Source organism: Jatropha curcas, chromosome 6, assembly GCF_041381405.1.
Source record: "Jatropha curcas cultivar XTBG-Jc1 chromosome 6, XTBG_Jcur_1.0, whole genome shotgun sequence".
Classification (NCBI taxonomy): Eukaryota; Viridiplantae; Streptophyta; class Magnoliopsida; order Malpighiales; family Euphorbiaceae; genus Jatropha; species Jatropha curcas.
In genome coordinates this window covers 8,114,982-8,187,070 of record NC_143156.1, presented here as the reverse complement: position 1 = coordinate 8,187,070, position 72,089 = coordinate 8,114,982, and the positions used below count along the sequence as shown (strand labels likewise).

The window sequence follows — 72,089 nt, the reverse complement described above, 5'->3', positions numbered from 1 at the left end:
TTTAATTCCTGAACTTTTATTGATTTTTATAAATTAATAATTGATTTAGTTTAACATTATTGACTTTTAATCTCTTTTTGTCCTACACTAAAAACGTCATATCAAAATTTTCCAACACTTATGAATATACATTTAAAATCCATAAAATATCATTTCTTGTAATATAATAAATTTTATAAACATGTATTATAACTTTAATTTATTCAACATGAAAAATTCATAGAATTCATAATTTTCGATCACCCAGTAATAGAGGTTAATTTTAAAATGTTAAAAATAATACATATTTATAAACTCAAAACCACCAATCAATATAAAAAGAGATACAATATATTTCTTATATTATTTTCCTATATTTTATAATTAATTAATTTTTTAATAAATTAAATCAGCTCACAGTTTTAATAAATGTCTATATAATGATTTATATTGTAAATACAATGAATAAATAGAGATTAAATTGACTCAAAATGTTAAATATGATTTTTTAATCATTTTAAATAACTTCAGGGGTAAAATTGATATAAAATCAGATTTTTTAAATTATTTTATATATATTAAAGGGCTAAATTGATCGAAAAGTTCAAATCAAAATCTTTTTAACCTGTTAAATAAGTTCAGGGATCCATCTGTCCTTTATTCTTTTTTATTATTTTATCATTCACATGCCCATTACTTCTTCCCTACTTTTCCTATTTTTTTTATTCCTATATAAGAAAAAGAAAACGTAAAGACAGAGTTAAGTGGTAACAGGAGTACGAGAAGTCATGGAAGAAGTGATTTATTAAATGGCAAATGACCCCTAATCCCAACGGTGACTTTATTATGCAATATAATAATTTTATAAAACATCATTTCTTGTAATATAATAACTTTATAAACATGTGTTGTAATTTTAATTTATTCAACATGAAAAATGTATAGATTTCATAATTTTTGATCACCCAGTAATCGAGGTTAATTTTAAAATATTAAAAATAATACATATTTATAAATTCAAAACCATCAATCAAGCTAAAAAGAGATACAATATATTTCATATATTATTTTTCAATATTTTATAATTAATTAATTTTTTAATAAATTAAATTAGCTCGATCTCAATTACAGTTTTAATAAATGTCAATGTAATGATTTATATTGTAAGTGCAATAAATAAATAGAGGTTAAATTGACTCAAAATGTTAAATATAATTTTTTAATTATTTTAAATAAATAAATAAATAAAGGTTAAATTGACTCAAAATGTTAAATGTAATTTTTTAATTATTTTAAATAAATTCAGAAGTTAAATGACCTAAAAATGAAATCAAAATTTTTAATTATTTTATATAAATTAAATGGTTAAATCGACCGAAAATGGATAGTTTTACCTCTAAATAAGTCCAGGGACCCACCTGTGCATTATTCTTTATTATTATTATTATTATTATTCACACGCCCTTTACTTCTTCCCTACTTTTCCTATTTTTTTTATTCCTATATAAGAAAAAGAAAACGTGAAAACAGAGTAAAGTAATATTCCTATTTTTATTCCTATATATGGGAGTACGAGAAATCATGGAAGAAGTGATTGCAGAACTCAGTGCCAAAGAAGAAGTAAAAACTGTTATGGAAGAAGCAATCACTGAAGTCACTATCAAAGAAGAACAAAGAGGTCAGGAATTTCTCTGTCTTTATCTCTCGTTCTCTCAAAATTGCGCACATATTTAAAAATAATCAGAGATTGATGCTAAATGTTGCTTATGATTTTGATGTTTAATCAACAGAAATAATAAGGGAACTAAGGGATCGTCCACCTGCTCACTATCTGTTTCAGTTTGAAAACTTCTCTAAACTTTCTGATGCAAGGGTCGAGAATTTTCAATCAAGTGAGTTTGAAGTTGGCGGATACAAATGGTTGGTATCCAAAACCTGTTATTGCATTGAGAAATTTTATCCAAAACCTGTCAATGGCTGCACAGGTTTATTGCAAGGTCCAAAGATACTCGACATTTCTTTTCTTAAAATTTTGCAGATTCATGACATGAAGTGAAGACTCAAGCAATCATAATTGCTGCACCATTTGCATAATCAGGTATGTATCTATTTATACGAACTTCATTTTAATATATTACATGTAGTTTAATATATATGCATGTATTGTTCAATTTTGGCAATAGTCACTACGTTTCTGCGAGAGGATTAGCTCTCTTTTGTAAAAAAATGACAAAATTTGTACTATTTAGTTTCTTCTGTCATCCACAATCTAAAGGATACTGATCAGAGATAGATGTATAACAAACTCATGCCAACTTGTGTGTTTTGAACTCATCATCCCATGCATCACCAAAATGCAAGTTGGAAAGTTCTTCCAAAGGTTTCATAATCTCTTCTGAAAAGTTATACTTTACTCATCTAAATTAAGATTTAATTTATTAATTAAAATGCTGCAAGAGACAAACTGTTAAAGCATTTAAAGCAATTGTTGCACTTATAAAACCTGACCCATCAGGGCTCTTTATGTCATCATGCAAAAACCAATCAACTGCAAACTAGCAGCAGTGAATGCTGAGTTAAAATAAAATAATTTGAGAATGATGTTTGTTTGATGGGTTAATGTTATTTCACTTTTAGACAAAAAATAAACAAGTAGGGCAATTATATGCTTGCTTATATACTTAGATTCTTTGATTTCAAAAAATGCAAATGATCAAAGATTTTAATACTGTTTGTAGAAGTTACCAAGACTTAATCAAAACTCAAGGCTCTTGTGATTTTGCTGGCACTGCTACCAGTTCTGCATCTGATCCTAGTAAGCCATTGCTGAAACAAGGCATGTTTTAGTATTCCTCTGATCCTAGTAAGCCATGTTTAAGTGAAGAGACAAGGCACCGATTTTTTTTTCTTACCCTTTTATTTTCTGTGATTCTTGCAGGTGTTAGTGGCTGTTATTACCCAGCTACTGTCAGGTATGCTGAGCCTTTTAACATTGTCTTTGAGATATTTGCTACTACTCTACAATTTTAATTTTTCTGGTTTGGTTGATGTGTTTTTGGTTTCTCTTTCCCTTTTTATTTAAGCATAAAATTTATTGATTAAAAAAAATGCATGCTGTCAAAATAAGACAGCCTTTTGTTAGTTGGCTTTACTGAATCCAAATAGTTTAAAATTGGAAGAATATACCATTTGTGGGAAAGTGAATTTCTTAACCCCTTTATTTAAATATAAACTTATTTTATATTAATTAATTAAAAACAATAAAATAGCACAAGTATACTAGACAGAACATTAGTTTATTTTATAAATGTATGCATGTATCTAAACTTTGATTTATTATATGATTTATATATCTTGGAAGCATAAGAATATTTTATTTTTTTACTGCTTTTGCTTTTCTAATACTTTATTGCTTTTCTTATTATTATTGTCAAGCATAAATAGTTTCCTTTGCAATATAGTTTGATTGTTTTAAAAGACTTGATTAGATATTAATATATTAGCTATTAAGGAGACTTAGATTTCTAATTGTACTTGGTGCTTTGTAATATTGTTATGAAAATCTAAATAATTGTCAACCAGGTCAAGATGAGTTCAGATCGACTATGGATGTACCAACGACTTGAGGACGATTTCTTAAGACCTGGATTCATGGACTGACAATTGGGCCTGACTGGCGTTTTAATGCATCTACTATTACTGGATTTCGTGCTGATCGTACTATAAATGATGCGGAGGATGATCGAGATGAGAGCCTTAATTAGTAGCCACCATAATAAACTAGTATTATCTTTATTTAAACATTTAAAACATATAACTAAATGTGGAAAGACTTTTTTTTTCCTTTATTTTTCTAGTTTTAATACAATATCGAACAAGTTTGCTGAATTAATTTACGAGATATTATAAATATATTGCAAGTGTATTATGGTATATGGTGTTGAATTGGAATTGTTAATAATTACGGGTTTTTGATGCTATATTAAAACATGTTAATTATGCAAATTTAGGCAAAATTTTTTAAATTTTTTATCAAATTAGTGACAAAATAGCGTTAAATTAGCGGCAAAATAAATTATTTTATTAAAATATATATTAAATTTAACGACACAATAACGATAATTTACCGATAAAACAATGACAAAATAGCATCAAAATTAAGAACAAAATCCCAATAAAATATAAAATTTGTCTACATTCTAAATATAATTACCGACGGAAAATAATTAATTTAGGGACAAAATTTTTACTGACAAAACATATTTTTGTCGCTAAAAAATAGCAACAAGTGTTTTACCAAGAAAATTATTTTGTTGCTATTTTAATGGTAAATGTAAATTAGCATCAAAATATTATGAATTAGGGACAAAAAATTTTGTCGCTAATTTATTTTTTTCTTGTAGTGAACAACTTTGGTGACATTGGTCTAATTCCTCTTGGAGATTTCAAGGATGCATCCAAACGATTCATAGTTGGCAATACTGTGATTGTGGAAGTCCAAATTCTTTTCTTGACAGTGGTCAAGGAGTTCTCTTGAAGATATTGCCTTTTGGAGTATGTAAAAATGAAAATACAAGTAGCTAAATTAGAAGACCTAAATATTAGCTTAACTTGAATATTTTTGAATTGGGCATGTTTTCTTCAGGTTGAATGTTCCTATTTGGTGCTTCATAAAATGTGTTACAGATTTTCTTGCAGTGGCGAAGGTTTTAAACTTAGGCAACATTGCATTTTTGTGTTTTGTTTTATACGTAACACAATCTTAAGGTCCAATCTAGCATATGCTGCATTAATAGTAATTTATTAAATGGCAAATGATTCGTAATCCCTAGGGTGACTTTACTATACAATCTTATTCTAAACTCATTTATGACTATTCATATACTCATTAATTAAAAGTGATTTATTTAATCAATTTTATTTTTCTAGAATCGAGACGTTTTGAATCATTTTTTAATTTTTGTGAAAAATAAAAAATATCAAAATTAATGGAAGGTCTTAATTATTCTATAGCTAAGAAAAGTTTAGTAGTAGTATTTGTTTACTTTGAAAATTGCAATTGTTAAAACTAATTGAAGTATAAAAAATTCGTTTCAAAAAAAAAAATTGAAATATAAAAAATTAAATCCTAATTAAATTTATTGTGTTGCAGTATTTTAATTTAATTTTAAAATTTATATTTTTGAAATTAGAAGTTCAAAATATTACAATTTAAAATTTCCATATAAATTAACTAAAATAATTTCAGTGATGTTTAAATTTAATTAAATAAATGGTTTTGGTGATTAAATACATAGAAAAAGAAAAAAAAAACTCATGTATGAATAGAACCATATATTCTCTCAGTAATTATTTTCAAAAAATTTCCAAATTACGTATAAAAAAAATAAGGGAGGTGAAATGTAAAACCATGGCTATGAATGTAGAGATTTTGAGGTTTATTGATATGGGGGTAAGCTATAAATTTGACTCTGAACTTTGACCGATTATTTTTGTGGCCATTTAAATTTTGTGAGGGTTTAATTATGACTCTACATTTTCATATTGCAACAATAACTGTCACTTATCAAAATGAAATATATTTGCAAGGGTTCAATCATGACTCTATATTTTCACATTGCAATAATAACTATCACCACCAAAATGAAAGGGTTGAATAATTACCATACACTTTCGCATTTAATTTTAACGAGGAGATAATTATTATTGAAATATAAAAGTGTAAGGCTATGATGGGTTAAGTGCAGAGTCATGATGAGTTCCTCGCAAAGTTGAGGGGGCATGAAGATAATTGCTTGAAAGTACAAGATCAAATTTATACATTAAGCCATTGATAGAAAAAGCTACAAGAGACTTATGGATTTTGCTGGTATACATGGTTTTTTTTGGTGAATATATAAATTTACCCCTGTAATTTTAATCTTCTGACATCCGAAAACTTTATAAATGACTTATTATTGTCACGACCCATTTCCATGGACCGGACCGGCACTAGGACCTGGGTGGGCTTAAGGCCCCCGAAGCCCGTAGTAAGCCTAACTCATTTAAGTTCCACATTCTATTCATAATTATGGATTAAGGCCCATTAACTTATTATACATATGCATCCAAAATACAGTTCATATATTAAATCTGGACTTTCATTATGCACTTACAACCCAACTGGAATACAATTGCGGAACTCTACCTTTACATTTACATATTTATTTCTGTCATTAACAGTCTTCTATAATACGTATTTCAACTCCATAGGGCTTTCCTTTCTTTCTATTACCTGAAAAAAAATAGTAGGCAGGGGTGAGCGCCAAACTCAATGAGTAGGGTTAGATAACCCTCTCACCCCACACAATCACACAGATGCTAAAATATTTCTATTTGGACACCATTTAATTATATGATCATGCAATTTGTCACACAAATGGCAATACAACAGCAATCACAGTTATTATCACCTTCATATAATCACATCACGTGGAAATTAGTCAGTGGCACCACCTGAAACCCCAACGAGCCGTCCTCACACATGGCTCGCCCTCTCATACATGTGCACCAGGGAGCCGATCCCCCATACGGCCAACTGGTCTAATCCTCACTGACCAGTCCTCTCATTGTTTTTTTTTTTCATTCTCTCTTTTCTTTTCCATACCAACAGGAGGCAACCCGGTGGTCTCCATCCAATCTAGATCATCAAGTGCTCACAACAGGAGGCCACCCTGCGGGCTACAATCAAATCTAGATTATCAGGTGCGCAACAACAAGAAGCCATCCTGTGGTTTTCCTTACAATCCATATCATCAGATGCACACGGGGGCGCCGATCTCCCATTTTCCCGGCCGACGGTCAAATATCATATCATATCATATTTAGGATCCATATCACATGGACCGTCCTCACAAACCCATGGTGGTCCACTTCATCCCAATTCCACACAAACAAGGCATAGTATGTTCATAGCACAAGTAATCAAACAATTTTTAATATCAACAAATAGTGCATCATAATATGGCAACTCAATAAATTAATGCATGATAACATTTAGCCGTGAATGCATGAATGCAGGCGGATGGTACTAGTTATCTAACACTACTCACAGTTCTTTATTGTCCTTTACAAGGACTGCCTTTTTAGCCACATGCTTCCAGCTTTTGTCCTCGCATTTTGTATTTTATAAACCGATTGAAAATCAGATTTCATTTCCGTGATCCGCGTGAAGAGGAGAGCATTCTGTCTCTTGAAGTCTCGCCGGAGTCTCGCCGGCCGGTCGCCGGACCGCCGCCGCCGCCGCCGTGCACGGTGGCCGAAAAATTTAACCTTGAAGTCTCAGGTCGCCGGAAACGGCGTGAATGGCTGAAAGAATTGCTACTATGGCGTCGCACCTTTCGATTGAATTTTCTCTCAATCCGGGCTCAAATCGCGCAAACCAAGGCTTGAATCAGACTCCTTGCGATGAGTAGATATTTTTAGAGTATTTATTTGCCGGATTTGGTGGCCGGTGGTCGGAGAACGAGAAGAAAAGGGGAGGGGGGTTGTTGAGAGAGAAGAGCGAGAGAGAGACCACTGAATCTCTCTTCTCGTTTCTCTTTTCTTTTTCTTTTTTTTTTTTTTTTTTTTTTCTAGAATTTTCTAATTGGTGGATGGGGTTTGGGTCGATTCGAGTCTGATTTGGTTTAAATCGTGGTTTTAGCTTGGTTTTTCAATTGGTTTATGGATTTTTCATCTGGTTTTCGAAAAATTAATTTGATTTTTGGGTCCGGTTCAATTTATTTGATTATTTTGTTCAGTTTAGTAATATTTTCTCAATTTATTCATAAAATATTAATACCAAAGATATTTAATTTTAGGCTGATTAATTTATATAGTAGTTACATATATATAGACACATTTTTAATCGATTAACAATTAGTGTTCCATTTTATTTTCATCGAAATTTTAAGTATTATCCAAATGAAAATTCTAAATAATATGTTTTTGGGCTTGGGCCCAATTCGTAAAACTTTGGGCTCAATTAGAATTACTCGGTCTTAACAGCCCATATTATCATAAATCTGGATTTTTGATTTAATGAAAATTCAAAAGTTTTGAAAATAAAAATCCGGGGTATTTCAATCTTCCCCCCCTTAAGACAATTCGTCCTCGAATTGAAATCTCGTGGGAAAGAATAAGAATGGATGCATGGGGAATTTTAAAGTCACAAGAAATTGCTTCCACTACCAAGGAGACAGCTCAAAAGCGAAAATACAGATCGAGGAAAGGCAGTGAGTGGGGTATTCTGGTTGTACTTCTACCGCCAATTATCATATTTAGAATAATATTTCGTTCAAGCTACATAGTACCACCTAGCTGAAGCTTATAAGGAGTTTTATTATATTAATCTTCAATACTATCATCGTTCGGCTATTGGAATCTTTAGAAAATCGCTCATTAAATAAACATCTTTCAATAAAACCGAGTTTAGCAATAAAGGCGTAATAGTAATAACGTACATTTTTCTCAAGCTTATTTACTTTCATTTGAAAATTAATTTCTTAGGCAGAACAATTTGACATTCAATTTATTTATAATAAGAATTGATTCATTTAATTTCCATATGTTATGACTAAATCTTTTCTTAACCAAAGTTGAAAAACTGTTACTTTAATCCAAAATTTTTAAGAAAAATTATCTTGTAATTCCCGTTGTCTATATTGTCGCAGGATTATTCAAGATTACTCTATCAGTTCTTTTTATACAAGTTCAATTCTTCTTATAATATATTTATTGTACACTAGCGCAATAATTTAAATAACTCATTTACTAAGCATATCCTTACACTATTAGTTATCTTACTTTATAGGGATCTCCACACTTTCTATCTAATCGTCGTACTTATGTCTAACACTTATTCCTTACTTTATCTTAACATTTATCATTAAAGTTGACTTTCATAATAACCTCTTATTTCACCTATGTTGCTTGTTAATTCCTATTAAGGATAGTGAAACATGCTTATTAAGTATTTCATCCACTTAGTTTCGTTATACTACAAATCATGATTTTTCATGGCTTATCCGATCACCATCATTTCAACCTAATATTTATTATTTCAATATCAGTTCATAAATCCCGACCTAACGCTGTCTTACAATTTCGACATCACACCAATTAATTAGATACCAATAACTCAATTTCTTTCACCAAATAATGCGTCAACTAAATAGTTTATTCGTTACCATGTGAAATTTCAGTTTATACTTTAATTCTAAGATAATAGCAAGGCCCTAATTCATATTTATAATACATAAGCTAATTGTTTAATCTTCCATCCAAATTTTCACTTATAATATCATCTTATCTATTTCACCCGTCTTTAGTCCATTAGTCTTTTCTTATTTAAGTCTCGCAAGATATTAATTCATCTTATCATCTCTAATTTCTCAGGTTAGCACAAGCCTACATACATCTCGACTTAATTCAGGTCTTTCCTCCTTTTGCTAACACATCAAAATTACCTGACGATTCACTTCACTAGATTCCTCTATTCTCTTTTCTGTAAGGATGTAAATTTATTAATTCTAATATTTATCGAAGAGTTCGGAGAAATTAATTGCCACATGTTTCAATTGTGTTTTATTAACATGTCTTTTAACTCCAAAACATCCCCTAGAGTTGAATAATTTTCTTATGATATGACAAACTTCCCAAAAGTTTAAATTTAATTATCAAGTCTATCTAGTCCTGATCTGTCACAATTCCTTATAACCAAAAGGCATAGTACTAAAATTTCGATTCTTAATATATCTATTTCTAAGTTTCACTGGTCTGTATTTCTTATTCCCAAGTTATCTCATATCAGACATTTCATCAAATGTGTCTACTAAATATTTTTGAGCAATTTAAAAGTCTTTATTCACTAATATTTCCAATATACATTGTTTCACTGATATAAATTGTTAGATTAATCGTTTATTTAAAAATTCGACTAATGAGTTGACAACTAAAGCCTAGGTTGACCATCCTATGGGTAACTGACTAAAAAAAAAAAAAAAAAAAAAAAACAATTTCAAAATAATTTTCCTTTTTCTACTTTTAAAAATATTGGCATGTCACTCACACATGACTTTGAAATTCTTATAATAAAAATTTGCATTACATTAATTTCATTTAAATACCAATATCAATCGCAGTATAAAAATATTTTCATCAAATTTGAAAATCAATACCCACTGTATTTTTGAAAACCTTTTGGTATTTTACAAAAATCAATTGTCTATCTCCACGAGGACAATCCTTAAGTCATCTAGTTCAAGTCTACTATCCCATATTTCATTCCAAGAACATTCTAATCTCCATCTTTACTGTTGCTTTCACTGTTACTAGTCTATCAAGTAAATTGATCCACACTTTAAATTTTTCCAAAAGTTATTATTATTATTATTATTTTATTTTATTTTTATGTTTATTTTTTTTTATTATTATTATTTATATTTATATTTATATTATTCTTATTCTTATTATTGTTATTTTATCTTTATTTATTTAGTTATTTATTTTATCATCATTTTTTTTATATGCATATTTCTTACATCTGAATATATATATATATTTTACTCCTTTCCCGATCTATTTCTCATTATTTATCCTAGTATTTCACAGTAGATAAATTAGCTGACCATATTATAATCATCGGCTTTACTACTATTGAACATCCCCTAGTTTTATTCAAATTCTTTAGATATTTAATTCATTTTAATCTTTCTTTTATCCTCCATGTGTCCTCATTTAAGTCTTATCTTAAAAGAGCTTAATTATGGGTACATGAATTGTAAAACCATCATTCTACACACAATTGAATTCCATTCTAAAGTCATTGCTTCTTAAATGTCCTTATTCTAATTCTTCAATCTCTACTTCATCACTATGAGTTATCTTTGACCTTTATCCCTTTCCAAATGTTATTAAATCTTTATTTCATTCTATTTAGCACCTCGATCTAATTTTCGTACTTAATTCTTTAAAGCAGATTTTATATAAATTTTCTTATACTTAGATTAATAAATAGTATTAGTCCTTTCTACATAACTCCCTACCTAGATACATTAAATTCCTTTAGTTTATTAAGTTTTCCTACAGCATCCAGTTCCTTTCCCCATTCATTTCCCAAGTTATTTCATCATCTTCTACATTCATTTTATTAGAATAGCTTTATGAACTTAGTCTAACCCATTAAGCATCCTACATGTGCTAGAATCTTAATTATATCATATATAATACACTTACTACAGTTTCACCTTACTACATTTTTTTTTTTTATTATTTTTTTTAGTCCTAATGTAGTCCTCGGGATAGACAATATGATAAAAATAAATAAATAAATAAATAAATCAAACATACAATCATTGTAAATAATTTAAATTGTAAAATCAGATAAATTTTTGACATGCCGACAAAACAATAAAAATCAAACAATTAATTGCAACTTCAAAACAATTTCCAATAAGCAAATAATAAAACATTTTTCTCGAATCAAAGTTCAAATAAATTCACTTTCATATTGTCTTTAAAACTTCAAATTCTTTTCCAAACAATTTCAAATAACTTTCGAAGCAGTGTCTCTTGTCGAATCAAGGTGTATTGGGTGATCAGGCCATTACACCAATTTTCAACTGATCTTCTGCTTCAAAATAAATGGAGGGAATTTAGCAAAACTCAATATTTATTTTATAAACGTCAGTTACCCAGACCTGTTTATACTTCACTATTATTTCTGTACTTTTAATTCTCGTCCTAAGTTTCATACAGATTTCCTTCCATCCTCGTGCACGATGCGTCCACCGGCACTAAAATGAAATTCAATCCAGACTACAGCTCCTTTGCTGGTTACGGCCGATCCCAACATAGGAGCTCTCTATTTAATTTCCTATGTTCCGCAATTGATTCCTAAGGCCCAACTTATGCTCTGATACCAACTTTGTCACGACCCATTTCCATGGACCGGACCGGCACTAGGACCTGGGTGGGCTTAAGGCCCCCGAAGCCCGTAGTAAGCCTAACTCATTTAAGTTCCACATTCTATTCATAATTATGGATTAAGGCCCATTAACTTATTATACATATGCATCCAAAATACAGTTCATATATTAAATCTGGACTTTCATTATGCACTTACAACCCAACTGGAATACAATTGCGGAACTCTACCTTTACATTTACATATTTATTTCTGTCATTAACAGTCTTCTATAATACGTATTTCAACTCCATAGGGCTTTCCTTTCTTTCTATTACCTGAAAAAAAATAGTAGGCAGGGGTGAGCGCCAAACTCAATGAGTAGGGTTAGATAACCCTCTCACCCCACACAATCACACAGATGCTAAAATATTTCTATTTGGACACCATTTAATTATATGATCATGCAATTTGTCACACAAATGGCAATACAACAGCAATCACAGTTATTATCACCTTCATATAATCACATCACGTGGAAATTAGTCAGTGGCACCACCTGAAACCCCAACGAGCCGTCCTCACACATGGCTCGCCCTCTCATACATGTGCACCAGGGAGCCGATCCCCCATACGGCCAACTGGTCTAATCCTCACTGACCAGTCCTCTCATTGTTTTTTTTTTTCATTCTCTCTTTTCTTTTCCATACCAACAGGAGGCAACCCGGTGGTCTCCATCCAATCTAGATCATCAAGTGCTCACAACAGGAGGCCACCCTGCGGGCTACAATCAAATCTAGATTATCAGGTGCGCAACAACAAGAAGCCATCCTGTGGTTTTCCTTACAATCCATATCATCAGATGCACACGGGGGCGCCGATCTCCCATTTTCCCGGCCGACGGTCAAATATCATATCATATCATATTTAGGATCCATATCACATGGACCGTCCTCACAAACCCATGGTGGTCCACTTCATCCCAATTCCACACAAACAAGGCATAGTATGTTCATAGCACAAGTAATCAAACAATTTTTAATATCAACAAATAGTGCATCATAATATGGCAACTCAATAAATTAATGCATGATAACATTTAGCCGTGAATGCATGAATGCAGGCGGATGGTACTAGTTATCTAACACTACTCACAGTTCTTTATTGTCCTTTACAAGGACTGCCTTTTTAGCCACATGCTTCCAGCTTTTGTCCTCGCATTTTGTATTTTATAAACCGATTGAAAATCAGATTTCATTTCCGTGATCCGCGTGAAGAGGAGAGCATTCTGTCTCTTGAAGTCTCGCCGGAGTCTCGCCGGCCGGTCGCCGGACCGCCGCCGCCGCCGCCGTGCACGGTGGCCGAAAAATTTAACCTTGAAGTCTCAGGTCGCCGGAAACGGCGTGAATGGCTGAAAGAATTGCTACTATGGCGTCGCACCTTTCGATTGAATTTTCTCTCAATCCGGGCTCAAATCGCGCAAACCAAGGCTTGAATCAGACTCCTTGCGATGAGTAGATATTTTTAGAGTATTTATTTGCCGGATTTGGTGGCCGGTGGTCGGAGAACGAGAAGAAAAGGGGAGGGGGGTTGTTGAGAGAGAAGAGCGAGAGAGAGACCACTGAATCTCTCTTCTCGTTTCTCTTTTCTTTTTCTTTTTTTTTTTTTTTTTTTTTCTAGAATTTTCTAATTGGTGGATGGGGTTTGGGTCGATTCGAGTCTGATTTGGTTTAAATCGTGGTTTTAGCTTGGTTTTTCAATTGGTTTATGGATTTTTCATCTGGTTTTCGAAAAATTAATTTGATTTTTGGGTCCGGTTCAATTTATTTGATTATTTTGTTCAGTTTAGTAATATTTTCTCAATTTATTCATAAAATATTAATACCAAAGATATTTAATTTTAGGCTGATTAATTTATATAGTAGTTACATATATATAGACACATTTTTAATCGATTAACAATTAGTGTTCCATTTTATTTTCATCGAAATTTTAAGTATTATCCAAATGAAAATTCTAAATAATATGTTTTTGGGCTTGGGCCCAATTCGTAAAACTTTGGGCTCAATTAGAATTACTCGGTCTTAACAGCCCATATTATCATAAATCTGGATTTTTGATTTAATGAAAATTCAAAAGTTTTGAAAATAAAAATCCGGGGTATTTCAATTATGCACTTAAAGTTGCAAATTTTAATAATACTATGTACTCTTTCATACTAATAGCAATATATTTTATTATTTTTGATGTTTATATGCAAAATATTGATTTAGTATGTAGATAGCATAACTCCTGAAATATTAATTTTCACATTTTCAACTATTTAATAGATGTTTAATAAATCTAATTTTGCAAGTTGAAGTGTTCAATCAAATAATTCTGCAAGTTATGATAAGTCATAGTAAAAGTTGGATGTGCCATCACATCAAAGTAATAAAGTTAAGGGATGAATTTATGTATTTCGACTTGTTTTTTTTTGGAACAAATGCTAATTTGATCTCTAAACTTATTTAGCAAGGCCAAAAGATCTTTTGGGCCAATTTAGCCCTTAAACTTGTATAAAATGATTAAAAAGATCCGAATTCACTTTTTCGGCCAATTTAACCCTTGAACTTGTATTGATTTTTATAAATTAGTAATTGATTTAATTTAACATGATTGACCTTTTATTCCTTTTTGTCATACACTAAGAATGCGCATATCAAAATTTTCCAACACTTATGAATATAAATTTAAAATTTACAAAAATATCATTTCTTGTTATATAATAAATTTATAAACATGTATTATAACTTTAATTTATTCAATATAAAAAATGCATAGATTTCATAATTTTTGATCAACCAATAATAGAGGTTAATTTTAAAATATTAAAAATCATCAAAATCATCAATCAAGTTAAAAAGAGATACAATATATTTCATATATTATTTTTCTATATTTTATAATTAATTAATTTTTAAATAAATTAAATCAGCTCAATCCTAACTACAATTTTAATAAATATTTATATAATGAATAAGTAGAGGTAAATTGGCTCAAAATATCAAATATGATTTTTTAATCATTTTAAAAAATTTAAAATATTTAATAGTTATTTAATAGATAAATAAGTTCAGAGGTAAAAGAATTGGACTAAAAAGTAAGATAGAATCTTTTTAATTATTTTATATAATTTCAAGAACTAAATTGGATCAAATCGGAACTTTGTCACCCTGCTAAATAAGTTCAGGGACCAACTAACCTTTATTGTTTTATTATTATTATTATTATTCACACGCCCTTTACTTCTTCCCTACTTTTCCTATTTTTTTTTATTCCTATACAAGGAAAAGAAAACGCGAAAACAGAGTAAAGTAATAATGGGAGTAAGAGAAGTCATGGAAGAAGTGATTGCTGAACTCATTGTCAAAGAAGAAGTAAAAACTGTTATGGAAGAAGCGATCACTAAACTCACTATCAAAGAAGAACAAACAGGTCAGGAATTTCTCTGTCTTTATCTCTCGTTCTCTCAAAATTGCGCTCATATTTGAAAATAATCAGAGATTGATGCTAATTGTTGCTTTTGATTTTGATGTTTAATCAACAGAAATAATAAGGGAACTAAGGGATCGTACACCTGCTCACTATCTGTTTAAGATCGAAAACTTCTCTAAACTTTCTGATGCAAAGGTCGAGAATTTTCAATCAAGTGATTTTGAAGTTGGCGGATACAAATGGTGGGTTTTAATTTTAATTCCACATTTTTTTTTTTTTTGGCTAATAGGAGCTAATAGGGGTTTAACTGCATGTACTCTACTAATGGATTACTAGCCAAACAGCTTAGGCTAGGTTTGGTTAGCCATAATGTAACTTAATGTAATGTCAAAGGGATTCTAGAATCTAGAAAGCTTTGCTTACAGTATTTATTTTTGCTCTTGTTCACCAATATGCTGAGTGTCTATATATCACTCTACTAGAGTAGGTTAATATTTTTTTTTTCCTTTAAGATATTGCTCAGTTGGTTGCTGATGTATTGTATAATGTAAAGAAATTACGGTATTATATTTTTCTTTCTGATTATCTACTTTATGCATGCAGTACATTCTTTTTCAAAATTTCTATAATTAAACTTTCAAATAACAATTTACATATTGTGTGGATCAAATCAATGAGGACTTCCAAATGAATTTCGATTTATACCAAATATGAACATATGCATTTAGAAATAAATATCATAAAAGTTTATGAAATTCATTTATGTCATAAAATATGTTTATATTATAATTATAAATACTGTTAACTTTTTGTATTTGATTGTGCTAATTTTTGTTAGGCCAATGAGCACTACCTAACATTTTTCACTATTTTTTTGGTGCAGGAGGCTGTCTCTTTACCCTGAGGGAAATAAGAAAAAAAATGGAGATAAACACCTCTCTCTATATTTAGCACTATCCAATTCAAATGGATTACCCTTCGGTAGTGGGGTTAATGCTTTCTTCAAGTTGTTTGTTTATAATCAAATTGAAGATAAGTATTTGGCTGTTCAAGGTACTATATAGTTGATTTATACATACTCTGCCATAATTCAACTGTTATCTATTTTCATCAATTTACTGAACTATCTATATGCTTTGATCTTTTGGGTTAGATGGTAAGGAAACAGCAAGGCGTTTTCGTGGAATGAAAACAGAATGGGGATTTGACCAATTTATTTCACATAATGCTTTTAATGATGCCTCAAATGGATACCTTATTGATGATTGTTGTGTATTTGGAGCTGAGGTTTACATAATGGAAAAATGTACTTATAAAGGTGAGTGCATGTCTATTGTGAAGGAGCTTGCTAACAACACCTTCACTTGGAATGTCCAAAGTTGGCAAAGCAAAGAAAGTCATAGTTCCGAGGTGTTTGATATTGGTGGGTATAAATGGTGAGTAAAGATGTGTTTTATAGCTTCAAAATTGATACGAATAACTTCAATTTTTTGCTATGTGCTATAATTTGTGTCTTTTCAATTTCATTTAGGAGTTTATTGCTTTATCCCAATGGGAGTGGGACAGAGATTGGCAAGAGCTTGTCCATGTTTTTATACTTAAAAGATTCAGTAACAAAGATTAATGCTGAATTCATTCTGCGTGTAAGGGATCAACTTTCTGGAAAACATCAAGAAAAGAAAGGTGAGTGCCATGGGCCCAAGAATAATTTATATTTCTCATATATTCCAGCTTATAGTAAAATCTGTAAGATTTTATAAGAGGTTAATAAGAAAGGTGGGTAGAATTTGGACTCTGGACATTTTTGTTCAATGTGCTTTGATACTATAAGAAGAAACCGCTAACCTAAAAGCTCAAACTTATAGGCGAGGATTCAGTAATACTTTATATTTCTAAACATTTCTCTGCTTGAACAATAATCATGAAGAAAAGCCTTTTTCTGTTTCAAAAACATTGTTTACTTCTGTTTTTGCGGGTTAATTTTATTATTTCTGATGTTCTGTAGTTACTCGTGAATTCTGTACTAAAACCAACACCTGGGGTCACCATGATCTAATTCCTCTTAGAGATCTCAAGGATGCTTCGCAGGGATTCATAGTTGGTAATACCGTGGTTGTTGAAGTCCAAATGCCTTTCATGATAGTGGTCAAGGAGTTTCCTTGAAGATATTGTGGTGCTAGCTACACTTTCGACTTTTGGAGTAACAGAAAAAAAAAGAAGAAAATACAATTAGCCGAATTAGAAGACACTAAACTTGAACGTTTTTGAGTATGTTTTCTCCAGGTTGAATGTTCTTAATTGACACTAATATTAACTAAACTTAATGTTTTAGAGTATGTTTTCTCCAGGTTGAATGTTCTTAATTGGCACTTTTATAATTTTTCTTTCCTTTCAAAGATGGAAATGGTTTTAAACTTGGGCAATATTGAATTTTTCTTTTTTGTTTTCTTTATGCCATGGCAGTGATATGATTACTTAGTTCAATCTTCTCCTCAAAATATATGACAATCTTAAGGTCCAATTTAGTGGTCTCATAAGCTGTCTTGTGCTCAAGCATAATGTTTGTTAATTGTTATCCTTGATTGATGATTGCAAATAATTTAAGCAAAAAAAAGAAAAATCCATGTAATGAATAGGAAGGGCTATCATCCAATTTGAGCTCTTATATCTCAGAAATTATTATTCGAGCAATAAAATTCCATGCAGTTGATAATGTTGAGAATCATTCACAGCTGCTTTAGGTTATGGTCTAATCTTCAAACAAAAATTAAATAATTGGCAGCCTCCCATGGTTGATTTTTTGGAAGTTACTGTTTATTCCATGTAGTTGGTGAAATTAGTTACTTAGGGATTGTTTATTTGGGTTGAACATTGAATCTGAAGTAACAAATTATTAAATTGAATGATTAAATGAATAAGCTGTGTTATGAATAATAATTTGAATGAATGTATTTTTTACATATCTTGACCTTCTATATTTACATGTAATATATTTTTTACATAATAACAAAATTGACATTATATTATACTATTAGGGAACGCCAAATATATAAAAATAACTTATTATTCAACTATTAGCATAATATGATTATAAATGATATAATTGTATAGTAAGTAGTAATTTATGCATCAACCAAAAAAAAAAAAAAGACATAATCGTCTCCCTCGCTCTCTGTTTTTGTGTTCTTTTAGATTTTGTTTTCTAAACCACTGCCGAGTTTCTTCTTTGGTTGGCGGTGGTTTTTTCTTTTCCATCAATTTCTAATCGTTTGAAATAAACTTAGATTTAGTTTCTCAACTCTCTGATAGTTGATAGATCTTGAGTGTTATTTGGTACTCTTTTGGTGGGGGTTATTAATTTCTCTCCTTTCATAGGGTTATTCCTTGTTATTGAGGAGTTTTATTGAAGAGTTTTATGTAGATTTTTTATTTCTCTGACCAGTTCAAAATATAATATAGATTATTGGTTGCTTATAATTGGAAATGTCAGATTTTCAAGTTTATGTAAGATTCTTCTACCCATGGAGCTGGTAGCGTGATCTGATATTCCATTTAAGTTTGATATATTAAACTCTTGTGCGAGTGATAGTTGAAACAAGTTTCCAAAAAACAAAGTTTGGGATAATATTGTGAAAAGTTTCTTTTCTTGTCCTATTTGAAAACGGAGCAGTTTTTACCTGGAAAATCAACCTCTTCTACCAAGATCAAGATCAAGATCATTTCTAAACAAAAATTTAATTTTCTATATATTCCTATAAGAATCTATATATCTATATGAAAGCTAGAATAAAGAAAAAGTTTAAGCGTTCTCTTTTGTTCAGCATTCTATTTTTCTTTTTTCTAGAAAATTTGAAGATTTTTTCTTTTTTTTTATTGATTGGCCTAATTTAATTTTTCAATTTAATATTTAGTAATAATATTAATAATTGATAATTTTCAAAACCTATAATCTAATCAATCTAATCATCTCTTCTAATCCAACTAGAACTCTAAAATCTAACTAAGTTTATTTCAATTGAATACATTATTGTATATAATCTAATCTAATCTCTATCTCTTCCAAATTAATTTTCTACTACGAAGTGAAGAAGAATGGAAGAAAGATTGGGTCATCTCCTTCATATGAACCTTGTGACTTTCCATTTTCCGCAAAAGTAATTAATTTAGTGTTTATTGATTTTTAGCATTAGAAGTTACATATTACTCTTTGTTCATTTGTTTCAATGTTTTTTATTTTTAGAGGTACTTTATGGATCAAAACTAAGTCCTTCAAAGACTCAGAATGTTAAAAAAGCTCATAGAGTTTCAATTGGAATTACAAGCAGCAAAAGGCTGTTTCAATTGGAATTACCCAGCCCTTGTACCACTTCCGTATGTTGCTAATCCAACAGATGAGGTTGTAGAAGAAATTGACTATTCATTCAAGGAGAAAAGAGCTGGATTTGTTCTTCCCATAAATTACAATTAAGTCAATTAAAGTTTAAGATAAATCAGTTTGTAGATAACTAGAATTGTTGTTATTTATACAATATCCATTCCCTGCTTGTCATGTGTGCTAGATTTTGCTTACTAAATTCTGTTTCTTTTCTTCTCTTTTCTAAATTTAATTTTTATAACCTTTTACTCAATTTTATGTTTCTTTAGTATTTCTTTCTTCCACGATTTTTTTAATTAATCTCATTTATTTATTATTTTATTTTTTGAGGTACGGATTTTCCTCGATTTACAATCGAGTGTCTGTACTTATTAAAATGTGCAACCAAGTGATTGTGGCCGGTTTGGGCAGCCGAAAAGTTGAGTTACTCAACGTGGGACCTGTTTTTAATGTGTTGGCAGTATGAGTGTCAAAACGGGTTGGCGTATCGAGTTCGACACAGATTCACCTAACACGCGATACGATTATGGTCAAAACGAACACGACCCGTTTAATAATGGTGTCAAATTGTTAGATTTTTAATAATCTATATGTGACCCATGTGATTAAAGAGCTGGTTCTAATTAAGGTGGCCCAAGATGATGGTTATTGGGCTTAATGGATAAGGACCGGTTAAGGTTTTAATACCCTTCCTCTGCCTTTATAAAAGATAAAGGAATCAACAGCTTAGGGTTAACGGACAGAAAAGAAAAGAAAAGAGTGTGTGATGGCTATCTCAAAACACATACGGTGATAGGTTGTTTGGGAGAGCGAGAAAAGAAACTTCCGTAGCTGTTGATTATTCTCTGACCATTAAAGAGAGCTTACGGATAAAAGGCCAGAGTGAAGAAACACAGATCTACTATTACGGTGAGAATCGAATTGCCGCAACGAGTAATCAATAGCCATGGATCAAGGTACGCTTCCGCTTATTGTATATTCCTATCAAACAAATTCTATGAACAATAGATCTGTGCTATATTAAAGTTTACTCTATATGTGGTATCGGAGCTTATATATGTTCTAGATTTGTTTGATAGTGTTTTGTTTGGCTTAATTAATGAAAATTAATTTTGTATTGTGAAGTTGATTTATCTGGTTTAAACGAAGCCAAAAATTATAGAAATTGAAAATTGTTTATTTTCATTATGCTTTATAAATTGTTCTACTGTTATTTATAAAGAAAGTTTATGACATCTTATTGTGTTATGTCGTTAAAGTTTTGAGATCTTAATTCAATCTCATAAAAGTTTTGCATAAATCAATGTTTAATGAATGGAAAACTTGTTAGTCACCAAAGTGGCCTTGTTTAGATTATTTTAGACATTGATTATACAGCTTTCAATTGTTCATGTTTGTGTGATGCCATTAAATGACATGAAAGTTAAAATTGAACAATTGAGATCATTGATTGTAATTTGTTAGGTTGCCCAAAGGTAGACCATTAATTATAATCAATGGCATTAAAGAGACTTATCATTATACTAATTAATTTGAATGTATATCCAAAGATAACATGCATATTGTATGGAGCATTATTGAATAGTTGAATGGAAAAAAAAAAAACGTAACTAGATTCCAAAAAGGAGCACTGGCGTGCTGTGGACTTCCAAAGAGAAGCACGGGGCATGCTGTAATGTAGCATGGGCGTGCCCAGACTTCCAGAGAGAAGCACGGGCGCGGGCGTGCTTCTCTCTGACTTGCATAAAGGTTCGCAAGTTGCTCATAAAGGTTCGCAAGTTGCTCCACATCAATGAAAGTCTGTTAAAGTATTTTCTTCTTGACATCGTTATTTGTTAAAGCTATGTATTTAAGTATTACCCAAAGGTAATTTTAAATGCATAATTTAAGATTGTTATTTGTTTGAATCCATTTATGTTTACTCAAAGTATTAACGTATGAGTATATGTATAATGTTGCAGCTTTTTTTAACATGTTTGCTATGGGCACTGGGTTGATTAAGTTCAATGGATTGAACTATGCTGATTGGTCCGAACAAATCCATTATCAGCTAGGAGTTCTGGACTTGGATCTGGCATTAGTCTATAAAAAGCCAGCAGCCATTACAGAGACTAGCACTGAAGCTGACAAGTCCCATTAAGAGGCTTGGGAGCGGTCTAACAGGCTGAGCTTGAACTTAATGAGGACGACAATGGCTGAAAATATTAAGCCATCAATGCCCAGAACAGACAATGCTAGAGAGTACATGCTGAAAATTAAGGAATACTCCCAATCGGACATAGCTGACAAGTCCATCGTAGGATCATTGATGAGTAAGCTAACGACCAAGAACTTTGATTGGTCACAATCCATTCATGATCATGTGACTGGCATGCAGAATTTGGCAGCTAAACTGAAATCCATGGGAATGGATGTGAGTGAATTCTTTTTAGTTCAATTTATTATTAACTCACTTCCTCTTAAGTTTGGTCAGTTCCAGGTGAATTACAACACCCTTAAGGAAAAATGGAACATTCAGAAAATCAAGGCCATGTTGATATAAGAGGAAGGGAGATTAAAGAAATTGAAGGAACACTCCGTCAATCTCACATTTCATAATGGAGCTAGCAGCAGCAACAACAAATCAAGGAAGAAAGACAAGAAAAGGGACAGTGCCCCAATGAAGGTTAATGAGGGCCAAATCCGTAAGGAGTTGAAGTGCTACTTCTGGAGGAAGAGTGATCAATTCAAGAAGGACTGTCCTAAAATGAAGATTTGGTTTGAAAATAAAGGTATACGTTATGTTTCAGTATGTTTTGAATCAAATCTTATTGAAGTGCCTAATAATACCTGGTGGTTAGATTTTGGTGCAACTTCTCATGTGTCTCATGTTATACAGGGATTTCTTTTGATCCAACCCATAAACGAAACTGAAAAGTTCCTATACATGGGAAACAAAATGAAGGCACGAATAGAAGGAATTGGGACTTGTTAGATTGATCATGGACACTGGTTGTTATCTGGATCTTGAAAGTGTCTCTATATTCCTGAATGTGCTAGAAATCTAGTTTCTGTAGGGAGGTTGGATAATGTTGGTTTCAGTTTTAAGATTTGTAATGGTGTTTTTTCATTATACAAAGATAAGTACTATTATGGTTATGATACTTTGATGGATGGTTTATGTCGTTTTAATCTTGATGCTGAATTTATTGAATCCCTGTTTAATGTTAAACACAATATAGGTAATAAACGTAGTGCACATAATGAATGTTCTACTTTCTTGTGGCATCGAAGGTTAGGTCACATATCCAAAGAAAGGATTTTGAGGTTAGTGAAAGGTGAAATCTTACCTCAATTGGATTTTACTGACTGGGACGTGTGCATAGATTGCATTAAAGGTAAGCAAACTAAGCACACATTAAAGAATCTAGCCACAAGAAGCAGTGAATTGCTTGAACTTATACACACTGATATATGTGGTCCTTTTGATGTTCCCTCTTGGGGTGGTGAAAAATATTTTATTACCCTTATCGATGATGTCTCATGGTACGGTTATGCATACTTGCTGCATGAAAAGTCTCAATCAGTGGATATCCTTGAGATATTCATTAATGAAGTAGAGAGGCAGTTAAATAGAAAAGTTAAAATGGTGAGATTTGATAGAGGTGGTGAATATTATGGTAAATTTAATGAAAATGGACAATGTCCAGGTCCACTTGCAAAGTTCCTTGAAAGTCGTGGCATTTGTGCGCAATACACAATGCCGGGTACACCTCAACAGAATGGTATAGTTGAAAGGCGGAATCGTACTCTTATGGAAATGGTTAGGAGTATGCTAAATAATTATACTGTACCTTTATCATTATGGATGTATGCATTAAAGACTGCAGCATATTTACTTAATAGGGTTCCTAGTAAGGCAGTTCCTATGACTCCTTATGAACTGTGGACAAGAAGGAAACCTAGTCTGAGGCATCTTCATGTTTGGGGTTGCCCAGCAGAAATTAGGATATATAATCCACATGAAAAGAAGCTTGATGCTAGAACGGTTAGTGAATTTTTCATAGGATATCTTGAAAAGTCAAAAGGGTACAGATTTTATTGTCCTAACCATAGTACGAGAATTGTTGAGTCTGGTAATGCTCGGTTTATTGAAAATGGCTAAATTAGTGGGATTAGTGAACCACGTAAAGTGAATGTGCAAGAGATTCAGATTGAAATCCAACTCAGGTGGATTTTCCTAATGTCTCTTCTTCGGTTGTTGTTCCACTTGTTGTATCACGATTTAACAACATGGTTGAACAACAAAACAACATTCCGAACCCACAAAATGACCATATAAATGATGAACCAGTAAACAATGAACAATTCACAAATGATCAAGTGGTTTCACAAGAAATAGCATTACGGAGGTCACAAAGGCAAAGAAGGCCAGCTATTTCTAGTGATTATGTGGTTTACTCTCTTGAGCATGAATGTGAATTGAGCATTGATAAGGACCCAGTCTCTTTCCAGAAAGCCATGGAATGTGATAATTCTGAAAAGTGGTTTAATGCCATGAAGGAAGAAATGCAATCAATGAGTGATAATCAAGTCTGGGATTTAGTCGAGTTGCCTAAGGGGTCAAAATAAGTTGGTTGTAAATGGGTTTTCAAGACCAAAGGGGCCTCTAAGAGCAACATTAAAAGATATAAGGTCAGACTTGTTGCTAAAGGTTACACTCAAAAGGATGGCATTGATTATAAAGAGACATTTTCTCCAATTTCCAAAAAGGACTCTTTAAGAATTATTTTGGCTTTGGTGGCTCATTATGATCTAGAGCTTCACCAAATGGATGTAAAGACAACCTTTCTTAATGGTGACGTAGAGGAGGAACTATATATGGACCAACCAGAGGGGTTTGTGGTCACAGGAAAGGAAAATTTGGTGTGTAAGTTAAAGAAGTCAAGATATGGACTGAAGCAAGCTTCCCGTCAATGGTATCTTAAGTTCAACAATACCATCACTTCATATGGTTTTATAGAAAACACTGTTGATCAGTGTATTTATATGAAGGTCAGTGGGAGCAAGCTCATCATGTTAGTCCTATATGTTGATGACATTCTTCTTGCTGCGAATGATGTTGGGTTGTTGCATGGTGTAAAGGGTTTTCTCTCTAAGAACTTTGAAATGAAAGATATGGGAGAGGCATCCTTTGTGATAGGGATAGAAATATTCCGTGATAGATCACAAGGACTATTAGAATTGTCTCAAAGAGCTTACATTGATAAGGTATTAGAGAGATTCAGAATGGAAAAATGCTCCGCAGGAATAGTTCCAATTCAGAAAGGAGATAGGTGCAGCGAAATGCAATGTTGTAAGAATGATTTGGAACGTAACGAGATGGACTCTATTCCATATGCGTCAGTAGTTGGGAGCTTAATGTATGCTCAAACATGTATTCGACCGGATATTAGTTTCGCCGTAGGAATGTTAGGGTGATATCAAAGTAATCCCGGGATGGACCATTGGAAAGCTGCAAAGAAAGTACTTAGGTATTTACAAGGCACTAAGGATCATATACTCACTTATAGAAAGTCCAACCATCTAGAAGTGGTGAGATACTCGGATTCAGACTATGCCGGTTGTGTAGATTCGAGAAAATCTACATTTGGCTACTTGTTTCTCCTAGCTGGAGGAGCAGTATCATCGAAAAGTGCAAAGCAGTCTGTCATCTAGAAGTGGTGAGATACTCGGATTCAGACTATGCCGGTTGTGTAGATTCGAGAAAATCTACATTTGGCTACTTGTTTCTCCTAGCTGGAGGAGTAGTATCATGGAAAAGTGGAAAGCAGTCTGTCATTGCTACTTCCACAATCGAGGTTGAATTTGTGGCATGCTTTGAGGACACTGTGTCACATCTTACCCTACTGTAAGACATGGCATGTCGCCTGTAATATAATTAATAAGCACTTAATTCTTATAAATGCTTACTAAGTATACTACAAGGGACTTAAACCTTTTTATTTCCTTCATTTTTTTTTTTTTATATCTTGTAGCAATAATTTAGTTATTAAATGTATAACTTATTTTGGTTCGTTCACCTGTTAGAAAGAAATGTCTATAATTTACTAACTAGTAATCTCAATATAATTTCTTAAACATATTATTAAAAACATAAAATGGTTCCATAACCCATAAGTCCATGGATGATTTAATTACATATTGGAGTCCTGTTCAAATCTTAGATACATAATAGAAATTAATTACTTTAATAGACTATAAATTTTCAAATTCATACAATCATAATTTACATGAATCTGCTCAAATATACATAGATGATCTGTTAATGTTTAATACATCATACATATTCCAAAAGAAGTCAAATATACAATAGCTACATCAGTAGCATACTATCTACATCAAATAAAAATGATCCTCTCTTGGTTCTTTTTCCTTTTCTTTACCTGCGATAGTACAAAAGCAACTATCGCTAAGCATATGGCTTAGTGGTGTACTAATAAAAATAATAAGGAATGACAATTCATAAATCCACCATGGTAAAGAAAATAAGAAACAAAATAAATCAATACCATTTAAATCATCAATTCATAATATGGTCTTTACAGCTTTTATAGAGTCAATTCTGAGGGTCATCAGTGTCTAATGTGCACATCTAGACCTGCTATCTACAACCTCAATCTGTGATATGATTTCAACAGAAGAGGGAGCAATCTACAACCTCAACATGGAGGGAGAATTTCATATCAATTATATATCATCTAGTGATGATATCCATGTTCAATCGATCGTAATATCAACTTCAACAAATGAAATGATATTCGGGGTAATAACCATATCTATATCAGCTGTAAGACTTTTAAACCATTCCATTTATGTACTAATATCAAAATCACAATGGACAACATTTCATTTCACAACCACTGCTAAAAATATTCAATCACGGCCACCCCTCATACTACAGATATCAATTGGCCAACGTCCTCCTCTTTCACAGTATAAGAATCATAAAATTCATTTACAAATATCATTCGGTCGTATGCTTTCAAAATAATCTTTTTCCTCTTTAAAAACTTATGAATATAATTATAATTCATAAAGCAAATCCATTGAAAATATTTTGCAAAATCAATTTCATTTTGTTTAAATAAAAGTAGGAAAGGAATAATATACACTAACCGGAACTAGATGGCTCCCCTAGCCTTTTTCCTCTAATAATCACCCTCTCCTGAACTCCCTTTCTCTCAGCAGCTGTAGCATGATATTAATACTCACATTAAGATCATACTACACAATGTACACACATGCACTTCTATAAGAATGTAAATTAAGCATTAGAATGTAGTCTCATGCTTTTTCTTTCATTTTCACTATACTTGTCCAAGTGTTATATGATCTGAGTTTAAGTATGAAACACTTCATATCCAACACTTAACCACATCCTAGACACAGAATACTAACAATGAAAACAATAGAAGTGAATAGCATGCTAAATTCGTTCAAGGTTTATGACATGCAGAATTTCAGCATTTGAGTAGCTGGTATTGCGTTGACTATATCTTGAATTCCCCATATTCAATTGCCCTGAAATTTTGACAGCATGTTCCCAACATCTTAGGGTACTGTTCTGGAAAATTTCATAATTTTTAAAGCTCATTTTCATTTTTAAATGACATAATTATAGAATCTGAAGTTCAATTTTTCTCATGCTGAGCAGCCTGCATTGATTTACTTATAACTCCATTTCCTTTTATCCAATGGCCTTTAAATTTTAACACAACCTACCCAACATCTCAGTCTATCACCATATCAAATTTCATAAATTTTGGAATTCATTTGCTTAGTCAAATAGGTCAATTACAGAAGCTGAATTTCAGGCAGCCCAACTGTAACATGTCCAACAATAATTTATATATGTTTAAGCATTCTCACCTCACTTCCAGCACAAATTCATGCAATCCAACTCTTCTATTACTTACATAACATCATAATATAAGAATATCAGAATCCCTAGTTCATGGCATATCAAGAACAAACTCAAAATCATCCATCTTGGTGACTTATGCAACTTAGACTTTGAATTCATGCATAACTACTTTCAATCATCTTAAATCACCTTAAAATCACTTCTCATCACTTCATCTTCACCAAATCAGATTACACAAACAAGCACCTCACTTCAAAGTTCATGGAATTCAAAAAGTAATCCATAGAAATGAAGGAGGAAGTGAAAATAACTAACCTTTTCTTAAGAAATACTTGAAAATTCTTTGATTTTCACCTTCTTTTTGCTTGGTTTTGACTCAAAATCCTCCTCCTCTCTTCTTGAACGGTTTGGCCTGCAACAATGAGTGAAGTGTCGTGGTTCTTTCCTCTTCTTCAATAAAATTATATAATAAACTTTATTAAAAATTCCTTCCATGTCCTTTAAATGCAAATTGCACTATAATCCTCCCTTTTGTTTTCCCTTCATCCTTTGGCACTCTAATCTTTTTAATCATTTTACTTTAGTCCTATTAGGTATAAACCAAGTGTATTTAATATTCTAAACTCCACTTGGTAAAAATCGTACGGAAATTACCGTTTTTCAGGCTTTTCGGGTAAAATCGTGCTTTACCGAGAAGCCATTCATCTTTTAACTCATTTTTGATTTCCTTTAAGCTTTCACATTGATTTGCAAAGATCAATTAATGTTTCATTTAATTAATATTAATATCCTCAATATATAGTGTTTCCCATTATTCTAAGTTTTCTTTTTTTTTTTTTTTTTCGGATAACCGAATTCATCGAAAAAGTTAGAATAGAAAGAACTACAAAATTGAGGATATTACACACTGTTCATGCATTGTGGTTGTGGAACTTTGTCTCAGGTCTAGGCATTGTCGACAGTATAGCTAGACCGTTGAGAATTTACTGTGATAATTCCGCAGCTGTCTTCTTCTCTAAGAATGATAGGTAATCTAATGGTGCAAAACACATGGATTTAAAGTACCTATCTGTGAAAGAAGAAGTGTAAAAACACAAGGTGTCAATTGAGCATATCGGTACTGATCTGATGATAGCGGATCTGCTAACTAAAGGCTTACCGCTCAAAATCTTCACTGGCCATGTTGATAGAATGGGCATTATAGATAAGTCCTTGTTAGCATAATGTTTAAACTTGTATATATATATATACATATGGTTATTTTGCTCATATTATTGTGATACTTGAGAATTCAATTAAAGATGTATTTTTGCTTATTTATGTGTTATCCACATTATAGATGTATACAATAATGGTTTGAGTGAGATAATAATAACATTTGATTGTGACAATATATTATTTGTTGAATAGTTTCTCCATTAAAGTTTTAAGAATTGAGGTGGTCTGTGATATATGGAAGGAATCATGTCGATTAATGACTTGTGACCGCCATAATCCGATCATTTTAATTATAATTAAGGTAAACATGATAGATTCAAGACATGCACATGGGTCAAGTGGGAGATTGTTAGGTTTTTAATAATCTATATGTGACCCATGTGATTAAAGAGCTGGTTCTAATTAAGGTGGCCCAAGATGATGGTTATTAGGCCTAATGGATAAGGACCAGTTAGGGTTTTAATACCCTTCCTCTGCCTTATAAAAGATAAAGGAAACAACAGCTTAGGGTTAACGCACAGAAAAGAAAAGAAAAGAGTGTGTGCGACTATCTCAAAACACATACGGTGATAGGTTGTTTGAGAGAGCGAGAAAAGAAACTCCCGTAGCTGTTGATTATTCTCTGACCATTAAAGAGAGCTTACGGATAAAAGGCCAGAGTGAAGAAACACAGATCTACTATTACGGTGAGAATCGAATTGCCGCAACGAGGTAATCAATAACCATGGATCAAGGTACGCTTCCGCTTATTGTATATTCCTATCAAACAAATTTTATGAACAATAAATCTGGGCTATATTAAAGTTTATTCTACACAAATTTCTCAACACGAACACGACACCTGTAACTCGGCTAATAATATAAGCAGGTTAAGTGGGTCGTTGTCAGGGACTGCACCTTAGGCGAAATCCCACATCGGCTAAGCACAAGGTGGAAGTACTGTACATAAGGAGTAGCAGGCCTTGAGTTCCCGAGACGCGTTTTGGGCTAGGAGGTGGTTCCCTGGCCCAGGAACAAAACCGTGCGGGCCTGGGGCCCAAAGCGGACAATATCTCGGTAGAGCCTGGGATGTTACAAACTTGGTATCAGAGCCAAGCCTTGTCCCTATGGCTGGTGGTGGGGCAAACCTCAGCGAGGACGCTGAGTCCCTAAGGGGGGGTGTATGTCAGGGACTGCACCTTAGGCGAAATCCCACATCGGCTAAGCACAAGGTGGAAGTACTGTACATAAGGAGTAGCAGGCCTTGAGTTCCCGAGACGCGTTTTGGGCTAGGAGGTGGTTCCCTGGCCCAGGAACAAAATCGTGCGGGCCTGGGGCCCAAAGCGGACAATATCTCGGTAGAGCCTGGGATGTTACAGTCGTGTTGACCCGTATACGCCCGTGTAACCTGCCCAATATCATAAACAGGTTAAGTGGGTCGTATTAACCCGTATACGACCAACTTAACCTACTAATGATATTTTTAAGTTTTAATCTATTTAACTCAAATCATATTTAAAATTAAATTTTTATACGTAAAATGTATATATTGTCCAAGATTCATAATTAAAATAATAAAAAATAATTACAACAATAAATTTTAAATAGGGTCTTGGGTATTTATATTTGATATTAAAATTATCTCTTTACTCTAAAATAAATGGATCACTCACTTAATTCGCGTGTCAACTCATAACACGACACGCTTACATTCATGTCGTAAATGAGTGACCCGTTTATGACATGAACCTGTTTAACCTCAAATCTAACTCATTTATTTTGCGTGTTAGACGAATCGTGTTTGCGTGTCACGCTTAATTTTGACATCCCTAGTTGACAGCTTATGTCGATGTATTTAATCCGCTTCACCCATTTTGTCATATAATCTTCCACTTTTGCCCTTTATTTATACAACTACCATAGTTAAAGGGATTTGTTCCTCTATCAGACATTTCTTCAAACACGCTTCTTTCCACGATCAACCACAGGTAAGTTTCTTTCTCATTGCAAAAATACACGCTTATTATTATAGGGAAAAAAAAAAAAAAATCAATTGTCTAATCAATGTCGTGGCTCATCTTTGTATTTTCTTCGTCAATATAATAATAATAATAATAATTTTCAGTGCATAAATAAATCTATATTCCATTGAAGAATTATTGCTTGATGACTGCATACCTTTCAGCAATAAAGGTAGTGAAAAAAATTTGTTCCTTCGACAAAATATTTCAATATCTACAAAAAGATTATCATCCTCATAAAAAAGTAAAACAATCAGTTGTGGCACCCTCTGAATTTAACACCGGTTTGAATGGAAACAATAATGTTATTTAGAACAACAATCAGTTCTTACTGTTATTTAGAACAACAATCAGTTCTCACTGATTGAGGTATTATTTTAATTTATTATTTAATATTTGATTTGGCCATAACCCAAATATGTAATGTAATCTTTTGCTTTCTTATTCTCCGCAAAGCTTGCTTTTTTTTTTTTTTGTGCAAGTTATTTATGTTCTATTATTTTAATTTGTTATATATTTTGCTAATTAGTTTATAAGATATGTTAATTTATTGTTGTTCATAGACTCGGAAGTCCGATTTCAAGTATTTCCCTCCATAGGAATTGGGTTTCTCACTTCATTGTATTGCATGTCTCATTCATTTATTTTATATTTATTATTTTTATATAAGAATTTTTGTACTTATTACACAAAAATATATAATCTCCTATAAAAAAAAATTCCTAATACAGATTAAAATCTAAGTTAAAATAAATTTAATTTCAATTATGCGTCCTTTTGATAGGAAAATATTATATTGTTTTTACTCATGATTTCACTCATTTTGATACTGATTGATTCTTCTTAATTTCATGGCAACTATGGGTCAGTTTGGCAAAATTAGTTATTTTGGTAGTTGTTAGCTGTTTTAGTAGCTTTTCATGAAATATTAAGAGCTAAACGTATAAAACGATGCCATAATTTCTAAAAATTAATTCAAAGGTTATGTTATCAAACAACTTTTTAAGTAAACACTAGAAGCTACTTAAATAACTGTTGCCGAACACAACATATATACTGAAATTTCGTTGATGGGATATATGGATTCAAGGTTGTGTTTGACAACAATTTTTTAAATAGCTTTAACATTTTGGCCAGTTAAAACTTTAAATGCTATTTGAATTAGCTTTCGGAAGTTAAAACAATATTTAAAAAAGTTAACCCCTATAGTATTTAGCTTTCAGCGTTTTATAAAAAACTATCTAAACGGGTACTAGCTACTAAAATAATTAACACCTACCAAAATAATTAATTTTTCCCAAAAGTCCCTCAATGGTGAAATAAGAACAACAATCAAATTCAAGCATGGTCGACGTAAATTTATCTTTTTTACATATTACTGAAATTTGAATATAATAATTCAAGCATGGTCAAAATAATGCTTTTAAATAGTTAACTTATTATTATTATTTATTCAAACTACAAATTTAAAAAGAATTTTAAAAAGTTGAAAAAAAATTATGTAATTTGGATTTCAAATCGGAACAGAATAAAAATTGGCTGTTTCAACACTGTCTTAAAGACCGCTTAAAGTGGTTCATCTTTAGTTCCATCTTCCTTATAACTGAAATTAACGATTTTGAAACCGAAACCAATGATCGTTATAGAACCATAGTCATGTGCGACTAATATAACCATCTATTAATTTTTTAAATTATTTATTTAGTGGCCGGATATCCTTTAATTCCCTAAAATTAACTTCTAATCTCATTCAAATTTGAAATTTGCAGAAGCAACATAATATTAATATTATGAAATTCAAAACATTTCCATTAAATATTTTTAGTCATAAGAATTATTAACTCGTGTTAATTGAATTGGTCAAATTAAATTTTAAAAATTAGATTATATAAAAAAAAAATCCTTTTTGACCTTCCGTCACTTTCATACCCATATTGCAGATTAAAAAGAAAAAGAAATTTCATAAATATTATAGAAACCATATCTGCTTATTGCTTGTACGAGCCGAAATTAGAGGTCAGCAACAGCAACAAGAGGCTTTTTTATCATCACTAGCTTCTAGTGGTCCTCTTCATTGCATGCCCATTGTTGAAATATTTATATATAACCTCACGTCTTTATCTAAACAAGCTGATATCTTATCTAGACATAAAGAAAGTATCACAAGAACAACTACTTACATGAGTCTGTCCTCCACGTTACATGCTTATTTGAAGTATGATTTTCTCCTTGTTTGACCAACGGTTTTTAACTAGCTTTTTTTTTGCTTTTAAATTTATCTTTTGGATCTGTTAACTTATATTAACAAACTGAAAATTATAGAATGTGTCTGTGTTTTTTCTCTTTTTTTTTTTTTTAAAAAAAATCCATGTTTATCTAATGCTTTTCCGTATGGAAAATCTGAATCTTTTGTTATTTAACCTCTTGATCAACAATTACAACATTTTGTTATTTCTTCTTGTGAGAAAAAAAAAAAGAAATAATTTTAACCTAATTTAGAATTATTTTAACTCAGTTAGGGATTTTAATATTTTGGTAAAATAAAAAATATCCTTAAAAATTTGTTGCTATGGTAATATTAACTCAATTAAGAGTATTTGAACTTAATTAATAACTTTAATATTAAAGAAAAAACTGAATTAGGATAATTAGAAATATTTAAACTCAATAGGGATCTTTTTTTCTTTTTTTTTGAAATAAAAAAAAGGACATTGTTAAACTTCAAAAATGAAATTATTTTATATGTCAAGATAATTAAAGTATTTTGGTGAAATATGAGAATATGAATGCCTGATTGCTTGCCCTTTTATCTTTTACCTCTTTATACGGGGAAGCAAATGTGAGATAGTGAAGAGAATCTATCCGCTGCTAGCCGACATATAATATATTTTGTAGAGATTTTTCAGGGATATTAGATAATAGGGAGAATTTTATTTTAATATCTTTAAATATTTTCTTTTATATTTGAATATTATCAATATTTATTTATCAAATATTATTATCAGACATATTTTAACTATCAGGAACTCAAATAAGAAATCCAATGTTTAAAAAATAACAAAATATTTTAATTTAATTGGGAAAAAGAAAAGAATTTCATTATTAATTTATTATTATGTTGATAAAAAACTAATATTTGAACTTAAGTTGAAATTCCAATATTTTTACAAAATTGAAAAGGATAAATAATTTAATTCAATTAGGAACATTCGAATTATTATTATGATGCTTCTTTTTGTAGAGTTCTTATATTTTCCTTTTCAATTAGAGGGATTTGGTTATTATTTTCTTTGGCTTGAATATTTTCAATTGTTCAAAGATAATTAAATACAAATGTTAAATATATTTATACGTATTTAACATAATTCAAGATAAGTATTTGGCTGTTGAAGGTACTATAGAGTTGATTTATACGTACCCTGCCATAATTCAACTGTCATCTATGTTCATCAATTTATTGAAATATCTATATGCTTTTGATGTTTTGGGTTAGATGGTAAGGAAACGGAAAGGCGTTTTCGCGGAACGAAAACAGAATGGGGGGTTTCACCAATTTATTTCGCCTGATGCTTTTAATGATGCTGCAAATGGATACCTTATTGATGATTGCTGTGTATTTGAATAGCTGTCACCGCCAAAATGAAAGGCTTCAATTGTTACCGCACACTTCTGCATTAAATTTTAACGAAGAGATAATTATTATTAAAATATAAAAATATAAAGTCATGATATATTAAATACAAAGGCATGATGAATTCCTCACAAAATTCAGGGGTATGAAAATAATTGTTCAAAAGTATAAGGTCAAATTTATGCATTAGTCCATTGATAGAATGAGCTATAAGAAACTTATGGATTTTGTTGATATACATGGTTTTTTTTTCTGACGAATATATAAATTTATCCTTGTAATTTTAATTTTCTGACCTCCAGAACTTTATAAATGATTTATTATGTACTTGAACTTGTAAATTTTAATAATAATATATGTTCTTCCATACTAATAGCAATAGATTTTATTACTTTTGATGTTTATGTGCAAAATATTAATTTGATGTGTAGATAGCATAACTCTTGAAATATTAATTTTCACATTTTCAGCTATTTATTAAATGTTTAATAAATCTAATTTTGCAAGTTGAATCAAGTAATTTTGCAAGTTATGATAAGTCAAAGTAAAAGTGGATGTGTCGTCAAGTTAAAGTAAAAGTTGGATGTGTGATGATATCAAAGTAATAAAGTTTAGGGATGTATTTATGTATTTCGACTTTTTTTTTTTTTTTTGAATAAAGGCTAATTTAGTCCCTGAACTTATTTAGCATGGTCAAAAGACCTTTTTAGACCAATTTAGCCATTGAACTTATATAAAATGATTAAAAAGATCCGATTTCACTTTTTAAGCCAATTTAACCCCTGAACTTGTATCAATTTTTATAAATTAATAATTGATTTAGTTTAACACAATTGACTTTTTATCCCTTTTTGTCCTACACTAAGATCGCCCATATCAAAATTTTTCAACACTTATGAATATAAATTTAAAATCCATAAAAACATCATTTCTTGTAATATAATAACTTTATAAACATGTATAATAACTTTAATTTATTCAACATGAAAAATGCATAGATTTCATAATTTTTGATCACCTAGTAATAGAGGTTAATTTTAAAATATTAAAAATAATATATATTTATAAACTCAAAACCATCGATCAAGCTAAAAAGAAATACAATGTATTTCATATATTATTTTCCTATATTTTATAATTAATTAATTTTTTAATAAATTAAATCAGCTCAATTTCAACTACAGTTTTAATAAATATCTATATAATGATTTATATTATAAGTACAATGAATAAATAGAGGTTAAATTGACTCAAAATATTAAACATGATTTTTTTTAATCATTTTAAATAAATTCAGAAGTTAAATTGAACTAAAAATGAAATCAAAATTTTTAATTATTTTATATAAATTAAATGGTTAAATCGACCGAAAATGGATAGTTTTACCTCTAAATAAGTCCAGGGACCCACCTGTGCATTATTCTTTATTATTATTATTATTATTATTCACACGCCCTTTACTTCTTCCCTACTTTTCCTTTTTTTTTTTATTCCTATATAAGAAAAAGAAAACGTGAAAACAGAGTAAAGTAATAATGGGAGTAAGAGAAGTCATGGAAGAAGTGATTGCTGAACTCAGTGCCAAAGAAGAAGTAAAAACTGTTATGGAAGAAGCAATCACTAAACTCACTATCAAATAAGAACAAACAGGTCAGGAATTTCTCTGTCTTTATCTCTCGTTCCCTCAAAATTGCGCACATATTTAAAAATAATCAGAGATTGATGCTAAATGTTGCTTATGATTTTGATGTTTAATCAACAGATATAATCAGGGTACTAAGGGATCGTCCACCTGCTCACTATCTGTTTCAGATCGAAAACTTCTCTAAACTTTCTGATGCAAAGGTCGAGAATTTTCAATCAAGTGATTTTGAAGTTGGCGGATACAAATGGTGGGTTTTAATCTTAATTCCACTTCTCTCTTTTTTTTTTTTGCTAAAAGGAGCTATTAGGGTTTAACTGCATGTACTCTACTAATGGATTACTAGCCAAACAGCTTAGGCTACGTTTGGTTAGCCATAATGTTACTTAATGTAATGTAATCAAAGGGATTCTAGAATCTAGAAGTGCCTTTGCTTACATTATTTATTTTGTTGCTCTCGTTTCTCCAATCTGCTGAGCTGCTATATATCACTCTACTAGAGCAGGTTAATATTTTTTTTTCTTTAAGATATTGCTCAGTTGCTGCTGATGTATTGTATAATGTAAAGAAATTACTGTATTATATTTTTCTTTCTGATTATCTACTTTATGCAATGCAGTTACATTTCTTTTTCAAAAATTTCTATAATTAAACTTTCAAAATACAATTTACATATTGTGTGGATCAAATCAATGAGGACTTCCAAATGCATTTCGATTTATACCAAATATGAAACATATGCATTTACAAATAAATATCATAAAAGTTTATGAAATTCATTTATATAATAAAATATGTTTATATTATAATTATAAATACTGTTAACTTTTTTTATTTGTTTGTTCAATGTTTTTATTTGAACATTCATTTCTGGCATTTGATTGCCCTAATTTTTGTTAGGCCAATGAGCACTGGCTAACATTTTTCACTATTTTTTTGGTGCAGGAGGCTGTCTCTTTACCCTGAGGGAAATAAGAAAAAAAATGGAGATAAACACCTATCTCTATATTTAGCACTATCCAATTCAAATGGATTACCCTTACATAGTGAGGTTAATGCTTTCTTCAAGTTGTTTGTTTATAATCAAATTGAAGATAAGTATTTGGCTGTTCAAGGTACTATATAGTTGATTTATACATACTCTGCCATAATTCAACTGTTATCTATTTTCATCAATTTACTGAACTATCTATATTCTTTGATCTTTTCGGTTAGATGGTAAGGAAACAGAAAGGCGTTTTCGTGGAATGAAAACGGAATGGGGTTTTGACCAATTTATTTCACGTGATGCTTTTAATGATGCTTCAAATGGATACCTTATTGATGATTGTTGTGTATTTGGAGCTGAGGTTTACATAATGGAAAAATGTACTGGTAAAGGTGAGTGCATGTCTATTGTGAAGGAGCTTGCTAACAACACCTTCACTTGGAATGTCCAAAGTTGGCAAAGCAAAGAAAGTCATAGTTCCGAGGTGTTTGATATTGGTGGGTATAAATGGTGAGTAATGATGTGCTTTATAGCTTCAAAATTGATACGAATAACTTCATTTTTGCTATGTGCTATAATTTGTGTCTTTTCAATTTCATTTAGGAGTTTAGTGCTTTATCCCAATGGGAATGGGACAGAGGTAGGCAAGAGCTTGTCCATGTTTTTATACTTAAAAGATTCAGTAACAAAGATTAATGCTGAATACATGCTGCGTGTAAGGTATCAACTTTCTGGAAAACATCAAGAAAAGAAAGGTGAGCACCGTGGGCCCAAGAATAATTTATATTTCTCATATATTCCAGCTTATAGTAAATTCTATAAGATTTTGTAAGAGGTTAATAAGAAAGGTGGGTAGAATTTGGACTCTGGACATTTTTGTTCAATGTGCTTTGATACTATAAGAAGAAACCGCTAACCTAAAAGCTCAAACTTATAGGCAAGGATTCAGTAATAGTTTATATTTCTCAACATTTCTCTGCTTGAACAATAATCATGAAGAAAAGCCTTTTTCTGTTTCAGAAACATTGTTTACTTATGTTCCTGCGGGTTAATTTTATTATTTCTGATGTTCTGTGGTTACTCGTCAATTCTGTACTAAAGTCAGACACTGGGGTTGCCCTGATCTAATTCCTCTTAGAGATCTCAAGGATGCATCGCAGGGATTCATAGTTGGTAATACCGTGGTTGTTGAAGTCCAAATGCTTTTCATCACAGTGGTCAAGGAGTTTTCTTGAAGATATTGTGGTGCTAGCTACACTTTCAACTTTTGGAGTATGAAAAAAAAAAACATAAGAAAATACAATTAGCCGAATTAGAAGACACAAGTATTAGCTAAACTTGAATGTTTTTGAGTATGTTTTCTCCAGGTTGAATGTTCTTAATTGGCACTTTTATAATTTTTCCCTCCTTTCAAAGATGGAAATGGTTTTAAACTCAGGCAATATTGAATTTTTCTTTTTTGTTTTCTTTATGCCATGGCAGTGATATGAATTACTTAGTTCAATCTTCTCCTCAAAATATATGACAATCTTAAGGTCCAATTTAGTGGTCTCGTAAGCTGCTTGTGCTCAAGCATAATGTTTGTTAATTGTTATCCTTGATTGATGATTGCAAATAATTTAAGCAAAAAAAGAAAAATCCATGTAATCAATAGGAAGGGCTATCATCTAATTTGAGCTCTTATATCTCAGAAATTATCATTCAAGCAATAAAATTCCATGCAGTTGATGATAATGTTGAGAATCATTCAAAGCTGCTTTAGGTTATGGTCTAAATCTTCAAACATAAATTAAATAATTGGCAGCCTCCCATGGTTGATTTTTTGGAAGTTACTGTTTATTCCATGTAGTTGGTGACATTAGTTACTTAGGGATTGTTTATTTGGGTTGAAGATTGAATCTGAATTAACAACTTATTAAATTGAATGATTAAGCTGTGTTATGAATAATAATTTGAATGAGTGTATTTTTTACATATTTGGCCTTCTATATTTTATATGTAATGTATTTTTTACATAATAACAAAATTGACATTATATTATACTATTAGGTAACGCCAAATATATAAATTTAACTTATAAATGATATATTATACTAAGTAGTAATTTACGCTTCAACAAAAAAAAAAAAAAAAAAAATAGTCGTCTCTCTCGCTCTCATTTTTTTGTGTTTTTTCAGATTTTTTTTTTCTAAACCACTGCTGATTTTCTTCTTTGGTTGGCGGTGATTTTTTTTTTTAATCAATTTCTAATCATTTGGAACAACTTTGATTTAGTTTTTTTTAAATCTCTAATAGTTGATAGATATTGAGTGTTATTTAGAAGATACCAAAATCTTAATTACTAAAAACTTGTTTTATCATTTTGGTAAGAAAATAAAAGCCGATCTTCCTTTCCTTTAAGCATAAAGATTTTCGAAAGCATTTTATTTGGAAAATATTTTCAAAAAGATACTTCTTATTAAAAACGAAAAATGAGATCTTCCTTCGTTTGAGATAAGAGAATAAATTAAAACTCTTTAGATCTTCAAGGATAATTTTCGAAAAAGAAAATATACGATTTTATCACCAAAATCGTTTAGAGATATAATCTCTTTAAGTTTAGCTAATTAAATCGTGTTGATTTTTAAAGAGTATTTTCGAAAATAAAATTTTTGATGAAAGAATTTATTTTGAAGAGTCTAATTTCCGAAAAATATTTTTGATGAGAGAAAAATTAGTTTATGTGCTTATAGATGAATTTTCTCTCTATCCTACAATGTATCCTAAATACCTAACCACTAGGGTTTTCGGATATCTTCACACAAAATGTAGGACTTGCCTTATTCGATTTTCTTTCCATAAGAATTCTGCATAAAATAATATTAGCACAAATAATATAATTTAAATTTATTTGTTTTGTTTTGTTTTAATCATCAAAATTCCGAGATTAGAATTTGACTCTTGAGCCAACAATCTCTCCCTTTTTGGTGATGACAAAACTAATAAATTTAGTAAACATGAAACAAGTGCTCCCCCTAAGTTTTATGCATATAAGTTCTAATCATGTCAAATGATTTTAATATGAAGCAAATTTAGAATATGTATTATGCTCCCCCTGAATAGATGCAATAAAACTATTTGTGAGATTTAGAACTAGGGAGACATTTTAGAAACTGATTTTAGAACTAGCAAAAATAAACAAAATATTCTAAGTTCTAATAATCAGAGCATATGTTCAGAGCAAAAGCATAGAATAGAAACTAATATTAGAAATAGAACAAAAGATCTTATGTCCAACCTGTAGAACAGACATTAGAATAAGAATCTAAGTTCTAAAACACTCAGTTCATAAAAAAAATATAGCTCGCCAGAACATTATATAGAAAATGATGAATGCTAAGATAGACATCACAGATTAGAAGATAACAAGATATAAGTACCATATAGCAGAATACGTACCAAAATATAGCTAATACCACCAAAATATCTTGCGTTCTCCCCCTTTTTGTCATCATACAAAAGGGTTAGAAAAGATCAGAGCATAAAAATAAACAGAATTCCAATGATATAACCTACAAAGATAAAGTAAAATATATTATTCACAATACATAAAGACAAATCAGACAGGCTTAGAATCAGTTCTAAGTCTCTTAGAACTTCTCAAATTCTGAGCTGGAGCAGTTTCAGAAGAACTTTCTGGCCTTTTTGAAGACGGATGCAATGGAGGCTTTTTTCCATGAGTCCTGTGTTTGCCAGCAGTGTGCTTGACTCTCTTTGGTTTCTCTGAGGTAGGAGTATAGGGTGCTCCTTTAACTTTCAGAGTAGCTAATTTCCTTTCATTTACATCTTTCATTCTTCCCAAGGTCTTAATGAGAGACTTATTATGTCCAATCACAGTCTTGCAATGTTTTATTGCCTCATCGAGTTCCTTGTTATGCTCTTCTATTAGCTCTCTCTCCAACCTTCCTAGCATAGCTTCCCTACTCCTTTGAGCTGATAACAACTCAGATTCTTTCTCTGTTTTGACCTCAGTAGATTTCTCTTCATCACTTATTTCTAGCTTTTCTGTCTCAGCATCACTGACTTCCTCTACTTTCTTTCCTTTTTCCATCTTTTCAGACTCCTTTTTCTTTTTTGTTTCTTCTTCTTTTTCTAGTTCTGCTTCTTTCTCAGCAGCTCTCTCTTTTTCTGCCTCCTCCTTCCTTTCTTCTTATAATTTCTTTTCTTCTTCTTCTGCTTCCTCTTTCTTTTCCTCCTTCTCTGTTTCTCCTAACTTTGCTTTTCCTTTGTCTTCTCTCTTCTTCTTTTTCTCAGTCTCTTCTCTTCTTTCCTTTTCTTTCTCAACTTTTTCTTTTTCTTTCTTTACTTTTTCAACTCGTCTTTTCTCTTTCTTTTCTTTCTCAGTTTCTTCTTTTCCCTTCTCTTCTTTCTACTTCTCTTCTTTCTATTTCTCTTCTTCTCCTTCTTCATCTTTCATTTTTAATGACCCGCTGTCTAGTTTTGAGACATTGTAACCATAACTCTCCTTTAAATCAACATTCAGGAATTCAAACACTGGTGTAAGGATCATACCATAGGGCAGTTTCTTAGGATTGTTCTGCATCTTGGCAAAGATAATATGACATAGGTTGACAGGTTTCTTCTCAACTATGTGCCACATTATGCACAACTCAACCTAGTTCACATATGTGAGTGAGGCACTCTTGGGATAAATGTAATGTACAATTAGTTTGTACAACCATTTCATATTATCTGTCAGGTTTGAACATTCTATAATACCCTGTTTGTCTGCAGAATTCCTTTTGACAATCCTCTTCACAAATTCTTCCTTTTTATACTCACTGACCCTAGAAATATCCTTAATCTTTGTCAGCCTGGACCCAGTATTTGGCACATAAAAAATCTTGCTTAAGTCAGCGTAAGACAACGCTTTGATCTCACCCTTAAGCTTAACAGAGATCGACTCTGTTCCACTCACTTTAAGAGAACCATAGAATTCTTTTACTAAGCTTTCATAACACAGTCGATTTAACGACAGGAAACTCATCCATCCTTGAAACTCAAAGAGTTCCTTGAAATCAAACTCATTGCTACCAAAAAAAATTTCCAATCAATAACATACGAACGCATGAGAGGATATGGTGAGAGGACATATTTACCTTTGTCGCGTGCCCTAGCTACTTGTTTCTTTGAAGGAGCAGTTTTGGTTTTTCCTTCCTTTGATTCCTCATCTGGCTTTTTCTATTTTGACTCCTTTTGCTCATATTTCTTTGAAAGCCTTTTTAGGAGTTGAAGTTCTTGCTCAATTAAGGAATTGGATGAGGAGGTGGAACTAGATTCGGCCATTATTGAGATTTTCGAAACACAGAACAGCTTAGGGTTTTGTTAGCAAGAAGGCGATAGAAAGAACACGAAGCAGTTTAATAGAGAAACAAGAACACTTAAGTGGCGGAAGAAAATAAAGAACAGTTTTTAAATGAAATTCAAAACGACAAATAGAATAAAATAAATAAAATAAATAAAAAGGAACAAAACAATAAACCGCCAAAGCACTAAGGATACGAAACATAATAAAATAAACAAATACAATAAATTAACTGTTTTTGGATTTAGTCTAAAGCAAGATTCTGATAGTGACATTCGAAAGTCATATCGGGGCAATATGCGTTTCTTTTTAGACAAAAATCGATTTTCACACAGAACAAAAATTAGAACATAGCAAGTCTTTTATTTTCGAATATAGAAAGCAGTTTAGAACATACTTACAGAGTTCTAAAGTCATGAGTTTAGAACTAACATACCAAGTTCTCTTCTAATTGAGCAGAATTGACTTTCATTCAAAGGTTTAGTAAAGATATCTGCCAATTGTTTTTCTGTAGGAATGAACTCAATTACTATGTCACCTTTTTGTACATGATCACATATGAAGTGATGTCTGAGTTCTATGTGCTTGGTTCTAGAATGCTGAACTGGATTTTTAGATAAATTGATGGCGCTTATGTTGTCACACTTGATTGGCACTGTTTCTAATTTCAGTCCATAGTCTGCCAACTGTTGTTTGATCCATAAAACTTGTGCAACACAACTTCCAGCAGCAACATATTCCGCTTCTATAGTAGAAAGAGCAACAGATGTCTGTTTCTTGCTAAACCATGATATAAGGGTGCTACCCAGAAATTGACAAGTTCCAGATGTGCTTTTTCTATTTATTCTGCTTCCTGCAAAATCAGAATCACTATACCCAACAAGATCAAATGTATCATCTTTAGAATACCACAGACCCAGATTAGAAGTTCCACAAAGATATCTTAATATTCTTTTTACAGCAATTAAATGAGACTCTTTGGGATACGATTGAAATCTAGCACATAGACAAACACTAAAGTGTATGTCTAGTCTGCTTGCCGTTAGATATAGTAAAGAACCAATCATACTTATAAACAGTTTGATATCCACATCCTTACCTTTTTCATCTTTTTCTAATTTTGAGGATGGACTCATTGGTGTACTACATAACTTGGCATTTTCCATTTTGAATCGTTTCAACAATTCTCTAGTATATTTTTCTTGATTAATGAAAATTCCATTCTCACATTGTTTGATTTGAAGTCCAAGGAAGAAATTTAATTCTCCCATGATACTCATTTCGAACTCACCCTGCATAATCTTAGAAAATTCCTTACAAAGAATATCATTAGTAGATCCAAAGATTATGTCATCAACATAAATTTGTACAACTAGAAAGTCATGTGCTTTATTTTTAATAAATAGTGTTGTATCAACCTTTCCTCTTGAAAAACTATTTTCCAATAGAAACTTACTTAATCTTTCATACCAAGCTCTAGGAGCTTGCTTCAAACCATAAAGAGCTTTAGTAAGTTTGTAAACATGATTAGGTTTATCAAAAATTTCAAAGCCAGGAGGTTGTTCTACATACACTTCTTCATTTAGAAAACCATTTAGAAAAGCACTTTTCACATCCATTTGATATAACATGAAGTTTTTAAAACATGCAAATGCACAGAGCATTCTAATGGCCTCAAGTCTAGCAACCGGGGCAAAGGTCTCATCAAAATCGATGCCTTCCTCTTGGTTGTACCCTTGAGCCACTAATCTTGCTTTATTTCTCACAACGTTACCTTGTTCATCAAGCTTATTTCTAAACACCCATTTTGTTCCAATAACAGAATGGTTTTTAGGTCTAGAAACAAGTTTCCAAACTTGGTTTATCTCAAATTGATTCAGCTCTTCTTGCATAGCAAGAATCCAACTTTCATCATTTTGAGCATCTTCTAAATTTTTAGGTTCTAATTGAGAAACGAAAGCAACATTACCGAAATATCTTTTAAGTTGAGCTCTAGTCATCATCCTTTCTGAGGGATTATCCATAATGTCTTTTTGGGGATGATACTTATGAAATCGCCATTCTTTTGGTAATTGAGAATCTTCATTTTCTCTTTCTGGCATTTGACTTTCAACTATATTCTGATCTTCATGTTCAACTTCTGGTTCAGCCTGATTATCAGTGTTCTGCTCACTTTCTGGCTGTTCTAGTTGTCTTGATTGTTCATTCTGCTTTTCATGATTAGAATCTACAACATCATCACTTTCTAATGTTCTAGATGTAGAGTCAATTTCATCAAACACAACATGAATAGATTCTTCTACAATTAGAGTATTTTTATTAAATACTCTATATACTTTACTATTACTAGAATATCCCAGAAAAATACCTTCATAAGATTTAGCATCAAATTTAGCAAGATGATTTTTCTTGTTATCTAGAATAAAACATTTGCACCCAAAAATGTGAAATAACCAATATTTGGTTTTCTACGTTTGTATAGCTCGTATGGAGTCTTTTTAAGTTTAAATCTTACCAAAGCCCTGTTTAGAATATAACAGGCAGTGTTAACTGCTTCTGCCCAGAAGTACTTTGGTAGTTTAGAATCACTTAGCATGGTTCTGGCCATTTCTTAAAGTGTTCTGTTCTTGCGTCCCACTACTCCATTTTGTTGAGGTGTTCTAGGTGCTGAGAAGTTATGGAAGATTCCCGACTCGTTGCAAAAAGCATCGAATTTCTGATTTTCAAATTCTCCTCCATGATCACTTCTAATGGCCGTGATGTTGTATCCTTTCTCATTTTGTATTCTCTTGCAAAGATGAACAAACATGTCATATGACTCATCCTTATTTCTAAGGAAGAGTGTCCAGGTGAATCTAGAGTAATCATCTACAATAATAAATGCATAGAATTTTCCTCCAAGACTAAAAGGAGTAATTGGACCGAATAGATCAAGGTGTAGCAATTCTAAAGGTCTAGAAGTAGAAACCATGCCCTTGGATTTAAAAGATGTTCTGGTTTGTTTGCCCATTTGACAAGCATCACAAATGTGATCTTTTTCAAATTTCAACTTTGGCAAACCTCGAACCAAATCTTTCTTAGATAGTTTAGAAATAAGGTGCATGCTTGCATGTCCAAGTCTTCTATGCCATAACCAACTAGAATTATCAACAGAAACTAAACATATATCCTGGTTATGCATATCAGAGAGATCTACTAGGTATATATTTCCAAACCTTTTTCCAACGAATAAGGTTTTATTATCATGCATGTTCTGAACTTCACAATGAGAAGGTTCAAAAATCACTCTTCTATTTTTATCACAAATCTGACTAACACTTAACAAGTTATAATGTAATCCTTCTACTAAGCATGCATCTTCTATTGAAGGATTAGAACCTACCACACCAATACCAACGATTTTACCTTTTGCTTTGTCTCCAAAGCTTACTGTACCTCCCTTTTTCTTTTCTAATCTGGTGAACTTCTTTCTATCACCAGTCATATGCCTAGAGCAAGCACTGTCCACGTACCACATTTCTGTTTTCAGCTCGCTCCTTAGGCACACCTGAAAATATCAAGCAGATTTAGGTACCCAACACATATTGGGTCCTAGAGGGTTAGTGGTAACAGGTGCATTTAACTTACTATGATTTTTCTTTCTGTTGAAACTTTGATATTCTAGAGTCACAACATTAGAAACTGCATTTTTCTCATTAGAAACACGATTCAGTTTAGAAATGCTATCATAGCTAGAACTTGTCTTTTCTTTAGAAAACGATTCTGAAATTGATTTTAGAGTTCTAATCTCAGTTTTTAAAGATTCATTTTCAGAATTCAGATCTTTACATTTTCCTTCAAGATGTGTCAGATTTTCAGAAAATCTATTATTACAAACTTTAAGATATTTGATTTCTGTGATAAAATCTTTGCATGTAATTTCTTGATAAAAAGCATATTTTAAATGACTACTTTCAGATTTTAATTTTCTGAAATATTTTTTTAGAACTTTATGCTTTCTAACAAGCTTTTCAAACTCATTGCAAAGATTATTGTAAGTATTTCGAAGATCACTTTCTGATTCAGGTTCAGAAATACTTACAGTGCTTTCTTCATGCTTTTGGACCGTTGCATTTGTTTCATTGATTTCAGCTTTCTGTGTTGAAGTCAGAGTACTGATTTCATTGGAGTTAGAATCGATGGTAGCCATTAAACAGATATTTGCTATTTCTTCTCGATCACCGTGGCTTTCAGAATTAGAATTATCTGAATCACTCCATGCAGCTACAAAAGCCTGCTTCAGCTTCTCTTTTTTTGACTTCTTTTTCAGTTTAGGACAATTAGGCTTGATATGTCCAGGTTTGTTGCATTCATAACAAACCACTTCAAAAGGTTCTTTCTTAGGTAAGTTCCCATTTTTGGGTGGAAAGTTCCTTTTGTTAAACTTTTTCTGTGGCCTTCCACTCTTTCTATAGAACTTTTTGAATCTTTTAGCAACGAGTGCTAAATCATCACTATCAAGATCGGAAGAACTTTCTTCACTAGAATCTACTCTCAAAGCCAGTCCTTTCTTTTTCTTATCTTTTGTAGTCAAAGAAGATTTCATTTCTTCTGAAACAAGAGCTCTTATAAGGTAATCATAAGTGACGGGAGTCTCTTTGTAATTCATGACAGTTCCTATAAAATCCCATTTTTTAAGTAGAATTCTAAGGATTTTGTTAACAAGCTCATCTTCTGAAATTTCCTTACTGAAAGTTCTTAAAGGATTAACTATATTAGTAAATCTAGAATTTAACTCTGCAATAGTTTCTCCTTCCTTTATACTAAACATTTCATATTCTCTCCAAAGGATATTTATTCTGGATTCTTTTACTCTATCTGTACCCTCATAGATAACTCTAAGTTTTTTCCAAACTTCTGTTGCAGATTTACATCCAGACACTTTGTTGTATTATGTTGCATCTAAAGCATAATGAAGAATATTGATTGCTTTTGCATTTATAGCAATGTCATTCCAATCAGCATCTGTATATTCTTCTTCTGTTTTTTTAATACTCTCATCTTCTACAATTCTCATGGGAATACGAGGACCTGTGATAACGTTTCTCCATCAGTTTATATCAACTGATTTCATGAAATTTTCCATTCTAGTTTTCCAATAAGAGTAATTAGAACCATTGAACAAAGGAGGTCTAGAAACAGATTGACCTTCTAAAGAAGTAAGAGGAAGTGAGGTTGCCATGGGATCTTATCTCTTAAGCGGTTAAGCTTCGGTAAGTCAAGAGCTAAGGCTCTGATACCAGATTGTGGGTCCCGTATATGTATGGCACAACCCAAGAGGGGGGTGAATTGAGTTTTCTAAAAATAATATAAATTTTAGAATTTTAAAACAAAAAAATAGAATTCTAAGTGCAGCGGAAAAGTAAAGAACTTGTAAGAATAAGTTATGGACAAGAACTTCCACACAATGTTCTATTCATAAAAAATAGAAAGACTATGCAAAGTTCAGCTACTAATTAGAACTGCTTCACAATGTCTTATTCAATGTCAAAACTGCTTTATGAAGGAAAGCTATTGAAATTAGAACTTCCTCATAAAGTTTAGAAAATCATATAAGACTGTGTAAGAGACAGTTATTGAAATTAGAACTGCTTCACAAAGCCTTAATCAAGTTTAGAAAACTGATTAGAAACTCAAATAGTGAAATATACTGTAAATAGAAGAACAATTTAGAACTTGGTATATTCACTTATCAGAATTTCAGAGTTCAAATATTCAGAGAAGATAAGACTTATTCCAGTTTTAGAACATCAGAATCGTAAACAACTTTAGCATTTCTAAAATATAAACAGAAGTGTAAATAAACTAGTATCAAGCAAAACTTCAGAAATTAAAAAGATCAACACAGTGATTTATAGTGGTTCGGCAATAACTCGCCTACATCCACTCCCCAAGACTCATCTTGAGATCCTCAACTATGTTATCTCTTTTCAAGGGTAAGAGACAAACTAACAGTACAAGGCAATAGATCAACACCTAGATCTACCCTTTATCCCACTAGATTTTCCAAAGGTTCTAGTTAACCTCAACCCTTTCTATTTTTGGCACAGTACAGAAACTCAATTCAAAACATTAGAATCTCTCACACGGAGAAGGTTGCTTGATAACCTCTTTCCCAATAGCTTTTTACCTAAGCTATTACACAAATGTTTATCAAATAAAAACCTATCTACTAAAGATTACACAATCTAAATAGACAAAAAGAAATGCACATATAAGCACAGGAAAAACAGTTTTTCAGATTAGAAAATCGTTTAGAACACAGAACCGTTTTTCAAAAGTAGTTAAAAAAAATCTTTTCTCTTTAAAGATAAAAACGTGAAGTGTAAAGATGAAAAGAAAAATGGGGGTAGAGAGTAAGTTTTGAGAGATAAAGGATGTGATCAATGAGTGAATATTCTTAAAACGAAAACTCTTTCTTCCTCACGTTCAAAGAGTGAAAAACTCCTTTACATACAGAGCTTTGTGACTCTCATTTTTAGAAAGTGGATATTTTATTTTGAAATCAGAAAATTTGCTTTCCTTATTTAGAAAATACGAAAATCTTAGTTACCAAAATCTTGTTTTATCCTTTTGGTAAGAAAATAAAAGCCGATCTTCCTTTCCTTTAAGCATAAAGATTTTCGAAAGCATTTTATTTGAAAAATATTTTTCGAAAAGATACTCCTTACTAAAAACGAAAAATGAGATCTTCCTTCGTTTTAGGTAAGAGAATAAATTAAAACTCTTTAGATCCTCAAAGATAATTTGTGAAAAAGAAAACATACGATTTTATTACCAAAATCGTTTAGAGATATAATCTCTTTAATTTTAGGTAATTAAATCGTTTTGATTTTTAAAGAGTATTTTCGAAAATAAAATTTTTGACGAAAGAATTTATTTTGAAGAGTCTAATTTCCGAAAAATATTTTTGATGAGAGAAAAATTAGTTTATGTGCTTATAGATAAATTTTCTCTCTATTCTATAATGTATCCTAAATACCTAACCACTAGGGTCTTCGGATATCTTCACACAAAATATAGGACTTGTCTTGTTCGATTTTCTTTCCATAAGAATTCTGCATAAAATAATATTAGCACAAATAATATAATTTAAATTTATTTATTTTATTTTAATTATCAAAATTTCGAGATTAGAATTTGATCCTTGAGCCAATAATGTTCAGGTTCCACCTGTCCTTTATTTTTTTCTATTATTATTATTTACACGCCCTTTACTTCTTCCCTACTTTTCCTTTTTTTTTTTTTTTTATTCCTATATAAGAAAAAGAAAACGCAAAGAGAGTAAAGTGGTAATGGGAGTACGAGAAGTCATGGAAGAAGTGATTGCTGAACTCAGTGCCAAAGAAGAAGTAAAAACTGTTATGGAAGAAGCAATCACTAAACTCGCTATCAAAGAAGAACAAAGAGGTCAGGAATTTCTCTGTCTTTATCTCTCTTTCTCTCAAAATTGCGCACATATTTAAAAATAATCAGAGATTGATGCCAAATGTTGCTTATGATTTTGATGTTTAATAAGCAGAAATAATAAGGGAACTAAGGGATCGTCCACCTGCTCACTATCTGTTTAAGATCGAAAACTTCTCTAAACTTTCTGATGCAAAGGTCGAGAATTTTCAATCAAGTGATTTTAAAGTTGGCGGATACAAATGGTGGGTTTTAATTTTAATTCCACCGTTTTTTTTTTTTTTTTTTTTTTTTTTTTTTTTTTTTTTTTTTTTTTTTTTAAAGAGCTAATAGGGTTTAACTGCATTTACTCTACTAATGGATTACTAGCCAAACAGCTTAGGCTAGGTTTGGTTAGCCATAATGTAACTTAATGTAATGTAATCAAAGGGATTCTAGAATCTAGAAATGCCTTTGCTTACATTATTTATTTTATTGCTCTTGTTTCACCAATATGCTGAGTTGCTATATATCACTCTACTAGAGTAGGTTAATATTTTTTTCTTTAAGATATTGCTCAGTTGCTGCTGATGTTTTGTATAATGTAAAGAAATTACTGTATTATATTTTTCTTTCTTATTATCTACATTATGCAATGCAGTTACATTTCTTGTTCAAAAATTTCTATAATTAAACTTTCAAAATACAATTTACATATCGTGTGGATCAAATCAATGAGGACTTCCAAATGAATTTCGATTTATACCAAATATGAAACATATGCATTTACAAATAAATATCATAAAAGTTTATGAAATTCATTTATGTCATAAAATATGTTTATATTATAATTATAAATACTGTTAACTTTTTGTATTTGATTGCGCTAATTTTTGTTAGGCCAATGAGCACTACGTTACATTTTTCACTATTTTTTTGGTGCAGGAGGCTGTCTCTTTACCCTGAGGGAAGTAAGAAAAAAAATGGAGATAAACACCTATCTCTATATTTAGCACTATCCAATTCAAATGGATTACCCTTCGGTAGTGAGGTTAATGCTTTCTTCAAGTTGTTTGTTTATAATCAAATTGAAGATAAGTATTTGGCTGTTCAAGGTACTATATAGTTGATTTATACATACTCTGCCATAATTCAACTGTTATCTATTTTCATCAATTTACTGAACTATCTATATGCTTTGATCTTTTGGGTTAGATGGTAAGGAAACAGCAAGGCGTTTTCGTGGAATGAAAACAGAATGGGGTTTTGACCAATTTATGTCACGTGATGCTTTTCATGATGCTTCAAATGGATACCTTATTGATGATTGTTGTGTATTTGGAGCTGAGGTTTACATAATGGAAAAATGTACTTGTAAAGGTGAGTGCATGTCTATTGTGAAGGAGCTTGCTAACAACACCTTCACTTGGATTGTCCAAAGTTGGCAAAGCAAAGAAAGTCATAGGTCCGAGGTGTTTGATATTGGTGGGTATAAATGGTGAGTAAAGACGTGTTTTATAGCTTCAAAATTGACGAATAACTTCATTTTTGCTATGTGCTATAATTTGTTTCTTTTCAATTTCATTTAGGAAGTTAGTGCTTTATCCCAATGGGACTGCGACAGAGATAGGCAAGAGCTTGTCCATGCTTTTATACTTGGAAGATTCAGTAACAAAGATTAATGCTGAATTCATTCTACGTGTAAGGAATCAAGGTTTTGGAAAACATAAAGAAAAGAAAGGTGAGTGCCATGGGCCTAAGAATAAGTTATATTTCTCATATATTCCAGCTTATAGTAAATTCTATAAGATTTTATAAGAGGTTAATAAGAAAGGTGGGTAGAATTTGGACTCTGGACATTTTTGTTCAATGTGCTTTGATACTAAAAGAAGAAACCGCTAACCTAAAAGCTCAAACTTCTAGGCGAGGATTCAGTAATAGTTTATATTTCTAAACATTTCTCTGCTTGAACAATAATCATGAAGAAAAGCCTTTTTCTGTTTCAAAAACATTGTTTACTTCTGTTTTTGTGGGTTAATTTTATTATTTCTGATGTTCTGTAGTTACTGGTCAATTCTGTACTAAAACCAACGCCTGGGGTCACCATGATCTAATTCCTCTTAGAGATCTCAAGAATGCATCGCAGCGATTCATATATAATGATACCGTGGTTGTTGAAGTCCAAATGCTTTTCATCACAGTGGTCAAGGAGTTTTCTTGAAGATATTGTGGTGCTAGCTACACTTTCTGACTTTTGGAGTATGAAAAATAAAAAAGAAGAAGAAAATACAATTTGCCGAATTAGAAGACACAAATATTAGCTAAACTTGAATGTTTTTGAGTATGTTTTCTCCAGGTTGAATGTTCTTAATTGGCACTTTTATAATTTTTCCCTCCTTTCAAAGATGGAAATGGTTTTAAACTTAGGCAATATTGAATTTTTATTTTTTGTTTTCTTTGTGCCATGGCAGTGATATGAATTTGTTAGTTCAATCTTCTCCTCAAAATATATGACAATCTTAAGGTCCAATTTAGTGGTCTCGTAAGCTCTCTTGTGCTCAAGCATAATGTTTGTTAATTGTTATCCCTGATTGATGATTGCAAATAATTTAAGCAAAAAAAGAAAAATCCATGTTATCAATGGGAAGAGCTATCATCTGATTTGAGCTCTTATATCTCAGAAATTATCATTCAAGCAATAAAATTCCATGCAGTTGATGATAACGTTGAGAATCATTCAAAAGCTGCTTTAGGTTATGGTCTAAATCTTCAAACAAAAATTAAATAATTGGCAGCCTCCCATGGTTGATTTTTTGGAAGTTACTGTTTATTCCATGTAGTTGGTGAAATTAGTTACTCGGGGATTGTTTATTTGGGTTGAATGTTAGAATTTGAATCAACAGCTTATTAAATTGAATGATGAAGCTGTGTTATTATTTGGGTTGAATGTTAGAATTTGAATCAACAGCTTATTAAATTGAATGATGAAGCTGTGTTATGAATAATAATTTGAATGAGTATTTTTTACATATTTGGCCTTCTATATTTTATATGTAATGTATTTTGTACATAATAACAAAATTGACATTATATTATACTATTAGGTAACGCCAAATATATAAATTTAACTTATAAATGATATATTATACTAAGTAGTAATTTACACATCAACAAAAAAAAAAAAAAAAATAGTCGTCTCTCTCGCTCTCTTTTTTTGTGTTTTTTCAGATTTTTTTTTTTCTAAACCACTGCTGACTTTCTTCTTTGGTTGGCGGTGGTTTTTTTTTTTAATCAATTTCTAATCGTTTGAAACAAAACTTTGATTTAGTTTTTTAAATCTCTAATAATTGATAGATCTTGGGTGTTATTTAGAAGATACAAAAATCTTAGTTACCAAAAACTTGTTTTATCATTTTGGTAAGAAAATAAAAGCCGATCTTCCTTTCCTTTAAGCATAAAGATTTTCGAAAGCATTTTATTTGGAAAATATTTTTCGAAAAGATACTTCTTATTAAAAACGAAAAATGAGATCTTCCTTCATTTTATTTAAGAGAATAAATTAAAACTCTTTAGATCTTCAAAGATAATTTCCGAAAAAGAAAACATACGATTTTATCACCAAAATCGTTTAGAGATATAATCTCTTTAATTTTAGGTAATTAAATCGTTTTGATTTTTAAAGAGTATTTTCGAAAATGAAATTTTTGACGAAAGAATTTATTTTGAAGTGTCTAATTTCCAAAAAATATTTTTCATGAGAGAAAAATTAGTTTATGTGCTTATAGATGAATTTTCTCTCTATCCTACAATGTATCCTAAATAACTAATCACTAGGGTCTTCAGATATTTTCACACAAAATGTAGGACTTGCCTTGTTCGATTTTCTTTCCATAAGAATTCTACATAAAATAATATTAGCACAAATAATATAATTTAAATTTATTTATTTTGTTTTAATCATCAAAATTCCAAGATTAGAATTTGACCCTTGGGCCAACAATCTCCCCCTTTTTGATGATGACAAAACCAATAAATTTAGTAAACATGAAACAAGTGCTCCCCCTAAGTTTTATGCATATAAGTTCTAATCATGTCAAATGATTTTAATATGAAGCAAATTTAGAACATGTATTATGCTCCCCCTGAATAGATGCAATAAAACTATTTGTGAGATTTAGAAGTAGGGAGACATTTTGGAAACTGATTTTAGAACTAGCAAAAGTAAACAAGATATTCTAAGTTCTAATAATTAGAGCATATGTTCAGAGCAAAAGCATAGAATAGAAACTGATATTAGAAATAGAATAAAAGATCTTATGTCCAACCTGTAGAACAGACGTTAGAATAAGAATATAAGTTCTAAAACACTCAGTTCATAAAAAAAATATAGCTCGCCAGAACATTATAGATATAGAAAATGATGAATGCTAAGATAGACATCACAGATTAGAAGATAACAAGATATAAGTACCATATAGCAGAATACGTACCAAAATATAGCTAATATCACCAAAATATCCTGCGTTCTCCCCCTTTTTGTCATCATACAAAAGGGTTAGAAAAGATCAGAGCATAAAAATAAACAGAATTCCAATGATATAACCTACAAAGATAAAGTAAAATATATTGTTCACAACACATAAAGACAAATCAGACAGGCTTAGAATCAGTTCTAAGTCTCTTAGAACTTCTCAAATTCTGAGCTGGAGCAGTTTCAGAAGAGCTTTCTGGCCTTTTTGAAGACGGATGCAATGGAGGCTTTTTTCCATGAGTCCTGTGTTTGCCAGCAGTGTGCTTGACTCTCTTTGGTTTCTCTGAGGTAGGAGTATAGGGTGTTCCTTTAACTTTCAGAGTAGCTAATTTCCTTTCATTTACATCTTTCATTCTTTCCAAGATCTCAATGAGAGACTGATTCTGTCCAATCACAGTCTTGCAATGTTTTATTGCCTCATCGAGTTCCTTGTTATGCTCTTCTATTAGCTCTCTCTCCAACCTTCCTAGCATAGCTTCCCTACTCCTTTGAGCTGATAACAACTCAGATTCTTTCTCTATTTTGACCTCATTAGATTTCTCTTCATCACTTATTTCTAGCTTTTCTGTCTCAGCATCACTGACTTCCTCTACTTTCTTTCCTTTTTCCATCTTTTCAGACTCCTTTTTCTTTTCTATTTCTTCTTCTTTTTCTAGTTCTGCTTCTTTCTCAGCAGCTCTCTCTTTTTCTGCCTCCTCCTTCCTTTCTTCTTATAATTTCTTTTCTTCTTCTCCTGCTTCCTCTTCTAACTTCTTTTCTTCTTTTTCTGCTTTCTCTTCTGACTTCTTTTCTTCTTCTTCTGCTTCCTCTTTCTTTTCCTCCTTCTCTGTTTCTCCTAACTTTGCTTTTCCTTTGTCTTCTCTCTTCTTCTTTCCTTTTCTTTCTCAACTTTTTCTTTTTCTTTCTTTACTTTTTCAACTCCTCTTTTCTCTTTCTTTTCTTTCTCAGTTTCATTTTTTCCCTTCTCTTCTTTCTACTTCTCTTCTTCTCCTTCTTCATCTTTCATTTTTAATGACCCGCTGTCTAGCTTTGAGACATTGTAACCATCACTCTCCTTTAAATCAACATTCAGGAATTCAAACACTGGTGTAAGGATCATACCATAGGGCAGTTTCTTAGGATTGTTCTACATCTTGTCAAAGATAATATGACATAGGTTGACAGGTTTCTTCTCAACTATGTGCCACATTTTGCACAACTCAACTTGGTTCACATATGTGAGTGAGGCACTCTTGGGATAAATGTAATGTACAATAAGTTTGTACAGCCATTTCATATTATCTGTCAGGTTTGAGCATTCTATAATACCCTGTTTGTCTGCAGAATCCCTTTTCACAATCCTCTTCACAAATTCTTCCTTTTTATACTCACTAACCCTAGAAATATCCTTAATCTTTGTCAGCCAGGACCCAGTATTTGGCACATAAAAAATCTTGCTTAAGTCAGCGTAAGACAACGCTTTGATCTCACCTTTAAGCTTAACAGAGATCGACTTTCTTCCACTCACTTTAAGAGAACCATAAAATTCTTTTACTAAGCTTTCATAACACAGTCGGTTTAACGACAGGAAACTCATCCATCCTTGAAACTCAAAGAGTTCCTTGAAATCAAACTCATTGCTACCCAAAAAAATTTCCAATCAATAACATACGAACGCATGAGAGGATATGGTGAGAGGACAGATTTACCTTTGTCGCGTGCCCTAGCTACTTGTTTCTTTGAAGCAGCAGTTTCGATTTTTCCTTCCTTTGATTCCTCATCTGGCTTTTTCTGTTTTGACTCCTTTTGCTCATATTTCTTTGAAAGCCTTTTTAGGAGTTGAAGTTCTTGAAATCAAACTCATTGCTACCAAAAAAAATTTCCAATCAATAACATATGAACGCATGAGAGGATATGGTGAGAGGACAGATTTACCTTTGTCGCGTGCCCTAGCTACTTGTTTCTTTGAAGCAGCAGTTTCGATTTTTCCTTCCTTTGATTCCTCATCTGGCTTTTTCTGTTTTGACTCCTTTTGCTCATATTTCTTTGAAAGCCTTTTTAGGAGTTGAAGTTCTTGCTCAATTAAGGAATTGGATGAGGAGGTGGAACTAGATTCGGCCATTGTTGAGATTTTCGAAACACAGAACAGCTTAGGGTTTTGTTAGCAAGAAGGCGATAGAAAGAACACGAAGCAGTTTAATAGAGAAACAAGAACACTTAAGTGGCGGAAGAAAATAAAGAACAGTTTTTAAAGGAAATTCAAAACGACAAATAGAATAAAAGAAATAAAATAAATAAAAAGGAATAAAACAATAAAACTGCCAAAGCACTAAGGATACGAAACATAATAAAACAAACAAACACAATAAATTAACTGATTTTGGATTTAGTCTAAAGCAAGATTCTGATAGTGACATTCGAAAGTCAAATCAGGGCAATATGCGTTTCTTTTTAGACAAAAATCGATTTTCACACATAACAAAAATTAGAACATAGCAAGTCTTTTATTTTCGAATATAGAAAGCAGTTTAGAACATACTTACAGAGTTCTAAAGTCATGAGTTTAGAACTAACATACCAAGTTCTCTTCTAATTGAGCAGAATTGACTTTCATTCAAAGGTTTAGTAAAGATATCTGCCAATTGCTTTTCTGTAAGAATGAACTGAATTACTATGTCACCTTTTTGTACATGATCACGTATGAAGTGATGTCTGAGTTCTATGTGCTTAGTTCTAGAATGCTGAACTGGATTTTTAGATAAATTGATGGCGCTTATGTTGTCACACTTGATTGGCACTATTTCTAATTTCAGTCCATAGTCTGCCAACTGTTATTTGATCCATAAAACTTGTGCAACACAACTTCCAGCAGCAACATATTTCGCTTCTGCAGTAGAAAGAGCAACAGATGTCTGTTTCTTGCTAAACCATGATACAAGGGCACTACCCAGAAATTGACAAGTCCCAAACGTGCTTTTTCTATTTATTCTGCTTCCTGCAAAATCAGAATCACTATACCCAACAAGATCAAATGTATCATCTTTAGAATACCACAAACTCAGATTAGAAGTTCCACAAAGATATCTTAATATTCTTTTTACAGCAATTAAATGAGACTCTTTGGGACACGATTGAAATCTAGCACATAGACAAATACTAAAGTGTATGTCTGGTCTGCTTGCCGTTAGATATAGTAAAGAACCAATCATACTTCTAAACGGTTTGATATCCATATCCTTACCTTTTTCATCTTTTTCTAATTTTGAGGATGGACTCATTGGTGTACTACATAACTTGGCATTTTCCATTTTGAATCGTTTCAACAATTCTCTAGTATATTTTTCTTGATTAATGAAAATTCCATTCTCACATTGTTTGATTTGAAGTCCAAGGAAGAAATTTAATTCTCCCATCATACTCATTTCGAACTCACCCTGCATAATCTTAGAAAATTCATTACAAAGAATATCATTAGTAGATCCAAAGATTATGTCATCAACATAAATTTGTACAACTAGAAAGTCATGTGCTTTATTTTTAATAAATAGTGTTGTATCAACCTTTCCTCTTGAAAAACTATTTTCCAATAGAAACTTACTTAATCTTTCATACCAAGCTCTAGGAGCTTGCTTCAAACCATAAAGAGCTTTAGTAAGTTTGTAAACATGATTAGGTTTATCAAAAATTTCAAAGCCAGGAGGTTGTTTTACATACACTTCTTCATTTAGAAAACCATTTAGAAAAGTACTTTTCACATCCATTTGATATAACATGAAGTTTTTAAAACATGCAAATGCACAGAGCATTCTAATGGCCTCAAGTCTAGCAACCGGGGCAAAGGTCTCATCAAAATCGATGCCTTCCTCTTGGTTGTACCCTTGAGCCACTAATCTTGCTTTATTTCTCACAATGTTACCTTGTTCATCAAGCTTATTTTTAAACACCCATTTTGTTCCAATAACAGAATGGTTTTTAGGTCTAGAAACAAGTTTCCAAACTTGGTTTATCTCAAATTGATTCAGCTCTTCTTGCATAGCAAGAATCCAACTTTCATCATTTTGAGCATCTTCTAAATTTTTAGGTTCTAATTGAGAAACGAAAGCAACATTACCGAAATATCTTTTAAGTTGAGCTCTAGTCATCATCCTTTCTGAGGGATTATCCATAATGTCTTTTTGGGGATGATACTTATGAAATCGCCATTCTTTTGGTAATTGAGAATCTTCATTTTCTCTTTCTGGCATTTGACTTTCAACTATATTCTGATCTTCATGTTCAACTTCTGGTTCAGCCTGATTATCAGTGTTCTGCTCACTTTCTGGCTGTTCTAGTTGTCTTGATTGTTCATTCTGCTTTTCATGATTAGAATCTACAACATCATCACTTTCTAATGTTCTAGATGTAGAGTCAATTTCATCAAACACAACATGAATAGATTCTTCTACAATTAGAGTATTTTTATTAAATACTCTATATGCTTTACTATTACTAGAATATCCCAGAAAAATACCTTCATAAGATTTAGCATCAAATTTAGCAAGATGATTTTTCTTGTTATCTAGAATAAAACATTTGCACCCAAAAATGTGAAATAACCAATATTTGGTTTTCTACGTTTGTATAACTCGTATGGAGTCTTTTTAAGTTTAGATCTTACCAAAGCCCTGTTTAGAATATAACAGGCAGTGTTAACTGCTTCTGCCCAGAAGTACTTTGGTAGTTTAGAATCACTTAGCATGGTTCTGGCCATTTCTTAAAGTGTTCTGTTCTTGCGTTCCACTACTCCATTTTGTTTAGGTGTTCTAGGTGCTGAGAAGTTATGGAAGATTCCCGACTCGTTGCAAAAAGCATCGAATTTCTGATTTTCAAATTCTCCTCCATGATCACTTCTAATTGCCGTGATGTTGTATCCTTTCTCATTTTGTATTCTCTTGCAAAGATGAACAAACATGTCATATGACTCATCCTTATTTCTAAGGAAGAGTGTCCAGGTGAATCTAGAGTAATCATCTACAATAATAAATGCATAGAATTTTCCTCCAAGACTAAAAGGAGTAATTGGACCGAATAGATCAAGGTGTAGCAATTCTAAAGGTCTAGAAGTAGAAACCATGCCCTTGGATTTAAAAGATGTTCTGGTTTGTTTGCCCATTTGACAAGCATCACAAATGTGATCTTTTTCAAATTTCAACTTTGGCAAACCTCGAACCAAATCTTTCTTAGACAGTTTAGAAATAAGGTGCATGCTTGCATGTCCAAGTCTTCTATGCCATAACCAATTAGAATTATCAACAGAAACTAAACATATATCCTGGTTATGCATATCAGAGAGATCTACTAGGCATATATTTCCAAACCTTTTTCCAACGAATAAGGTTTTATTATCATGCATGTTCTGAACTTCACAATGAGAAGGTTCAAAGATCACTCTTCTATTTTTATCACAAATCTGACTAACACTTAACAAGTTATAATGTAATCCTTCTACTAAGCATGCATCTTCTATTGAAGGATTAGAACCTACCACACCAATACCAACGATTTTACCTTTTGCTTTGTCTCCAAAGCTTACTGTACCTCCCTTTTTCTTTTCTAATCTGGTGAACTTCTTTCTATCACTAGTCATATGCCTAGAGCAAGCGCTGTCCACGTACCACATTTCTGTTTTCAGCTCGCTCCTTAGGCACACCTAAAAATATCAAGCAGATTAATGTACCCAACACATATTGGGTCCTAGAGGGTTAGTGGTAACAGGTGCATTTAACTTACTATGATTTTTCTTTCTGTTGAAACTTTGATATTCTAGAGTCACAACATTAGAAACTGCATTTTTCTCATTAGAAACACGATTCAGTTTAGAAATGCTATCATAGCTAGAACTTGTCTTTTCTTTAGAAAACGAATCTGAAATTGATTTTAGAGTTCTAATCTCAGTTTTTAAAGATTCATTTTCAGAATTCAGATCTTTACATTTTCCTTCAAGATGTGTCAGATTTTCAGAAATCTATTATTACAAACTTTAAGATCTTTGATTTCTGTGATAAAATCTTTGCATGTAATTTCTTGATAAAAAGCATCTTTTAAATGACTACTTTCAGATTTTAATTTTCTGAAATCTTTCTTTAGAACGTTATGCTTTCTAAAAAGCTTTTCAAACTCATTGCAAAGATTATTGTAAGTATTTAGAAGATCATTTTCTAATTCAGGTTCAGAAATACTTATAGTGCTTTCTTTATGCTTTTGGACCGTTGCATTTGTTTCATTGATTTCAGTTTTCTGTGTTGAAGTCAGAGTACTGATTTCATTGGAGTCAGAATCGATGGTAGCCATTAAACAGATATTTGCTATTTCTTCTTGATCACAGTGGCTTTTAGAATTAGAATTATCTGAATCACTCCATGCAGCTACAAAGGCCTGCTTCAACTGCTCTTTTGTTGACTTCTTTTTCAGTTTAGGACAATGAGGCTTGATATGTCCATGTTTGTTGCATTCATAACAAACCACTTCAGAAGGTTCTTTCTTAGGTAAGTTCCCATTTTTGGGTGGAAAGTTCTTTTTATTAAACTTTTTCTGTGGCCTTCCACTCTTTCTATAGAACTTTTTGAATCTTTTAGCAACGAGTGCTAAATCATCACTATCAAGATCGGAAGAACTTTCTTCACTAGAATCTACTCTCAAAGCCAGTCCTTTCTTTTTCTTATCTTCTGTAGTCAAAGAAGATTTCATTTCTTCTGAAACAAGAACTCCTATAAAGTAATCATAAGTGACGGGAGTCTCTTAGTAATTCATGACGGTTCCTATAGAATCCCATTTTTTAGGTAGAATTCTAAGGATTTTCTTAACAAGCTCATCTTCTGAAATTTCCTTACCGAAAGTTCTCAAAGGATTAACTATAGATTAGTAAATCTAGAATTTAACTCTGCAATAGTTTCTCCTTCCTTCATACTAAACATTTCATAGTCTCTCCAAAGGATATTTATTCTGGATTCTTTTACTCTATCTGTACCCTCATAGATAACTCTAAGTTTTCCCAAACTTTTATTGCAGATTTACATCTAGACACTTTGTTGTATTCTGTTGCATCTAAAGCACAATGAAGAATATTGATTGCTTTTGCATTTATAGCAATGTCATTCCAATCAGCATCTGTATATTCTCTTCTGTTTTTTTAATACTCTCATCTTCTACAATTCTCATGGGAATACGAGGACCTGTGATAACGTTCCTCCAGCAGTTTATAGCAACTGATTTCATGAAATTTTCCATTCTAGTTTTCCAATAAGAGTAATTAGAACCATTGAACAAAGGAGGTCTAGAAACAGATTGACCTTCTAAAGAAGTAAGAGGAAGTGAGGTTGCCATGGGATCTTATCTCTTAAGCGGTTAAGCTTCGGTAAGTCAAGAGCCAAGGCTCTGATACCAGATTGTGGGTCTCGTATATGTATGGCACAACCCAAGAGGGGAGTGAATTGGGTTTTCTAAAAATAAAATAAAATTTAGAATTTTAAAACAAAAATATAGAATTCTAAGTGCAGCGGAAAAGTAAAGAACTTGTAAGAATAAGTTATGGACAAGAACTTCCTCACAATGTTCTATTCATAAAAAATAGAAAGACTATGCAAAATGCAGCTACTGATTAAAACTGCTTCACAATGTCTTATTCAATGTCAGAACTGCTTTATGAAGGAAAGCTATTGAAATTAGAACTTCCTCATAAAGTTTAGAAAATCATATAAGACTGTGTAAGAGACAGTTATTGAAATTAAAACTGCTTCACAAAGCCATAATCAAGTTTAGAAAATTGATTAGAAACCCAAATAGTGAAATATACTGTAAATAGAAGAATAATTTAGAACTTGGTATATTCACTTATCAGAATTCCAGAGTTCAAATATTCAGAGAAGATAAGACTTATTCCAGTTTTAGAACATCAGAATCGTAAACAACTTTAGCATTTCTAAAATATAAATAGAAGTGTAAATAAAGCAGTATCAAGCAAAACTTCAGAAATTAAAAAGATCAACACAGTGATTTATAGTGGTTCGGCACTAACTCGCCTACATCCACTCCCCAAGACTCATCTTGAGATTCTCAACTATGTTATCTCTTTTCAAGGGTAAGAGACAAACCAACAGTACAAGGTAATAGATCAACACCTAGATCTATCCTTTATTCCACTAGATTTTCCAAAGGTTCTAGTTAACCTCAACCCTTTCTGTTTTTGGCATAGTACAGAAACTCAATTCAAGACATTAGAATCTCTCACACGGAGAAGGTTGCTTGATAACCTCTTTCCCAATAGCTTTTTACCTAAGCTATTATACAAATGTTTATTAAATAAAAACATGTCTATTAAAGATTACACAATCTAAATAGACAGAAAGAAATGCACATATAAGCACAGGTAAAACAGTTTTTCAGATTAGAAAATCGTTTAGAACACAGAACTGTTTTTCAAAAGTAGTTAAAAAAAATCTTTTCTCTTTAAAGATAAAAACGTGAAGTGTAAAGATGAAAAGAAAAATGGGGATAGAGAGTAAGTTTTGAGAGATAAAAGATGTGATCAATGGGTGAATACTCTTAAAACGAAAACTCTTTCTTCCTCACGTTCAAAGAGTGAAAAACTCCTTTATATACAGAGCTTTGTGACTCTCATTTTTAGAAAGTGGATATTTTATTTTGAAATCAGAAAATTTGCTTTCTTTATTTAGAAGATACGAAAATCTTAGTTACCAAAAACTTGTTTTATCCTTTTGGTAAGAAAATAAAAGCAGATCTTCCTTTCCTTTAAGCATAAAGATTTTCGAAAGCATTTTATTTGGAAAATATTTTTCGAAAAGATACTCTTTACTAAAAACGAAAAATGAGATCTTCCTTTGTTTTAAGTAAGAGAATAAATTAAAACTCTTTAGATCTTCAAAGATAATTTCCGAAAAAGAAAACATACGATTTTATTACCAAAATCGTTTAGAGATATAATCTCTTTAATTTTAGGTAATTAAATAATTTTGATTTTTAAAGAGTATTTTCGAAAATAAAATTTTTGACAAAAGAATTTATTTTGAAGAGTCTGATTTCCGAAAAATATTTTTGATGAGAGAAAAATTAGTTTATGTGCTTATAGATGAATTTTCTCTCTATTTTACAATGTATCCTAAATACCTAACCACTAGGGTCTTCGAATATCTTCCCACAAATATAAGACTTGCCTTGTTCGATTTTCTTTCCATAAGATTTCTGCATAAAATAATATTAGCACAAATAATATAATTTAAATTTATTTATTTTATTTTAATCATCAAAATTTCGAGATTAGAATTTGACCATCGAGCTAATATTTACGTGCTAAATATGTTCAGGTTCCACCTGTCCTTTATTTTTTTCTATTATTATTATTCACACGCCCTTTACTTTTTGCCTACTTTTCCTTTTTTTTTTTTTTATTTTTTTTTTATTTTATTCCTATGTAAGAAAAAGAAAACGTAAAGAGAGTAAAGTGGTAATGGGAGTACGAGAAGTCATGGAAGAAGTGATTGCTGAACTCAGTGCCAAAGAAGAAGTAAAAACTGTTATGGAAGAAGCAATCTCTAAACTCACTATCAAAGAAGAACAAACAGGTCAGGAATTTCTCTGTCTTTATCTCTCTTTCTCTCAAAATTGCGCACATATTTAAAAATAATCAGAGATTGATGCCAAATGTTGCTTATGATTTTGATGTTTAATAAGCAGAAATAATAAGGGAACTAAGGGATCGTCCACCTGCTCACTATCTGTTTAAGATCGAAAACTTCTCTAAACTTTCTGATGCAAAGGTCGAGACTTTTCAATCAAGTGATTTTAAAGTTGGCGGATACAAATGGTGGGTTTTAATTTTAATTCCACTTTTTTTTTTTTTTTTTTTTTTTGGAAGAGCTAATAGGGTTTAACTGCATTTACTCTACTAATGGATTACTAGCCAAACAGCTTAGGCTACGTTTGGTTAGCCATAATGTAACTTAATGTAATGTAATCAAAGGGATTCTAGAATCTAGAAATGCCTTTGCTTACATTATTTATTTTATTGCTCTTGTTTCACCAATATGCTGAGTTGCTATATATCACTCTACTAGAGTAGGTTAATATTTTTTTCTTTAAGATATTGCTCAGTTGCTGCTGATGTTTTGTATAATGTAAAGAAATTACTGTATTATATTTTTCTTTCTTATTATCTACATTATGCAATGCAGTTACATTTCTTGTTCAAAAATTTCTATAATTAAACTTTCAAAATACAATTTACATATCGTGTGGATCAAATCAATGAGGACTTCCAAATGAATTTCGATTTATACCAAATATGAAACATATGCATTTACAAATAAATATCATAAAAGTTTATGAAATTCATTTATGTCATAAAATATGTTTATATTATAATTATAAATACTGTTAACTTTTTGTATTTGATTGCGCTAATTTTTGTTAGGCCAATGAGCACTACGTTACATTTTTCACTATTTTTTTGGTGCAGGAGGCTGTCTCTTTACCCTGAGGGAAGTAAGAAAAAAAATGGAGATAAACACCTATCTCTATATTTAGCACTATCCAATTCAAATGGATTACCCTTCGGTAGTGAGGTTAATGCTTTCTTCAAGTTGTTTGTTTATAATCAAATTGAAGATAAGTATTTGGCTGTTCAAGGTACTATATAGTTGATTTATACATACTCTGCCATAATTCAACTGTTATCTATTTTCATCAATTTACTGAACTATCTATATGCTTTGATCTTTTGGGTTAGATGGTAAGGAAACAGCAAGGCGTTTTCGTGGAATGAAAACAGAATGGGGTTTTGACCAATTTATGTCACGTGATGCTTTTCATGATGCTTCAAATGGATACCTTATTGATGATTGTTGTGTATTTGGAGCTGAGGTTTACATAATGGAAAAATGTACTTGTAAAGGTGAGTGCATGTCTATTGTGAAGGAGCTTGCTAACAACACCTTCACTTGGATTGTCCAAAGTTGGCAAAGCAAAGACAGTCGTAGGTCCGAGGTGTTTGATATTGGTGGGTATAAATGGTGAGTAAAGACGTGTTTTATAGCTTCAAAATTGATACGAATAACTTCATTTTTGCTATGTGCTATAATTTGTTTCTTTTCGATTTCATTTAGGAAGTTAGTGCTTTATCCCAATGGGACTGCGACAGAGATAGTAGATTCAGTAACAAAGATTAATGCTGAATTCATTCTACGTGTAAGGAATCAAGGTTTTGGAAAACATCAAGAAAAGAAAGGTGAGTGCCATGGGCCCAAGAATAAGTTATATTTCTCATATATTCCAGCTTATAGTAAATTCTATAAGATTTTATAAGAGGTTAATAAGAAAGGTGGGTAGAATTTGGACTCTGGACATTTTTGTTCAATGTGCTTTGATACTAAAAGAAGAAACCGCTAACCTAAAAGCTCAAACTGTTGGATTTAATTTTCTATTGTGGGCTTAATATGTAAAATTAAATGTGTACAGCAGTCCAATTGTAAAGTCAATTTCAAATGTGGTCTTGATTGTGAATAATTGACTATTGAGGTATCAACTAATTATAGATATTAAGTGTAGAGACCATTATATAATTCCTATTTCGTTAAAGGACCGAAATAGGAATTGTACTAACTCTACAGGTATATAAAGGTCGTGGTCCCCAGAGGAGTTGAATACGATTCAGTTTTACGTTCCTTTCGTATTGCTTCCGCTAAATCGATTCTTCAATTCTCTGGAAGGCTGCAAACCTAATTCTATACATCAAGATCGACGAACAACGATGTCAGGTACGCAACCTTTTCTTATTCAATCTATTTTGTTGAATCTAGTGGTTTGCACGATCTAGGTTATTTGTGGAATTATTTGAGATTAATTCTTAACAAGTGGTATCAGAGCCTTGTGCATAATTGCTAGATTTTAGATTGATTTTCGTATGTTTTTATTTGTTTACCCTACTATTTACGAATTGAGGGTTTTGTTTAATAAAAAAAAAAAAAAAAAATTTTGTTCTCACTGTTCTTCGGATTCTCCAAGAACAGGTAAGAGGTTTTGAACTAACGCCATTGACGATTAATTGTTCGTTTGGTATTTTGTTGTTTTTTTGGTGGCCGGATCTTGTTTAAAAAAAAAAAAAAAAAAAAAAAAACAAAACAAAACAGTATAGGTTTCTTTGAAGAGAGTCGGCGGAAAGGAGTTTCCGTCTCTTGTTGGTTTTAGGGTTAGGGATGAAAAATTACGGTTTGGTCCCTGGAAAATTTCGTATTAGGTCCCTAAATTTCTGTAACTTCAGATTAGGTCCATAATTTTCTGTAACTTCAGATTAGGCCCCTAAATTTTCTGTAACTTCAGATCAGGCCCCTAAATTTTCTGTAACTTCAGATTAGGCCCCTAAGTTTTTGTAACTTCAGATTAGATCCCTAAGTTTCTGTAACTTCAGATTAGGCCCCCTAATTTTCTGTTTTTTAGTATTAGGCCCCTAATTTTCTGTTTTCTTTCGTTTAGAACCCGAACTTTGTTTATTCAAATTTATTTAGTCCAATTTTATAACTTAGTCTCTAATTTAGTGACTTAAAGACTAGATTATAATTTTTTTTTGGGCTAAATAATTTTAGATTATTAAATATTTAGACAATCAATTCATTTAATTGCAATTGTTTTATTTTAATTACAATTAAATGATTTAATTTGTCGACTTGAGATTAAATTTTGGAGTGATTAAGTCCCTATTGTGTTTGATATTTGTTAAAATAAATTGATTTGATCAATAAGTCACCAAAGTGACCTCTATTGCTTGAATTGATTTATTTTAGAATATTAGACAGGTGTATTAGAATTCGTTGCGGATAGTTAATCGGCCCAAAGGAAGGTTGCTATCTGGCTGAGTTTTGAATACATGTTTGGCAATAAATATGTGATAATTGTTTGATTATTTTCCATGACAATGATATATCGGCCCAAAGGAAGATTTATTATTTGTCAGGACTATGTTATCAATATTTGATTGCTGCGTTGAGATACTAATTACAAGTTAATGTTTTACATCCAAAGATGAGAATATTAATGTTGTGTCTGTATCTTATTTCCATTTTTTGATCTCTACTTATGTGAATTGTTTCATTTGTGGATTGTGAGCTTATACTTATCTATTTGTTTATTTTCTCCGATGTCAGCTAACATGTCATTTAATCCTGATTGTGTCCCTAAACTTGAGGGATCAAATTTTGAGTCTTGGAAATCAGACATTATGATCTTTCTGGGCTGTATGGATTTGGATCTTGCATTCAGGATGGACGAACCTGCTCCTCTTACTGATACGAGCACTGATGTTCAAAGGGTTCAGTATGAGAAGTGGGAGCGTTCTAATCGCTTAGGTCTGATGATCATGCAGAAAGGAGTCCCAGAACATGTTCGAGACTCTGTCTCAGCTGAAAAGAACAATGCTCAAAACTATCTTGCCGAGCTGGAGAGGGCTTATGTCAAGAATGACAAAGCCGAAGTGGGAACACTTTTAGGAAAATTAACCTCCATGAAGTTTGCTGGCAATGGTGGTGTTCGGGAGCATATTCTTAGCATGTCTCAGATTGCAAAGAGACTGAAGGCGCTGGGTATGGCTTTACCAGATGACCTTTTAGTCCATATGGTTATGAATTCTCTTCCTTCTCAGTATGGACAAATTAGGACTTCCTATAATTGTCAGCCGAATAAATGGACTCTTAACGAGCTCATTTCTCATTGTGTTGATGAGGAGGAAAAGATGAATTCTAACAAAAGAGAGAGTGCTCATTTTGTCTCTTCAGCTGGGAAGGGTAAGAACAAGAAAAGAAAGAAGCCTTCTGCAAAGACTGTTGAAAAGGCTATTGAGAAACCTGCTGCTACTACTGCTGTAGATCCAGTACAAAAGAAGCCTTATGTGCCAAAATGCTTCTTTTGTGGAAAGACGGATCACTTGAGAAAGGACTGTCCTAAATTTGCTATTTGGCTTGCAAAGAGGGGTAAGTACCTTGTTTTAGTCTGTTGTGAAGTTAATTTAACTTCAGCTCCTAAAAACACTTATTGGATGGATTCTGGTGCTACCGCTCATATAAGTGTTTCATTGCAGGGCTGCCTCAACTACAGAAAGCCAACTGACGGTGAAAGATACGTCTATGTAGGAAATGGCGATCCGGTTGAAGTAGAGGCAATTGGACATTTTAGATTATGTTTAAGTACTGGCTATTTTTTGGATCTTATAGATACTTTTGTTATTCCCTCTTTTAGAAGGAATTTGATTTCTGTTTCCTTTTTGGACAAATCTGGTTTTCATTGTTCTTTTGGAGACAGTGTATTCACTTTATCTATGAATTCAAAAGTTTTGGGTACTGGTTGCTTGAATGAATGTGATAATCTATATATGTTAGACATTGATACTAGTTATCATGAATCCCTGCATGTTACTACAAGAGGTACCAAAAGAAAGTTGAATATTGATAACTCAGCTGTACTTTGGCATAGATGTTTGGGTCATTTATCCAAATCGAGAATTGAGCGTCTTGTTTCTGATGGTATCTTAGATACACTTGATTACACAGGTTTGGATTCTTGTATTGAGTGTATTAAAGGAAAACAGACTAAACAAAAGAGACTAGGTGCCATTCGGTCATCCAATGTTTTAGAACTGATTCATACAGATATTTGCGGTCCATTCCATATTGCAACTAGAAATGGCCAAAGATATTTTATATCATTCATTGATGACTATTCTCGTTATGGTTACTTATATCTCATTCATGAAAAATCTGAGTCTTTGGACGTGTTTAAATCTTATAAAGCCGAAGTTGAAAATCAACTAGGAAAGAAGATTAAATCTGTTCGATCTGACCGTGGTGGTGAATATTATGGTAAATATGACGGTTCAGGCGAACAACGTCCAGGACCTTTTGCGCTTTTCCTACAGGAATGTGGAATTGTCCCTCAATATACAATGCCTGGTACTCCCAGCATGAATGGTGTATCTGAGAGACGTAATAGGACTCTTATGGATATGGTAAGGAGTATGATTAGTCATTCTACTTTACCAGAGTCTCTGTGGGGTGAAGCGTTAAAGATAGCAGCTTATCTTCTCAATAGGATTCCATCTAAAGCAGTTGCTAAAACACCTTATGAACTTTGGACTGGACGTAAGCCTAGTCTAAAGCATCTTCATGTTTGGGGATGTCCAGCTGAAGCAAGGCCTTACAAGCCGAATGAAACAAAACTGGACTCCAAAACTATCAGCAGCTACTTTGTTGGATATTCTGAGCGGTCTAGGGGTTACAAGTTTTATAATCCTACTTCCAGAACTTTTTTTGAAACGAGAATTGCAACATTTTTTGAGGATGTTGATTTTGGAGGGAGAAATAAAGAAAGAAACATTGTCTTTGAAGAGGAACCAAGTAAGGATGATTCGGTTCTCATTCCTTTTGTTGTTTCTGATAGCGTACAGACTCCAGTTGCTCCTGTCACTATTCAAGATCCAATTCAAGACAATGCTATTCTTCCTCAAGAACAAATTCAACAACCTCAAGAATTAGAGTCTGTTCAAATGCCTTTGAGGAGATCTACTAGGGAGAGAAGAAGTGCTATTCCAGATGATTATATAGTGTTTCTTCAGGAACATGAGGATACTGTAGACATGATAGATGATGATCCAGTTAGTTTCTATCATGCCATGCAGAGTTCTGACTCTCATAAGTGGATTGAGGCAATGAACGAAGAGTATAAGTCTATGCAAGACAATCAAGTTTGGGATCTTGTTCAATTACCTGAAGGAAAGAAACCCATTGGTTGCAAATGGATATTTAAAACCAAAAGGGATTCTCAAGGTAATGTGGAAAGATATAAAGCACGTCTTGTAGCAAAAGGCTTTACTCAAAAGGAAGGGATTGACTATAAAGAAACCTTCTCTCCAGTTTCTTCGAAGGATTCTTTTAGGACAATCATGGCCTTAGTTGCAAATCTTGATCTTGACCTTCATCAAATGGATGTTAAGACTGCGTTTCTCAATGGCGACATTGATGAAACAATATATATGGTGCAACCAGAAAATTTTGTAATTGGAGATCCAAAACATCTGGTATGCAAATTAAAGAAATCCATTTATGGACTCAAGCAAGCTTCTCGTCAATGGTACTTTAAGTTTAACCAAGTAATTGTCTCGTTTGGCTTTGAGGCAAATGCTGTTGAAAATTGTGTGTACCATAAGTTCAGTGGGAGTAGGTTTATCTTTTTGGTCTTATATGTGGATGACATACTTCTTGCTACTAATTGTAAAGTCTTGTTGCATGAAACCAAAGTTTTTCTTTCAAAGCATTTTGAGATGAAAGATTTAGGTGAAGCTTCTTTTGTTTTAGGGATTCAGATACATCGAGACCGTTCTCGAGGTATTCTTGGATTATCACAAAAGAGCTATATTGATAAAGTGCTCAAGAGATTTAGTATGCAGAATTCTAGACCATTGGATACCCCTATTGCAAAAGGTGATAAATTTAGTAATCAACAATGTCCAAAGAGTGAACTTGAAATTCAGGAAATGCAAAAGGTTCCTTATGCGTCAGCTGTAGGAAGTCTTATGTATGTTCAAGTTTGTACTCGTCCAGACATTTCTTTTATAGTTGGCATGTTAGGTAGATATCTCAGCAATCCAGGAATGGATCATTGGAAAGCAGCCAAAAGAGTCATGAGATATCTTCAGAGGACTAAGGGACATATGCTCACATATAGGAGATCAGATCAGCTTGAGATCATTGGGTATACTGATTCTGATTTCGCTGGATGCCAAGATAGTAGAAAATCCACATCTGGCTACGTTTTTCTATTGGCTGGCGGTGCTATTTCTTGGAAGAGTGTGAAACAAACTCTAGTGGCAACCTCCACCATGGAAGCTGAATTTGTAGCATCTTATGAGGCATCCAATCAAGCTATTTGGCTGAGAAACCTTGTCACTGGGCTGCGTGTAGTAGGTGGAATAGAAAGACCACTGAAGTTGTATTGTGACAGCAAGTCAGCCGTTTTATTCTCCAACAACAACAGGAGCTCTTCTCGATCAAAACACATTGAGATTAAGTTCTTGGCTGTGAAGGAGAGGGTACAGAGTGGACAGATATCCTTAGAGCATATTGGAACAAACTCTATGATTGCGGATCCGCTTACAAAGGCAGTGATACCGAAAGTTTTCCATGAGCACACCGCTCATATGGGTATCGTTTTGTTTGAGACTGTCTAGTTTTAGTGGGAGTTTGCTCTTTATGCATACATTATGTTTTTGAATGCTCTATTTTATTTTGGATATGTTTTATTATGAAATTTTGTTGAGTACTCATTTTGGTTGATGGTTACACTCTGTATTATTATTATTGTTTTGCTTGATCTCACTTTTGTTGGTGACCAGTTAGAAACAGACATGATGATCACATTACATGTAGTTTTCATGCTACACTTCTATAATGAATCTATGTCATTTAGGGGTATTGGTAATGTAGTTGATGATGAACTTAGTCATGAGATCTATGGCGAATGTTTCTTCAGCTCTTTATCAATATAACTAATGGACGAGATTGTTTTTGGATACCTTGTATGACTGCGTTTGTTGAGCTCATTTTGGTGTATGTATTTTATTTAACATATGTTCGCC

At 32.0% G+C, this 72,089-nt stretch overlaps 2 protein-coding genes, 4 long non-coding RNA genes and 1 pseudogene across 8 annotated transcripts; 4 read left to right on the top strand and 3 right to left on the bottom strand.

The window, feature by feature from the left end:
* The first annotated feature begins 2,025 nt into the window (after positions 1 to 2,025).
* On the top strand, positions 2,026 to 3,912 carry LOC119370149 (uncharacterized). 2 transcript variants are annotated; one of them, XR_016321364.1, is made up of 4 exons: positions 2,026 to 2,077; positions 2,721 to 2,815; positions 2,918 to 2,951; positions 3,562 to 3,912. It is a non-coding gene; the product is annotated as an uncharacterized LOC119370149 (long non-coding RNA). The 2 variants fall into 2 exon arrangements; XR_016321363.1 differs by having other exon boundaries at positions 2,718 to 2,815.
* Positions 3,913 to 6,047: 2,135 nt separating this feature from the next.
* On the bottom strand, positions 6,048 to 8,411 carry LOC149495489 (uncharacterized). Its single transcript, XR_016321173.1, has 2 exons — positions 7,071 to 8,411; positions 6,048 to 6,253 (listed from the first exon to the last, which is right to left on the bottom strand). It is a non-coding gene; the product is annotated as an uncharacterized LOC149495489 (long non-coding RNA).
* Positions 8,412 to 12,037: 3,626 nt separating this feature from the next.
* LOC149495488 (uncharacterized) lies at positions 12,038 to 14,067 on the bottom strand. Its single transcript, XR_016321162.1, has 2 exons — positions 13,061 to 14,067; positions 12,038 to 12,243 (listed from the first exon to the last, which is right to left on the bottom strand). It is a non-coding gene; the product is annotated as an uncharacterized LOC149495488 (long non-coding RNA).
* A 1,134-nt stretch (positions 14,068 to 15,201) lies between these two features.
* Positions 15,202 to 17,805, top strand: LOC105628935 (uncharacterized). Its single transcript, XM_037637738.2, has 6 exons — positions 15,202 to 15,382; positions 15,495 to 15,624; positions 16,266 to 16,435; positions 16,536 to 16,818; positions 16,914 to 17,065; positions 17,388 to 17,805. The coding sequence occupies exons 1-6, from the start codon at positions 15,268 to 15,270 to the stop codon at positions 17,543 to 17,545; spliced, it is 1,008 nt and encodes a 335-aa protein (XP_037493666.1). The 5' UTR covers positions 15,202 to 15,267; the 3' UTR covers positions 17,546 to 17,805.
* Positions 17,806 to 25,974: 8,169 nt separating this feature from the next.
* On the bottom strand, positions 25,975 to 28,321 carry LOC149495487 (uncharacterized). Its single transcript, XR_016321450.1, has 3 exons — positions 27,979 to 28,321; positions 26,916 to 26,987; positions 25,975 to 26,182 (listed from the first exon to the last, which is right to left on the bottom strand). It is a non-coding gene; the product is annotated as an uncharacterized LOC149495487 (long non-coding RNA).
* Positions 28,322 to 36,050: 7,729 nt separating this feature from the next.
* On the top strand, positions 36,051 to 38,613 carry LOC149495486 (uncharacterized; annotated as a pseudogene). Its single transcript, XR_016321339.1, has 5 exons — positions 36,051 to 36,162; positions 36,275 to 36,404; positions 37,100 to 37,269; positions 37,370 to 37,652; positions 37,746 to 38,613. The product of XR_016321339.1 is annotated as an uncharacterized LOC149495486 (transcript).
* An 11,165-nt stretch (positions 38,614 to 49,778) lies between these two features.
* On the top strand, positions 49,779 to 52,367 carry LOC149495485 (uncharacterized). The gene is made up of 6 exons (XM_089723048.1): positions 49,779 to 49,935; positions 50,048 to 50,177; positions 50,857 to 51,026; positions 51,127 to 51,409; positions 51,501 to 51,652; positions 51,975 to 52,367. The coding sequence occupies exons 1-6, from the start codon at positions 49,821 to 49,823 to the stop codon at positions 52,130 to 52,132; spliced, it is 1,008 nt and encodes a 335-aa protein (XP_089579174.1). The 5' UTR covers positions 49,779 to 49,820; the 3' UTR covers positions 52,133 to 52,367.
* The last annotated feature ends 19,722 nt before the right edge of the window (positions 52,368 to 72,089 follow it).

What these genes read in the sequence shown, in the direction of transcription:
- LOC105628935 (XM_037637738.2), top strand. Translation starts at nt 15,268, where the DNA reads ATGGGAGTAAGAGAAGTCATGGAAGAAGTGATTGCTGAACTCATTGTC. An exon ending in TATCAAAGAAGAACAAACAG is followed by an intron (nt 15,383 to 15,494) that starts GTCAGGAATTTC and finishes TTTAATCAACAG; the next exon opens with AAATAATAAGGGAACTAAGG. An exon ending in AAAACATCAAGAAAAGAAAG is followed by an intron (nt 17,066 to 17,387) that starts GTGAGTGCCATG and finishes GATGTTCTGTAG; the next exon opens with TTACTCGTGAATTCTGTACT.
- LOC149495485 (XM_089723048.1), top strand. Translation starts at nt 49,821, where the DNA reads ATGGGAGTACGAGAAGTCATGGAAGAAGTGATTGCTGAACTCAGTGCC. An exon ending in TATCAAAGAAGAACAAAGAG is followed by an intron (nt 49,936 to 50,047) that starts GTCAGGAATTTC and finishes TTTAATAAGCAG; the next exon opens with AAATAATAAGGGAACTAAGG. An exon ending in TAAGTATTTGGCTGTTCAAG is followed by an intron (nt 51,027 to 51,126) that starts GTACTATATAGT and finishes CTTTTGGGTTAG; the next exon opens with ATGGTAAGGAAACAGCAAGG.